The sequence below is a fragment of the Eretmochelys imbricata genome, chromosome 6, assembly GCF_965152235.1.
Source record: "Eretmochelys imbricata isolate rEreImb1 chromosome 6, rEreImb1.hap1, whole genome shotgun sequence".
In the NCBI taxonomy this organism is placed as follows: domain Eukaryota; kingdom Metazoa; phylum Chordata; order Testudines; family Cheloniidae; genus Eretmochelys; species Eretmochelys imbricata.
Window position 1 is genome coordinate 257,476 of NC_135577.1, and position 66,741 is coordinate 324,216.

A 66,741-nucleotide genomic window follows, 5' to 3' on the forward strand; every position below is an offset into this window, starting at 1 on the left:
GAGAGGAGCGAGCGGCTGTGGTTGCCGCCCTGGGGGCGGGAGAACAATGGGGTACTTGTGGCGGTGTGGAGGGGGGGTGGACGAGAAGCCAGGCTGGAATGTCCTTTCTGGGTGGAGGAATGGGGCCCAGACAGACAGATGGACAAATGCAGCCCAGACACCCTCCCCCGCACACAGGGAATGGGCTGTGGGAGGGGGGACCCCAGATTTTGGGGGAGATCAACTGGAGGATAGGGACTGAGTGTGCGTGAGAGTCGGGGGAGCCATCTTCTTGGGGGCTGATGAAGGGGGGCATCTGGGGGGATGGGGAAGAAGGAACCCATTTCCTGTGCAGCAAGGGGACAGAGTGGGGGGTGACTCCATCTCTGGGAGGGGTGAACCTGACCATCTATGGGGCTCAGCCTGGGGGGCCCCCAATCTGGGGGAGGGGCCCTGGGGGGGTGGGGATTTGGAGGGTGAGGTTCATAGTGGTGGAGTGGGTGTTTGGAGGTGCAGGGGGTGGGGTGCATGAGGGTGGGGGATGTTTGGGGGTGCAGAGGAGGAGGTGTGTGGATTTGGGATGCTGGGGAGGGGTGCATTGGGGTGGGGTAGTGTTTGGGGTGCAGGGGAGGAGGTCTGGAGGGTGGGGATTTGGGGTGCATAGGGGAGGGGTGGGTGTTTGGGGGTGCAGGGGCGGAGGTGTGGGGATTTGGGGCACAGGTGGGCGAGGTGGGTGTTTGGGGGTGCAGGGGAGGAGGTCTGGGGGGGTGGGGATTTGGGGTGCTGGGGGAGTGGTGCATAGGGGTGGCAGCGTGGGTGTCTGGGGCTCCGGGGGAGGGGGCAGGGACTATCAGCCGGACTGGGCGTGTCCAGGGAGGAGGAGGGGGGGTCACTTGGCCCCGCCCCCCATCAGGCCCCGCCCCTTCCCAGCCCAGCCGGCCCGGGCCGAGGCCGCAGGAAGGGAGGTTCTGGGTCAGCTGATCCCGGGTCCACCCACCGCCGGGCCGCGGACGCCGCTGGAAAAGGGGGGTTTCTGGGGGGCCCGATTCCCGTCCGCACCCGGCTCTGCCCGCCCCCCCCTTCCTGCAGCCGGGGGCCCGGGATTAGGGGACCCCCCCGGGAGAGGCGCCCCCCCAGCCATGACCCCCTGAGCAGTGGCCCCTTGCGCCCAGGCAGCTCCCGGGGGCCGGGACTTTGAACCCCCGCAGCCCGGGGGCGCCGGGCCGGACCGGCGGAGGGACCGGACCGGACCGGAGCGGGCCGGGCAGGCGGAGGGAGGGACCGGCAGGCGAATGGCTGGCAAGGACTATGACCATCTCTTCAAGCTGCTCATCATCGGGGACTCGGGTAGGGGCCGGGCCTTGCGCGTCCCCCCTTCCCCGGGACCCCCTTCCCCTGCCGACCCCCCCTTCCCCGCTCCCTCCCCGCTTTCCCCGGGACCCCCTTCCCCTGCCGACCCCCCCTTCCCCGCTCCCTCCCCGCTTTCCCCGGGACCCCCTTCCCCTGCCGACCCCCCCTTCCCCGCTCCCTCCCCGCTTTCCCCGGGACCCCCTTCCCCTGCCGACCCCGCTTTCCCCGGGACCCCCTTCCCCCCTCCCTCCCCGCTTTCCCCGGGACCTCCTGTCCCCGGGACCTCCTTCCCCTGCCTCCCCCATGGTGTGTTCCCTGCCCCCCCCCGGGCCCCTTTCCCCTGGCCCCCCCCACCCCCCGTCTGCCTCCTTCTTTCCTTTCCCTCGCTCCCTCTCTCCAAGTCCCTTCCCCGCTTCGTGTCTCTGTTTCCTTCCTTTGTTCCAGCTTCTCTTCGGCCCCCCCCCCCCCGCTTCCTGGCGCCCCCTGGGGAAGATTTCCGCCCCCCCCATCCTTCTCTTCCCCCCCTCCCCCTTCCTAAGTTTCCCTCCCTCCCTCCATGTTCTTCCCTCCTCTCCTGGCCCCTCTTCCGTCTCCTCTGGGTCATTTCTCTTCTGTCCGGCCTGTCTCCTTCCCCCCGTCCCCCCCCCGCGCTGTCCCCCTTCTCTTCTCCCCCCCGCGCCTCTTCCCTCCCCTTGCTCCCAGCTCTGCACCCCGCTGCGCTTTCCCCTTCGGCCTGTTCTCTGCCACCCGCCCTGCGGCCTAGGGGTTAGAGCCGGGGGGGGCTGGGAGCCCGGACTCCTGGGTTCTCTCCGCGGCTCTGGGAGGGGAGCGGGGGCTGGTGGGTTAGAGCAGGCGGGGCTGGGAGCCAGGACTCCTGGGTTCTCTCCCCAGCTCTGAGAGGGGAGTGGGGGCTGGTGGGTTAGAACAGGCGGGGCTGGGAGCCAGGACTCCTGGGTTCCCTCCCCAGCTCTGAGAGGGGAGTGGGGGCTGGTGGGTTAGAGCAAGGGGGGCTGGGAGTTCTATTCCCAGTTCTGTGAACTTGAACAATTCCCTGCGCATCTGTGCCTCAGTTTCCCCATGAGTGCAGCGGGGTAAATAGACCCAATCCCCCCGGGTTGAAATGCATTGAGATCAACCCCTGTATAACACAAAGGTGGGGTGGGGTTTCTCGTCCCCCCTTTTTCAGTCCTCCTCTTTCTACCTACTCTCTCTCTGCCCCTCTGGGGTGTGTCCTGGGAGTTGTGCAGACCACACCTATAGTGGGGGGCAGAGATTATTTTGGGGGGCAGATCGGGGGGGAGGAGAACCCCCAGATCTCAGCCGGTGCCCTGCCCTGCCCTGCCTGCCCTCGGGGTGAGGTTTGTAACGGAGCGAGCGGAGCCGCCCCGGACGCCTGTGTCCTGTCCCGGTTTCTCCCCACCCGGCAAGGCAGCTGTTCCCTTCAGTCCAGTTAGTCCCAGCGCCACCCACCCCCTGCCTCCAGAGCAGCTGGGCACCCCCTGTGGGCCCGAGACAGGCCAAGAGCCAGGACTCCTGGGTTCTCTCCCTGGCTCGGGGAGGGGAGAGGGGTCTGGTGGGTTAGGGCAAGTGGGGCTGGGAGCCAGGACTCCTGGGTTCTCTCCCTGACTCGGGGAGGGGAGTGGGGTCTGGTGGGTTAGGGCATGTGGGGCTGGGAGCCAGGACTCCTGGGTTCTCTCCCTGGCTCGGGGAGGGGAGAGGGGTCTGGTGGTTATGGGGGGGGGGGTGTGCCTGGGAGCCAGGACTCCTGGGTTCTCTCCCTAGCTCGGGGAGGGGAGAGGGGTCTGGTGGTTATAGCGTGGGGGGTGGGCCTGGGAGCCAGGACTCCTGGGTTCTCTCCCCAGCTCTGGGAGGGGAGTGGGATCTGGTGGGTTAGGGCAAGTGGGGCTGGGAGCCAGGACTCCTGGGTTCTCTCCCTGGCTCGGGGAGGGGAGAGGGGTCTGGTGGTTATGGGGGGGGGGCGCCTGGGAGCCAGGACTCCTGGGTTCTCTCCCTAGCTCGGGGAAGGGAGAGGGGTCTGGTGGTTATAGCGTGGGGGGTGGGCCTGGGAGCCAGGACTCCTGGGTTCTCTCCCCGGCTCTGGGAGGGGAGTGGGATCTGGTGGGTTAGAGCAGGCGGGGCTGGGAGCCAGGACTCCTGGGTTCCCTCCCTGGCTCGGGGAGGGGAGAGGGGTCTGGTGGTTATAGCGGGGTGGGGGGGGGCTGGGAGCCAGGACTCCTGGGTTCTCTCCCCGGCTCGGGGAGGGGAGTGGGATCTGGTGGGTTAGAGCAGGCGGGGCTGGGAGCCAGGACTCCTGGGTTCTCTCCCCGGCTCGGGGAGGGGAGTGGGGTCTAGTGGTTATAGTGGGGGCTGGGAGCCAGGACTCCTGGGTTCTCTCCATGGCTCGGGGAGGGGACTGGGGTCTGGTGGTTATAGCCGGGGGTGGGGGGGCAGGGGGGCAGGGAGCCAGGACTCCTGGGTTCTCTCCAGGTGGTGGGGTGAGGGTGACGCTCGGTGGGTAAACACCCCGGGTGGCTCTGGGAGGGAGTGGTTCACGTCTGTTTGTGTTGTGGGTGCGGCAGGTCGCTCTGGGACCAACGTTGGGGGGCAGGGGGTCCCGGCTGCTCCCCCTAACCAGCCCTTTCTCCCCACAGGGGTGGGGAAGAGCAGCCTCCTCCTGCGGTTTGCAGATAACACGTTCTCCGGTAAGTACCCCCCCCCCCAGCCTGGCTGCCCCCTCTTCCAACCCCCCCACAGGTCCCCAGCCTCCTTCCCTCACTGCCCCCCAAACTCCTCTGGCCTCTCAATTCCTCTCCCCACTTCACCCCAGTCCCCAAATCCTCCTTCTGCCCCCCATGGGCTGTGTGGTTCTGGGGGGGGGTCCCTTCCCTCCAGGTGCTTGGGGTGGTCCCCAGGGGTTCACATCTGGGCTGGAGCGACTGCACTCCTGGCTCCGAGCCCCCCTCCCTGGGACGGACCCCACTGGGAGGGGCACTGTTGGGTCTGGGGGTGTCTCGGGGGGATCGTCACAGAGCCCCGTAACCCCATCGGCCGGATGCATCACTCGTCTCTTCCTCCCTTTTCACCTTTCCTCCCTCCCCTTCCTGGTTCCTCTCTCTTCCCCTCCATCTCTGTCCCGCCCGGCCCACTCCTTCCTTTCTCCTTTCCCTCGTCCCCCCCACCCCGGCTCCTCCGCCCCCCCCGCCCCCCTCCCCCGGCAGGCAGTTACATCACCACCATCGGCGTGGATTTCAAAATCCGGACCCTGGTGATCAACGGCGAGCGGGTCAAGCTGCAGATCTGGGACACGGCCGGGCAGGAGCGATTCCGCACCATCACCTCCACGTGAGCCGGACGCCTGGGTCCCATCTGGGGTGGGGAGGGGAGGGGGTCAGTGGTTACAGTGGGGGGTGGGGGGCGGGAGCCAGGACTCCTGGGTTCTCTTCTCAGCTCTGGGAGGGGACTGGGGGTCTGTTGGGTTAGAGCAGGGGGGGCTGGGAGGCAGGACTCCTGGGTTCTCTCCCCGGCTCTGGGAGGGGAGTGGGGGCTTGTTGATTACTCGGATGCCTGGGTCCCATGGCTTGTCTCATCCCCCCACGCCCCTGGGCAGGTATTACCGCAATACCCACGGTGTCATCATCGTCTATGACGTGACGAACCCCGAATCCTTCGTCAACGTCAAGCGCTGGCTGCACGAGATTGGGCAGAATTGCGACAGCGTCTGCAAGGTGCTGGGTGAGTCTGGGGCCCCCCTCAAACCCCCTGGGGTCCCCCTTCCCCCGCAGGGTCTGCAAGGTGCTGGGTGAGTCTGGGGCCCCCCTCAAACCCCCCGGGGTCCCCCTTCCCCCGCAGGGTCTGCAAGGTGCTGGGGGAGTCTGGGGCCCCCCTCAAACCCCCTGGGGTCCCCCTTCCCCCGCAGGGTCTGCAAGGTGCTGGGGGAGGCTGGGGCCCCCCTTAAACCCCCTGGGGTCCCCCTTCCCCCGCAGGGTCTGCAAGGTGCTGGGGGAGGCTGGGGCCCCCCTCAAACCCCCTGGGGTCCCCCTTCCCCCGCAGCATCTGCAAGGTGCTGGGGGAGGCTGGGGCCCCCCTCAAACCCCCTGGGGTCCCCCTTCCCCCGCAGCGTCTGCAAGGTGCTGGGGGAGGCTGGGGTCCCCCTTCCCCCGCAGCGTCTGCAAGGTGCTGGGGGAGGCTGGGGTCCCCCTTCCCCCGCAGCGTCTGCAAGGTGCTGGGGGAGGTTGGGGCCCCCCTCAAACCCCCGGGGTCCCCCTTCCCCCACAGCGTCTGCAAGGTGCTGGGGGAGGCTGGGGCCCCCCTCATCCCCCCGGGGTCCCCCTTCCCCCGCAGCGTCTGCAAGGTGCTGGGGGAGGCTGGGGCCCCCCTCAGCTCCCCCAGAACTGCCCTCCCCAAGGGGATGTGTCCCCTTGCCCCCCATCCCCCTACCCCAGGGGACTCTGGGTTAACCCCTTGGGGCCCATTCCCCTGTGCCTGACCCTCCCCCCTCTTTCCCCACAGTGGGGAACAAGTGCGAGGACCCCTCCCGGAAGCAGGTGGAGACGGCCGACGCCCGGCGCTTCAGCGAGCAGATGGGGGTGCGGCTCTTTGAGACCAGCGCCAAGGAGAACCTCAACGTCGAGGAGGTACTGGCACTGCTGTGGGGAAGCTCGCAGCGCGGCGGGGGGGGCAAGCCAGACTGGGGACACTGCTGAAGGGAAGCTCGCAGCACTGTGTGTGTGTCTCGGGATGGGGGGTGGGGTGCAGGAACAGTCCATGGCTGGGACACTGTTGCTGGGAAGCTCCCAGCCCCATTCCGGGAAAGGGGGGATGGGGCTGCAGGGCAGTTTGCCTCGGCCTGGGACACTGCTGGGAGGAAGTTTGCAGCCCTGCAGGGGGCAGGGAGGGAAGCTGGTGGGGGCACTGCTGTGGGGAAGCTCGCAGCACTGTGTGTGCGTGGGGGGAGTTGCCAGGAAGCTCCTAGCACCATGGGGAGACGAGGGAGTAGAGGCTGCAGGAAGCTGACCTTGGCCAAGGGAAGCCCTGCGGGGAAGCTCGTGGTGCTAGGTGGGGGGAATCGGGCTGGGGGCACTGCTGCGGGGAAGCTCACCACCCTCTTGCCCCGCCCCCCAGATGTTCAACGCGGTGACGGCCATGGTGCTCCGCACCAAGCAGGAGAACCTGGCCCGGCTGCAGCACCCCGAGGTGGTGAAGATCAACAGGCCCAAGAAAAAGCCCCCGGTCAAGAAATGCTGCTGAGGGATGGGGCCCCCCAAAACCTGGGGGAGCTGAGCCCCTGCCCCCACCCCCCTGGGGCAGGGATGGACTGTGTGTGTATGGGGGGGTATCCGCCCCCCTGCCCCGGGGACTCCTGGCCATTGCGGCTGTGGGATGGGGGGTCTGGAGAGGGGGGACGGTGGGGGTTGGCTGGAGCCTGGGGGGCTGGTGGGAGTGGGGGGATGGTGGAAGGAACAGAGAGAAGGGGGACTAGAGGAGACTGTCCTGCCCTGGGGGGGTCCTGGGCCCCCAACTTTCCTCCTGCCCCCCATCCCTATCTCTCCACCCCACTGTGAAAGGGAAGATGCCTCTTTCTGGTGCCCATGCCCCCTGAATGCGGCAGGGTCCCACAACTCTGGAGTGGGGGAACACATGGGAGTTGCTGCTCCACCCCCCCATATTCCCCCATGCTCTCATTTGTTTGGGGGTGTCTCCCTGCTCCAGCTCTCCATTCTCCCACAGGGGACCCCAAATCTCCCCGGCGCAGGCCCCCCCAAGTGCCCCTATGCACTCCAACCCTCTTGAGCACTGGAAAGGCAGCATGTAGGAAATGGGGGGCAGCAAGCACCCCAAACCCCCTCCTTGCACCCCACACTCTGGGAGCATGTGGGGATATGGCCCCCTCACTGGGAACAAGATGGGGTTCACCCCTCTTTTCCGAGAGCTGCCCCCTCTGGGATCAAATCTGGGGTTTGCTGCCCGGCTCTGAGTTCCCGCCCCACTAGGAGTGGGGTGGGGGAGCTCAGCAGTGGGGGGCAGCCCCCACACTGGGAGCAAAAGGAGGCAGTTCGCTCGTGGGGTGCAGCCCTGGAACCCCCTCCTGGGGGCAATAAGAGGAGCTTGGAAGTGGGTTCACCCCAGCACTGGAACAGGGTGGGGTGTGGGGCTGGCCCCCTAATAACTGTGCAATAATCTGGCCCCGCCCCGGGGGGTGAACTGACCCTAACCCCGCCCTAGCCACGGAGACAAGTGTTTCTTTAATAAAGACAGTTTAGGTATGAAAAGAAGCCTGCTTGCTTAGCCCGGACGCCTGGGTTCTCTCCTGGCTCAGGGGGCTCAGAGCCAAGACTCCTGGGCTCTGTTCCTCGCTGTGCGTGCCTCGGTTTCCCCTGGCGCTAGCCAGTTATGACTCTCTGGGGGCGGCATGAGGCAGGGGGCCCCGGAACACCCTCCCCTTAAGAGGAACCCAGTTAATTCAGATTCAGGACGTTTACACTTCGCCATTCTGCTTTGGGTCAGACCTGCTCTGGGGGGAGACGGTGGCCAGCGAGGGATCTGTGTGGATGGTCCGCTCACCCTGAGCAGGGAAACGGAAACTGGATTCAGCCCAAGGGCCGGGGCCACTGTGGTGAGGAAGCTCACTGCGCCAGGGGGCGGACAGTCTGGGGGAGAACTCACCGGTGAGGGGCACTGAGGCAGGGCACAGTGCTGGGGGGTGGACAGTGGGTGGGGGAGGGAGAACTCACCAGCAGGGCAGCCACTGAGGCAAGGCACAGCGCTGGGGGTGGGCCGGTGTTGGGGGAGTGTCTGGCTGGGGGCACCTCTAGAGGGAAGCTCACAGCAGCAGGCTGTGTAGTCACTGGCTGGGGGCACTGTTGGGGGAAGCTCGCAGCGTTGCCGGGAGAGGGGACTATTCCTGGCTGGGGGGTTGCAAACCCCTTTTGAGCGCCTCACCTGCTTTGAACTCCCAGGCCGGGGGAGAAACGCTGTCCCCACCTCTGCCTGGGGCGAGAAATCTTTCCTTAGGGGGGCTGGTCCCTCCAGCAGGGAGAGAGGGGACTCCCCCAAAATTCCCCCTCCCCGTGGGGGGGGGGCAGCCCCCAAAACATTCCAGACCTCCCCAGCCTCAGGGCTCTCTCCTCCTTTATTGACTCCCGGGCAGCGGGCGAGACGCACAAACTTCAGTACAGTTCATCTTGTGGTCGCAGCGGTGGGGACGCCCCAGCTCGGGGCACTGCTGCGGGGAAGCTCGCTGCGCTGGCGACAGGGTGCGTCCAGCCCCTGTGGGTCTGTCTGGGGTGAGTCCATACCCAGCGTCTCCCCAGCTGGGATGGGGAACGGTCCTGCATCACAGCTCCATCTCCTCCGGCCGCAGCCCCTGCCCCCGGCCTGGGGAGAGCAGCGGGGGGTCAGCTAGGGCGCTGGGGGGCAGCATGAGGGTCCGGATGGAGTGGGGCACCTGGCTACCCGGGGGGGTCCACAGCACCAGCTCCGTCGCGGGGTTCCTGGGGCAAGGGAAGGAGACGGAAGTTAGATAACGCCAGCCCGTCCCTGCCCCCTCCTGCCCCTCCATGGGGCAATACTCACAGGTACTGTAGGAGGCCCGGCTCTGCCAGGCTGAGGGGGGTGCAGTCGGCCATGCTGAACTCCCCCTCCAGCACCACGCTGCCCTCCTCGGCCTCCGCCCCGCCGGCGTCCTCGCTCCCTCCAGCCGGGGACAGCCTTGGGGGGGGGAACACACAGCGCTGAGATGCAGCCACCTCTGGGGCGAGTCCCCCGTTCCCCCCGGCACGATGCTCCCCCGCCCTGCTCCCCATGGTGCGCCCCGGGTACCTCTGCTCCGGCTGCCGGCAGCGGGCGTAATCCTGCACCCACTGCGCCCAGGCGGGGTCGGGCGCCGGGCCCCGGGCGGGGAACCCGTTGCCGCTGTAGACGTGGTCGTTCTCCAGGCTCAGCGTGTTGAAGCGGGCCGCCATCTTCTCCTCCGACAGGAACTGCTTTGGGCCGGGCTGCCTGCGGCGGGTGGGGAGGGAAAGGGGAGCTCCCACAATGCACTGTGCTCGGTCGCGCCAAGCTGGGGGGCTCTTGGGCTGCTGTGTGCCCGCTTGCAGCGAGACGGGGGTTCCCAGCATGCATTGCGCACGGTCGTGCCGAGCCTTGCGTGCCTAAGCGCCCGCGTGACCAGTCCAGCCAAGCTGGAGAGCTCCCAGAAGCCATTGCACCACCTCACGCCAAGCTGGGGAGCCACCTAGCAGCTCTGTGCTCTTGGGGAACCGGGGGCAGGGCCCAGCCTGGCTGACTCACGAAAGACCTTCCCGCCCCAGCCTCTGCTTGAACCAAATCTGCACCAGAAGAAAGACGTACAAAAAACAATGGAAAGGCTGTGGGAGACACCCCTAAACCCTGGGATAAGGGGGACAGGAATAAGGAAACCCCCCTAGCCTCATCTGCATGGAAGATGGGACAAGGAGGCATGTCCATCAGCCTACAGAATGGAGATTCCAAGGCAAGGACCGCAGGGAACTCTGGGAGCAGAAAAGCAGGGCAGCACGGCATGATGGGGGATCTCTGCCCCAGACGTTAATGAACCCCCGCCTCCACGCCCCCAGCTCAGTGGTGATCAGAGCAATTCTAGTCATGAGTCCTTTATTGGTATCCAAAATGGTGACGCTCCCTAACTGCATTGTGAGCTCCCTCCAGGGAACAGCGCCCAGAGCCAGGAAGCTCAGCTCCTGTTGTCATGAACCAAACAACTTTGGGATCCTCCCTTGAGCCATCCGTCTGCCCATAAACAAATCGAGCGTCTCCCTTGAACCACTGTTCTTCCCCTACAAAACCCCGACCCACGCTCCAGCCCGTGCTCTGCTGCCTGGATCCAAACTCTGCAGCAGGTCCACTGGGACCCCAGCACTCCGGACCCTCAGCTACCACCGCCCCCTAGGACCCCCAATCGACTCCAGCTTCACAGAGTGGTGAGAACCCAGCTCTCTCGCTCTCGAGGTGCAGCCCCACACCCTGACGTGTGTGATCAGTTAGAGTTTTCTAAATCTGACTTTTATAATCTGGATTTAAGATGATCACGGTTTGGTTTGGCTCCCCGGTGGTTATTACCTGGCAATAAATAACTTTCATGGTTAAGCTGGTTACGTCTCCCTCTCTCCGTCTCCCCCTCGTGGGGTTTTTTTTGGTTCCGCATTCGCTCTGCAGCAAGGCTCCTCGTCCCTAAGCTAAAGATCCCTGCAACGCCCCCAAATCCCCTGGGGTTTGCTCAGCCAGTGGGTTGCGACCAGAACAACTGTGATGTGAAAGTGCTGATTAACCTGGTCCACTTGGGGTGGAGTGTGGGTGTGGGTGTGTTTTCACGGTGTTTTTACAGCCCTAGGGAACCGAGGTCCTGCAGGATCACGCCGTTGGGAGGGGACGTGCAGCAGGGAGAAGCAGAGCTCCGTATGAGAACACAAGGGACACAAGCAGCACGTTGATAGATGTACACAACCCCCCCTCGCCAAGAGTAACCCTAATAAATGAGTGAACCCCAAAGTAACGGGCAAAGCTGGTAACAGGTCTCCTGGGCTGCACTGCGCCTAGTCACATGAGGCCAGGAGCCTCCCAGAATGCATTGCACTGAGTTACGCCAAGAGAGCGGCCTCCCAGCAGGCACTGCCCCCACTCATGCCAACCGGGGGAGCTCAGGAAGTCCCGCCCTCGGTCCTGCCAAACTAGGGATCCCCCAGCATGCACTGCAGCCAGGCTGTGGTGAGGAACCAGCCAGGGTTTAACCAGGAAGGGGGATGAAGGCCAATATAAGGGGGGACCCCCAGGCCTCCCCCATTGATGTCACCTCCCCCATACTCACTGCTCTTCCTTCTCCAGGCGGCGTTTGAGGGCCAGCGACGCCACGTGGGGCAGCTGGCGGGTGCTGAAACAGGAGGAGAGAGTCAAAATCAGGGGGTCCCAGTGCCCCGTCCCAGCTCTTTCAGTCCCAGCAGCCCCCGCATACGCTCACCATGGCAGTGCCGTGCCGGTGAAGCTGACCAGCCCCTGATCCCGAGCGGCCCAGGGCATTCTGCGGGGCACCTCCTGCCTCCAGTCAGGGGTCGGGGCCGTGCAGCGGGGGGAGCCCAGCCACGGGCGGCGGCTCCAGCCCATGTCCGCACCCCTAGGAAGGGGCAGTGACGGGGCTCGAGGTCACCGCCGCCCCCGGCTGCCAGCGTTGGGGACCCATCCGCGGGTCATCGCCTGGAGAGACAAGGGAGAGTTACACGCTGTCATAAATATCAAGGGAAGGGTAAACACCTTTAAATCCCTCCTGGCCAGAGGGAAAACCCTCTCACCTGTAAAGGGGTAAGAAGCTAGGATAACCTCGCTGGCACCTGACCAAAATGACCCATGAGGAGACAAGATACTTTCAAAGCTGGAGGGGGGAGAAACAAAGGGTCTCTCTGTCTGTGGGAGGCTTTTGCCGGGGACAGAACAGGAATGGAGTCTGAGAACTGAGTCAGTAATCTAGCTAGAGACGCGTTAGATTCTGATTTCTTTAAATGGCTGAGGAAATGAGCTGTGCTGAATGGAATGGAGATTCCTGTTTTTGTGTCTTTTTGTCACTTAAGGTTTTGCCTAGAGGGAGTCTCTATGTTTTGAATCTGATTACCCGGTAAAGTATTTACCAGCCTGAGTTTACAAAGGTGATTCTTTTACCTTTTCTTCAATTAAAATTCTTCTTTTAAGATCCTGATTGATTTTTCCCTATTCTTATGATCCAAGGGTTTGGGTCTGTGTTCACCGATGCAAATTGGTGAGGATTTTTATCAAGCCTTCCCCAGGAAAGGGGGTGTCGGGTTTGGGGAGGATTTTGGGGGGAAAGACGTTTCCAAGCGGGCTCTTTCCCGGCTATGTATCTGTTAGACGCTTGGTGGTGGCAGCCATAAAGTCCAAGGGGAAAAGGTAAAATAGTTTGTGCCTTGGGGAAGTTTTAACCTGAGCTGGTAAGAATAAGGTTAGGGGGTTTTCATGCGGGTCCCCACCCCTGTACCCGAGAGTTCAGAGTGGGGCGGGAACCCTGACAGGGCGGCAGACATGCCCAGCGACCCCGCCGACGGGCTCAGCCGGCTCCCAAGGCGCACGGCGCCAGAGGGACTGAGCTGCTGGGCTCCCAGCATGCACCGGGGGGGTCACGCTGGACCAGGGGCTCCCAGCATGCACTGCGCCAGGTCACGCCGGGCCGGGGGGCTCCCAGCATGCACTGCGCCGGGTCACGCCGGGCCGGGGGGCTCCCAGCATGCACTGCGCCGGGTCACGCCGGGCCGGGGGGGCTCCCAGCATGCACTGCGCCGGGCCACGCCGGGCCGGGGGGGGCTCCCAGCATGCACCAGGGGGGTCACGCTGGGCCGGGGGGGCTCCCAGCATGCACCGGGGGGGTCACGCTGGACCAGGGGCTCCCAGCATGCACTGCGCCGGGTCACGCCGGGCCGGGGGGGCTCCCAGCATGCACTGCGCCGGGCCACGCCGGGCCGGGGGGGGCTCCCAGCATGCACCGGGGGGGTCACGTGGAGCCGGGGGGGCTCCCAGCATGCACCGGGGAGGTCACGCCGGGCCGGGGGGGCTCCCAGCATCCACCAGGGGGGTCTCGCCGGGCTGGGGGGGCTCCCAGCATGCACTGCGCCGGGTCACGCCGGGCCGGGGGGCTCCCAGCATGCACCGGGGGGCACGTGGAGCCGGGGGGGGCTCCCAGCATGCATTGCACCCAGCCACAACCCCCTGAAGAGATGGGGCGGGCCCTCGAAAGGGGGCGTGCCTAGACGCAGGGGGCGGGGCTGCAGTTCCGGGGCCGCGCCACAGGCCGAAGTCAGCCCGCGCGCATGCGCAGACCGACCCCAGGTGTAGCGGTTGGCACCTCGGCGCGTGGCTACCACCGTTCGTCTCGCGACGGGGGCAGCGATTGGTGGGGTTCGACGCATGCGCGGTACGGACCTGACAGAGATTTTTTTCGCACCGAACGGGGTCCTTTTTCTTACTCCCCTCCCCCCCCGCCTCAGCGTCCTCAGGATTCTCCGCCACCACCTTCCTCCGGGATGCGTGCGCAGCCTCCCCCGTCACGTGAGAGGAGCGGGCCAATGGACTGCGGCGGCGCGGAGCCTGCTGGGAAATGTAGTCCTTGGCCTTCTGCTGGGACGAGACCGTCCGGCGCTTGGGGACTCCATTTCCCATCGGGCTCCGCGCGCGCTCGCTGCCTGAGCCGCCCCGGGCGGGCCCGCGCAGCCTGCTGGGAGCTGTAGTCCTCGGCCGGGGGAGACGCGGAGTGACGACGTCAGAGTAGCGCGACGCGGAGGCACGTTGTGTGAGGAGGCCTCATGGCACCTGGGGAGGTAACTGCAGCCGCAGCACAGGCAGAGGACGGGGGGAGGGAATCCCAGCGTGCACCGGGCGTGGGGCTCCCAGCATGCACCGGGCGTGGGGCTCCCAGCATGCACCGGGCGGGGACCCGGAGCATGCTGGGACCCCCCCGGGTTGGCGCGACCCGGCCCCGGGCAGGCTGGGAGCCCCCCGGGTTGGCGCGACCCGGCCCCGGGCAGGCTGGGACCCCCCCGGGTTGGCGCGACCCGGCCCCGGGCAGGCTGGGACCCCCCCGGGTTGGCGCGACCCGGCCCCGGGCAGGCTGGGACCCCCCCGGGTTGGCGCGACCCGGCCCCGGGCAGGCTGGGACCCCCCCGGGTTGGCGCGACCCGGCCCCGGGCAGGCTGGGAGCCCCCCGGGTTGGCGCGACCCGGCCCCGGGCAGGCTGGGAGCCCCCCGGGTTGGCGCGACCCGGCCCCGGGCAGGCTGGGAGCCCCCCGGGTTGGCGCGACCCGGCCCCGGGCAGGCTGGGAGCCCCCCGGGTTGGCGCGACCCGGCCCCGGGCAGGCTGGGAGCCCCCCGGGTTGGCGCGACCCGGCCCCGGGCAGGCTGGGAGCCCCCCGGGTAGGCGCGACCCGGCCCCGGGCAGGCTGGGAGCCCCCCGGGTTGGCGCGACCCGGCCCCGGGCAGGCTGGGACCCCCCCGGGTTGGCGCAACGCGGCCCGGCGCAGGCTGGGACCCCCCGGGTTGGCGCGACCCGGCCCAGGGCAGGCTGGGAGCCCCCCGGGTTGGCGCGACCCGGCCCAGGGCAGGCTGGGAGCCCCCCGGGTTGGCGCGACCCGGCCCAGGGCAGGCTGGGAGCCCCCCGGGTTGGCGCGACCCGGCCCAGGGCAGGCTGGGAGCCCCCCGGGTTGGCGCGACCCGGCCCAGGGCAGGCTGGGAGCCCCCCGGGTAGGCGCGATCCGGCCCCGGCAGGCTGGGAGCCCCCCGGGTTGGCGTGACCCGGCCCCGGGCAGGCTGGGAGCCCCCGGGTTGGCGCGACCCGGCTCCAGGCAGGCTGGGACCCCCCCGGGTTGGCGCGACCCGGCCCAGGGCAGGCTGGGAGCCCCCCGGGTAGGCGCGATCCGGCCCCGGCAGGCTGGGAGCCCCCCGGGTTGGCGTGACCCGGCCCCGGGCAGGCTAGGAGCCCCCGGGTTGGCGCGACCCGGGCCGGTGCATGCTGGGAGTACATGTCCCAGTACTTGACCCCCTAACACGTCGCCCTCCCGCCCCCAGAGGGATGCCCAGCGCGCGCTGGAGCTGCTGCATATGACCGTTTTCTCCCAGAGCGTCTCGCCCTGCGGCAAGTACCTGGCAGCTGGGAACAACTATGGAGAGATCGCCATCTTCAGGTAACCCCCGGCCTGCCCCCGTCACCCCCTGCCCCTCCTGGGGCTGCTCCCCTCCACTCACCCCTCTCTGCTCCCCCCCAGCCTCTCGGCGGCGCTGAGCTCCGAAGCCAAGGAGGAGAGCAAGAAGCCGGTGGTGTCCTTCACAGGTAGGTGCCTCTCGCGGGTGGGGGAGTGAGGGAGGATTCCCAGCATGCACTGGGGCCACTTGCGCCAACCTGGGATGCGTCGTGCCGCTGTTGCCAAGCCAAGGGGTCCCAGAATGCATTGCACCAAGCTTGGGAGCTCCCCGAACGCACAGTACCCGGTCATGCCAGGGAGCTCCCATCACGCACCGAATCCAGCTGCCCCAGCTGGGGCGTCCCCCAGATGCCCTGCCCCGGGGCTGACGCCCGCCTTGCTCCCCTCCGCAGCCCACGACGGGCCGGTCTACGCCATGGTCTCCACCGAGCGGCAGCTGCTGAGTTCCGGCAACGGCGAGCTCAAGGCCTGGAACTGGAGCGACATCGTCAAGAAGGTGAGACGTGCCGCTGCCCTCCCCCACGTGTCCCGGACGCCTGGGTCCCTGCTGAGGCCGCCTCTCCCACCCCGGGCTCCTGGGTCCCTGCTGAGGCCGCCTCTCCCGCCCCGGGCTCCTGGGTCCCTCCTAACGCCACCTATTCCCGCCCCGGGCTCCTGGGTCCCTGCTGAGGCCGCCTCTCCCACCCCGGGCCCCTGGGTCCCTCCTAACGCCGCCTATTCCCGCCCCGGACGCCTGGGTCCCTCCTAACGCCGCCTATTCCCGCCCCGGATGCCTGGGTCCCTGCTAACGCCGCCTCTCCCGCCCCGGACGCCTGGGTCCCTCCTAACACCGCCTCTCTCCCTGGCAGGGGTGCAAGGAAGCCTGGAGCCGCAGACCCCCGTACAGGTGAGCCCCCCCGTCCCCCTGCCCCCACCCCCTTCGCTTTCACACTCCCGCTCTCTTTCCTGTGCCAGGAGCAGCCTGGAGGTGCCCGAGATCAACAGCCTGCAGCTGAACCCCAAGGTGAGCCGCCGTGCATTGTGGGAAGGGGGGGCACCCCTTGGTCCCCCAGCCCCCCCCTTACCTGCTGTCTCTCTGCCCTTCCCCCGCAGGATAACAGCCTCCTGCTGGCCGGGGGCGACTGCGCCGTGCACGCCATGGACCTGGAGTCCGGCGCCTTCACCGTGAGTGTGGGGGGGTCACCGTGGAGCTGGGGGGGCCATGGGAGCCTGTGGGTGCAGGGGTGGGCCACCAGGGGGAGCCCCCCACCTCGGTCACTGCTGGGGAAATGGGCCGGAACGCACTGAAACGGGAGGGTAGCGTCTGTCTGTCCCCGTCCTCCCGTCTGTCCGTCCCCGTCTGTGTGTCCCCGTCCTCCCGTCTGTCCGTCCTCGTCCTCCCGTCCCCGTTCTCCCGTCTGTCCGTCCCTGTCTGTGTGTGCCCGTCCTTCTGTCCCCGTCCTCCCGTCTGTCCGTCCTCGTCCTCCCGTCCCTGTCCTCTCGTCTGTCCGTCCCCGTCTGTCCGTCCCCGTCCTCCCGTCCCCGTTCTCCCGTCCCCGTCCTCCCGTCTGTCCGTCCCCGTCCTCCTGTCTGTCCGTCCCCGTCTGTGTGTGCCTGTCCTCCCGTCCTCCTGTCCCCGTCCTCCCGTCTGTCCGTCCCCGTCCTCCCGTCCCCGTTCTCCTGTCCCCGTCCTCCCGTCTGTCCGTCCCCGTCCTCCTGTCTGTCTGTCCCCGTCTGTGTGTGCCCGTCCTCCCGTCTGTCCGTCCTCGTCCTCCCGTCCCCGTTCTCCTGTCCCCGTCTGTGTGTGCCCGTCCTCTCGTCTGTCCGTCCTCATCCTCCTGTCCCCGTCCTCTCGTCTGTCCGTCCTCGTCCTCCTGTCCCTGTCCTCTCGTCTGTCCGTCCTCGTCCTCCTGTCCCCGTCCTCTCGTCTGTCCGTCCCCATCTGTGTGTGCCCGTCTTTCTGTCCCCGTCCTCCCGTCTGTCCGTCCTCGTCCTCCTGTCCCCGTTCTCCCGTCTGTCCGTCCTCGTCCTCCCGTCCCTGTCCTCTCGTCTGTCCGTCCCCGTCTGTCCGTCCCCGTCCTTCTGTCCCCGTCTGTCCGTCCCCGTCCTCCTGTCTGTCCGTCCCCGTCTGTGTGTGCCTGTCCTCCCGTCCTCCTGTCCCCGTCCTCCTGTCTGTCTGTCCCCGTCTGTCCGTCCCCGTCCTCTTGTCTGTCTGTCCCCGTCTGTGTGTCCCCGTCCTCCCGTCTGTCCGTCCTCGTCCTCCCGTCCCCGTTCTCCTGTCCCCGTCTGTGTGTGCCCGTCCTCTCGTCTGTCCGTCCCCGTCCTTCTGTCCCCGTCTGTCCGTCCCCGTCCTCCTGTCTGTCCGTCCCCGTCTGTGTGTGCCTGTCCTCCCGTCCTCCTGTCCCCGTCCTCCCGTCTGTCCGTCCCCGTCCTCCTGTCTGTCTGTCCCCGTCTGTCCGTCCCCGTCCTCCTGTCTGTCCGTCCCCGTCTGTGTGTGCCTGTCCTCCCGTCCTCCTGTCCCCGTCCTCCCGTCTGTCCGTCCCCGTCCTCCCGTCCCCGTCCTCCCGTTCTCCCGTCCCCGTCTGTGTGTGCCCATCCTCCCGTCTGTCCGTCCTCGTCCTCCTGTCCCCGTTCTCCCGTCCCCGTCTGTGTGTTCCCATCCTCCCGTCTGTCCGTCCTCGTCCTCCTGTCCCTGTCCTCTCGTCTGTCCGTCCCCGTCTGTGTGTGCCCGTCCTCCTGTCCCCGTCCTCCCGTCCCCGTCCTCCCGTCTGTCCGTCCCCGTCTGTGTGTGCCCGTCCTTCTGTCCCAGTCCTCCCGTCTGTCCATCCCCGTCCTCCTGTCCCCGTCCTCCCGTTCTCCCGTCCCTGTCCTCCCGTCTGTCCGTCCCCGTCTGTGTGTGCCCGTTCTCCTGTCCCCGTCCTCCCGTCTGTCCGTCCCCGTCCTCCCGTCCCCGTTCTCCTGTCCCCGTCCTCCCGTCTGTCCGTCCCCGTCCTCCCGTCTGTCCGTCCCCGTCTGTGTGTCCCCGTCCTCCCGTCTGTCCGTCCCCGTCCTCCCGTCTGTCCGTCCCCGTCTGTGTGTGCCTGTCCTCCCGTCCTCCTGTCCCCGTCCTCCCGTCTGTCCGTCCCCGTCCTCCCGTCCCCGTCCTCCCGTCCCCGTCCTCCCGTCTGTCTGTCCTTGTCTTTCTGTCACCGTCCACCCTGTTTGTCTGTCCCCCGTCTGTCCATCCCCGTCTTCCCGTCCCCGTTCTCCTGTCCCCGTCTGTCCGTCCCCGTCCTCCCGTCTGTCCGACCCCGTCCTCCCGTCTGTCTGTCCCCCTCTGTGTGTGCCTGTCCTCCCGTCTGTCCATCCCCGTCTTCCCGTCTGTCTGTCCTCGTCCTCCTGTCCCTGTCCTCTCGTCTGTCCGTCCCCGTCTGTGTGTGCCCGTCCTCCTGTCCCCGTCCTCCCGTCCCCGTCCTCCCGTCTGTCCGTCCCCGTCTGTGTGTGCCCGTCCTTCTGTCCCAGTCCTCCCGTCTGTCCATCCCCGTCCTCCTGTCCCCGTCCTCCCGTTCTCCCGTCCCTGTCCTCCCGTCTGTCCGTCCCCGTCTGTGTGTGCCCGTCCTTCTGTCCCCGTCCTCCCGTCCCCGTCCTCCCGTCTGTCCGTCCCCGTCTGTGTGTGCCCGTCCTTCTGTCCCCGTCCTCCCGTCCCCGTCCTCCCGTCTGTCCGTCCCCGTCTGTGTGTGCCCGTCCTTCTGTCCCAGTCCTCCCGTCTGTCCATCCCCGTCCTCCTGTCCCCGTCCTCCCGTTCTCCCGTCCCTGTCCTCCCGTCTGTCCGTCCCCGTCTGTGTGTGCCCGTTCTCCTGTCCCCGTCCTCCCGTCTGTCCGTCCCCGTCCTCCCGTCCCCGTTCTCCTGTCCCCGTCCTCCCGTCTGTCCGTCCCCGTCTGTGTGTCCCCGTCCTCCCGTCTGTCCGTCCCCGTCCTCCCGTCTGTCCGTCCCCGTCTGTGTGTGCCTGTCCTCCCGTCCTCCTGTCCCCGTCCTCCCGTCTGTCCGTCCCCGTCCTCCCGTCCCCGTCCTCCCGTCCCCGTCCTCCCGTCTGTCTGTCCTTGTCTTTCTGTCACCGTCCACCCTGTTTGTCTGTCCCCCGTCTGTCCATCCCCGTCTTCCCGTCCCCGTTCTCCTGTCCCCGTCTGTCCGTCCCCGTCCTCCCGTCTGTCCGACCCCGTCCTCCCGTCTGTCTGTCCCCCTCTGTGTGTGCCTGTCCTCCCGTCTGTCCATCCCCGTCTTCCCGTCTGTCTGTCCTCGTCTGTCTGTCCCCGTCCTCCTGTCTGTCTGTCCCTCTCTGTCAGTCCATCCCCATCCACCCCGTCTGTCCGTGCCCCCCTGCCCACTCTCTCTCCCTGTCTCCCCAGCAGGAGTTTCGGGGGCACAGTGACTACGTCCACTGCCTGGCGCTGCGGGACCAGGCCCAGGAGTGCCTGTCGGGCAGCGAGGACGGCACCGTGCGCATGTGGGGTGAGGAGCCGGAGGACCCCCACGGCGCCGCCGTCCTGACACCCTGGCCCCATCCTGAGCCCTCGGGCGGGCCCGTGGGCCGGGGGAGGGGGTGGCTCGGAGCCTGGGGCCCATCCATGTCCGCCGGGATGTGCAGAGACCCGTCCATGTGCCCCCCTGCCCCCGGCTGAGCGGTGAGAATGGCCCATCCCGCCACTGTCTCTCTGCCGGGGCAGGTGATGACTGGGGCGGGGTGGGGGGGGGGGGGTGAAGGAGGCCCTGCCCCCCCCCACACCGAGCTCTCTGTGTCGCAGATCTACGCACCGGGGCACAGGTCCAGCTCATCGAAGTGCACAAATACGAGGTAACGACAGCTCCCCCCGTCCCCCAGTTCTAACCACCAGAGCCCACTCCCCTCCCAGAGCTGGGGAGAGAACCCAGGAGTCCTGGCTCCCAGCGCCCCCCCTGCTCTAACCCACCAGCCCCCACTCCCCTCCCAGAGCCAGGGAGAGAACCCAGGAGTCCTGGCTCCCAGCCCCCCCCTGCTCTAACCCACCAGCCCCCACTCCCCTCCCAGAGCCAGGGAGAGAACCCAGGAGTCCTAGCTCCTAGCCCCCCCTGCTCTGACCCACCAGCCCCCATTCCCTTCCCAGAGCTGGGGAGAGAAGCCAGGAGTCCTGGCTCCCAGCCCCGCCTGCTTTAACCCACCAGCCCCCACTACCCTCCCAGAGCCAGGGAGAGAACCCAGGAGTCCTGGCTCCCAGACCCCCCAGCTCTAACCAACCAGCCCCCACTCCCCTCCCAAAGCAGGGGAGAGAACCCAGGAGTCCTGGCTCCCAGCCCCCCCTGCGCTAACCCACCAGCCACCACTCCCCTCCCAGAGCCAGGGAGAGAACCCAGGAGTCCTAGCTCCTAGCCCCCCCTGCTCTAACCCACCAGCCCCCACTCCCCTCCCGGAGCCGGGGAGAGAACCCAGGAGTCCTGGCTCCCAGCCCCCCCCTGCTCTAACCCACCAGCCCCCACTCCCCTCCCAGAGTTAGGGAGAGAACCCAGGAGTCCTGGCTCCCAGCCCCCCCTGCGCTAACCCACCAGCCCCCACTCCCCTCCCGGAGCCAGGGAGAGAAGCCAGGAGTCCTGGCTCCCAGCCCCCCCTGCGCTAACCCACCAGCCACCACTCCCCTCCCAGAGCCAGGGAGAGAACCCAGGAGTCCTAGCTCCTAGCCCCCCCTGCTCTAACCCACCAGCTCCCACTTCCCTCCCAGAGCTGGGCTAGAACCCAGGAGTCCTGGCTCCCAGCCCCCCCTGCTCTAACCCACCAGCTCCCACTTCCCTCCCAGAGCTGGGCTAGAACCCAGGAGTCCTGGCTCCCAGCCCCGCCTGCTTTAACCCACCAGCCCCCACTACCCTCCCAGAGCCAGGGAGAGAACCCAGGAGTCCTGGCTCCCAGACCCCCCAGCTCTAACCAACCAGCCCCCACTCCCCTCCCAAAGCAGGGGAGAGAACCCAGGAGTCCTGGCTCCCAGCCCCCCCTGCTCTGACCCACCAGCCCCCATTCCCTTCCCAGAGCTGGGGAGAGAACCCAGGAGTCCTGGCTCCCAGACCCCCCAGCTCTAACCCACCAGACCCCACTGCTCCCCCCATAACGGGCCCTCGTTCCCCTCCCCCAGGAATGCAGCCGGCCCCAGCTCGGGAAGTGGATCCGTTGCCTGGCAACAGACTGTGACTGGATGGTGCGTGAGTTCCCAGCAGGGGGCGCTGGGGGCTCTGGTTTGGGGGGGCCCCCCCCCGCTGCACCTGGGGTGGTAAAGTCGCCGTCTCCTCAGCTGTGGGGCTAGGGATCTGCTGGGACGCACCCCGCCCCGTGGCGCCCGGCCGGGGGGCTCCGGGGACGCACCCCGCCCCGTGGCGCCCGGCCGGGGGGCTCCGGGGACGCACCCCGCCCCGTGGCGCCCGGCCGGGGGGCTCCGGGGACGCACCCCGCCCCGTGGCGCCCGGCCGGGGGGCTCCGGGGACGCACCCCGCCCCGTGGCGCCCGGCCGGGGGGCTCCGGGGACGCACCCAGCCCCGTGGCGCCCGGCCGGGGGGCTCCGGGGACGCAGCCCGCCCCGTGGCGCCCGGCCGGGGGGCTCCGGGGACGCACCCAGCCCCGTGGCGCCCGGCCGGGGGGCTCCGGGGACGCAGCCCGCCCCGTGGCGCCCGGCCGGGGGGCTCCGGGGACGCAGCCCGCCCCGTGGCGCCCGGCCGGGGGGCTCCGGGGACGCAGCCCGCCCCGTGGCGCCCGGCCGGGGGGCTCCGGGGACGCACCCAGCCCCGTGGCGCCCGGCCGGGGGGCTCCGGGGACGCAGCCCGCCCCGTGGCGCCCGGCCGGGGGGCTCCGGGGACGCAGCCCGCCCCGTGGCGCCCGGCCGGGGGGCTCCGGGGACGCAGCCCGCCCCGTGGCGCCCGGCCGGGGGGCTCCGGGGACGCAGCCCGCCCCGTGGCGCCCGGCCGGGGGGCTCCGGGGACGCAGCCCGCCCCGTGGCGCCCGGCCGGGGGGCTCCGGGGACGCAGCCCGCCCCGTGGCGCCCGGCCGGGGGGCTCCGGGGACGCACCGGGCCCGGTAGCAGTCTCCCCCTCCCAGCTGGCTGCGAGGGGTTGGCCTGAGACGCCGAGGCTCATGGGATGCGGGGGGAGCAGGGCTGTTGGGGGTCCCTGCGGCGTCTGACCCCGTCTCTCCCCCAGGTGTGCGGGGGGGGCCCGGCTCTCACCCTCTGGCACTTGCGCTCCGTGACCCCCACCACGGTCTTCCCCCTGCCCCACTGCCAGCAGCACGTCATGTTCTACCAGGACCTGGTGAGTGCCCCCCGGCCTGCGCCCCTCGGCCTGCGCCAGGCCCGGGCTCCTCCGTGTCTCCTCCCCTCCGGTCCGGCCTCTTCCTGGCACACGCTCGGGTGGGCATCGCGTCCTTCCCCTGGGTGGGCAGGTGGGGGGCCACTTCGGGGGGCGTTTGTTCTTTCACCCAGGTGGGCGTTCCTTCCTTCCTTCCTTCCTTCGTTTTCTTCCCCCGTTCGCTGGTTCTTCCTGTTGCCCTGCGGGTTCGTTCGCGCTTTTCATTCAGTCGTTCTGCTCCCCGGTTCATTCGTTCGTTTTACTGATTCATTCACGCGTTTTCTTCTGTCTTTCTGTTCCCTGATTTATTCCTTCGTTTGTTTTATTCATTCTTTCTAGCATTCATTCGTTCATCCATCCTTCCGTCCTGTTCCTCCATTTGTTCCGTTTCCTGTCCGTTCGCTCTTTTTTCATTCTTTGCTTCTCTTTTACCGTTCATTCGTCACTGGGGTTCTTCCTTCGTTTGTTCTTTTCCCATTCGTTTGTCTTCATTTTTCTTTTCGTTCTTTCTTTCTCTTGCCTTCTTCCTTCCTTCCTCCCTCTGGGGCGCCTGGCACTGGCCACTGTCGGCAGACGGGACACTGGGCTAGATGGACCTTTGGTCTGACCCAGTCTGGCCGTTCTTATGTCTATTTCCCTCTTCGTTCATTCATTCGTTCTTTTCTCCGTTTGTTTTTGTTCTTTCTTTCTCTTGTTCTCTTCATTCTCTTCTCCGTTCATTCACACCTTCGTTCTGTTTTTCTCCTTTCGTTCTCTTCTCCGTGTTTTTATTTACTTTTTCCCCATTCGTTCTGTTCTCCTGTTGGTTTGTTCATTGCTTTCTTTCTATTACTCTCTTCCTTCCTTCTTTCTTTTTACATTCGTTCTTTTTCTTGCCCTCTTCATTTGTGCCAGTCCTCTGCTTGTTCATTTGTTCGCTTTTTTAGTCAGTCCTTTGTTCTAGCCCTACCTTCCTTCCTTTTGTCGTTCTAGCCCCCAGGTCACTTTTTCACTCTTTTTTCCCCGTTCCTTCTCTCTCTCGTTTCTTCATTTGATTTCTAACGTTCTTTTCTTCTGTTCCTGTCCAGCCGCTCTGTTCCTGTGTTCGTCTCTTCGTTCGTTTGCCTTTTCGTTCATTCCTTGCGGCTTTTTCCCTCTTTGTCCCGTTCCCCCTTTCGTTTGTTGGTTCTTTTTAATGCTCTCGTCATTCAGTCTAGTCCCGTCTTTTCTCTTCTCTCCTCTCTCCTTCTATTCCCATCCCACCACTCGTTCCAGGCCCCGCACGTTCATTCGTTCTTTCCCTCCCTTATCTCCCGAGGTCTCTCACTAACCCCCCCGCCCCGTCTCTGCCCCCCAGATCCTCTCCGCAGGACACAGCCCGGCCATCAACCACCTGCAGATCAGTGGGGAAATCAGGGCTCAGATCCCCTGCACGCCCCGCTCCGTCCACTCGCTCTGTGTCAACGAGCGCTCCCCTGAGCACAAGGTAGGGGGCGCCCCACGCACGCAGGGGGGCTGGGAGAGGAGTGGGGGAGGAGGTGGGAGGGGCTGGGAGAGAGGCGGGGCCTGGAGCTGGGGAAGGGGCTGGAATTGGAGTGAGGGGAAGGTACCTAATTGGGGGGGGCTTCGAGTAGAGTCAGGCATCTAGTCGGGGGGAGGGCAGGGGGCTGGGAAGAGGGGCCCTCTGGGGCAGGGACTCCAATGAAGCTAATCCAGCTCCAAAGGGGACCCCAGGGTCCTGGCCCCACTGACTCCCCCCCCCCCTCCCCGAATTGATCTGTCCCCCCCAGGTGCTGACGGCCGCTGGGAGCAGCCACAAAGTCGACGTCTTCACCAACTTCAGCTACCGGGCCTTCTCCCTCTGCTTCGCTTAGCTCCCCCCAGCGCCCCGTCCCCCAGGACCCCCCGATCCCCTCCCCCAGCACCCCCGAACTCCTCCCCCTACCCACGATCCCCACCCCCAGGACCCTCAGTTCCCCTCCCTGACCCCCCGATCCCCTCCTCCCACCCCAGAGCCCCCCTTCCCTGCTCCCTTTTGGTTTTTTCTCTTCTGTTTGTTTTTTTAATAAAATCCAGGCCCCCCCTCCACGTCTCTGTGCCCGGAGGGCTGCTGTGGCTCAGGAGTTTGGCTGGGAGATCTGGAGCTGGGTGGGGGGGGGTGCACGGAGCTGTCGCCCCACAGATCTGGAGGTGCATTGAGGCGGCGTTTGACTTGGAGGGCAGGGAGCGCGTTTAGCAAACCTGTTTCCCAGAGCCGTGTGGCGAGCCCCAGCCGGGCCCCTTGGCACGGGCTATGCAGCCGGCTCCACCTCTGGCCTCTCTCCAGCCTCCCTGACTGCGCCCAGCTCTGGTGTGCGGCCTGCTGCCGTTTTCATCACAGCTCACGTTACAGCAACTCCGCCTCAGCCCAGGCCGCCGGGCTGGGGGCTCCGTCTGCCCGGAGCTGGGTGTATCTCGGTATCCGGCCTGGGGGCCACTGCGGCTGGGGGACCTGGCTCCACGCTCATCCCCGGGTCGCTCTCAGCCCGGGCTGCGGGGAGCCGGCAGCTGCCTGGTTCTCCGGGGTGGGCGGCTCGGGGGGGACCCCGCGGAGGGGAATGGGGGCAACACTGGCGATTGCAGGGGGAGCCGGCCTGGATCAGAGAAGGAGCCCTGGGGGTCCTGGTCCCAGGGCTTCGCGCAGCAGGAGATGCTGGAGCTGAGAGTCTGAACATGGGAGGTTCTGTAACGGGTGTAACTGCGGGGAACTGGCCCAGGGAGGGGAGCCAGGCAGCAAATCCTCCAACAGCCCCCACTCTCCTCCCCGATCCGGGGAGAGAACCCAGGAGTCCTGGCTCCCAGCCCCCACTCCCAGAACTGGGAGAGAACCCAGGAGTCCTGGCTCCCCGCCCCACCTGCTCTAACCCACCAGCCCCCACTCTCCTCCCCGATCCGGGGAGAGAACCCAGGAGTCCTGGCTCCCAGCCCCCACTCCCAGAACTGGGAGAGAACCCAGGAGTCCTGGCTCCCCGCCCCACCTGCTCTAACCCACCAGCCCCCACTCCCCTCCCCGAGCCAGGGAGAACCCAGGAGTCCTGGCTCACAGCCCCCTCTGCTCTAATCCCTCTAGACCCCACTCCCCTCCCCAAGCTGGGGAGAACCCAGGAGTCCTGGCTCCCCACCCCACCTGCTCTAACCCACCAGCCCCCGCTCCCCTCCCAGAGCCAGGGAGAACCCAGGAGTCCTGGCTCCCAGCCCCCCTGCTCTAACCCCTCTAGACCCCACGCCCCTCCCCGGGCTGGGGAGAACCCAGGAGTCCTGGCTCCCAGCCAGGCCATGGGGTCTGCTTTCTCCAGCGATTGCGTCGGTGACACAAACGTCACAGCCCAGGGAGGTGAGGACAGCGGCTCCGGGACGGGTGGAACTGAGCCAGCTTCCGGCCTCTGTCCCGAGGCAGCCTGGCAAAATCCACAGCCACATTTTAGAGCTTTGGCTCTGCTGAGCTCAATGAGCATGTCAGTCTTCTGCCACGCCCCAGATTAACGAGGGAGCCTAATGATCGTCTTGGCCCATGTGTGCCGAGGAGTCTGGGGCAGCCCACGCTGGACATGCCCAGGGCAGGGCAGGCTGCAGGGGGGGAGCAGATCCTCCCAACGACTGGTGGGTAACACTGAAGTTAAACTCCCCAACCCGTCACACACGGAGCTCCTGATCCCCCACCCTGGTTATGGGGAAGCTGAAAAAAGCAGCCACCCAGCTCCCTTTCCTGCCGTCCCGTTCTCTGGTCCCAACCAGCACCGAGCTCCAGTCCAGGGAGAAGTTACATAAAATCTCTGCTGGCTACACAAAGTGCTCTTCTGACCCTAGGGCCAGCCACGTTGCCAGGTCAATAGCAGTCTGGATTTTACGCAAAGTACCGTGCGGACGGTCAGTCCTTCGGTGTCTAGCCCTAAAGGTTTCGTAGGAAAGGGGTCTGGAACGGCTTCCAGGGGTCTGGAACAGCTTCCGTATGAGGAGAGATTAATGAGACTGGGACTTTTCAGCCTGGAAAAGAGGAGACTAAGGGGGGATACGATAGAGGTCTATAAAATCACGGCTGGTGTGGAGAAAGTGGATAAGGAAGTGTTATTTACTCCTTCTCATAACACAAGAACAAGGGGCCACCCAATGAAATTAGACAGCAGGTTTAAAACAAACACAAGAAAGTATTTTTGCACGTAACGCACTGTCAACCTGGGGAACTCCTTGCCAGAGGGTGTTGTGAAGGCCAAGACGGTAATGGGGTTCAGAAGGGAGCTAGATAGATTCATGGGGGATCGGTCCATCAATGGCTATTTGCCAGGAAGAGCAGGGAGGGTGTCCCTAGCCCCTCTTTGCCAGGGTTGGGAAAGTCTCTGTGCCGTACCCCACTACGAACACCAGGGAGCACCTGGATGCACAGGGATGTGTGTCTGTGCCATATCTCACTGCTGCCACCAGGGGGCAGCTGTGTGTATGGGCACCCTTGGCACTAGCCCACTGCTGCCACCAAAGGGTGCCACATGCCTCGGGGAACAGGGTGGGGATAGTGTGTCGGGGTGTCAGGGTCCCCATTTGCTGAGTGACACTTTGCTGGGGTGGGGGGGTGGCTGGGTATTAACAGGGAGGGAGGAGGCTGGGGGGTGATGACACAGGTGGGCGGGGGGCATGCTGGGGAGGGAGAAGCGTGGAGTGAAATCACCCAGAGCTGTATAAGAGAAGCCAGTGGAAAGGCAGGTGTCAGCACTGGGAGCCAGAAGGGGGCAAATAGCAGAGACGGGCCAGCTGTTGGGTGTGATTTCAGTGCAGGCTGAATTGTCTATTCCCCCCCCGCCCCATTAGCCGACGGCCAAGGATGTTTGGTGAGGTGCCAGCTATGCCCGTTTATACCATCCGTGACTTTAACCGCTAGGACGCACTGTCCCTTCGCGGCGGGCAGCCCGGGCTAGGCTGACGGATGCCCCAAGGTCCTAACCACCCGTGACTTTAACTGCTAGAGCTCACAGCTCCTTCGCAGCGGGCAGCCAGGATTGACTGACAGGTGCCCCAAGAGTTTGCCCCGTGGAGGCGGCACAACTCAACGCTAGGCTCTTAGTACTCTCACCTCATGGCCAGGCTTTAGAGCCAAAACGGCTGAGGTTCTTTCATTGTGTTGGCTGCTTTGCAGTAAACCAGAGAAAACAAGTCAGGCTTATGCACAAATGGTTACCAAAATTTATTAAGCTAGATTCTAATCATGTGGTTACAAAATTGCTAGTGCCTACTTATTTAAATGTAGAGATGTTACACACACAAACAAGTTACAAAACTGAAGCCACAATCCCAAAGGAAGAAAACAAAGTATAGAGCTCTATTTCAAAATATGTGTACACTAAAGATAGGAGATCAGGTGTGGGTGCTTCTTACCCTCCTTGCATCTCTCGATTCCAGCGGTGCCAAGCCAGGATCGGTCACTCAATTCCGCGGAAAGACGAATAAGGGACAAGGCGTAGGGACCCTCTTAGCTGCAGAAGCCTTGGGAGGCTGTCACTTATCTGACCAGCAGATAGATAGTGAAAAGCACTCAAAAATCATGGTGCTGTAGGTCCCCTACTTATACCTCTGTACTCCTTTATTCTCTTTCTCCTTTCTTATGCCAAATTGAGGCTGGTCTGTCTGGGTGACGCCAGCTTTCGCAAGAGTAGTTTACACTTGCAAGGGAGAGAAACAATAAGTTTCGACTACTGGACATTTCTTTTATCAGGGTAAATATTTTCCCACCTAGGATGTTGGGGTGTGTGCATCACGCTATTTAGTAGGGGCTAAGAGCCATGTCTGTCACAGGGCCTCTGCCTGCTGTGAGCTTAATCGTCGTATCTGTTCCCAGAGGCACATTTTCACAGCTTCAAAGGCTGTGCTGGAATATATGTTAAGTGCCCTGTTCCGGCTTCCTCCTGTGTTTCCAGCAATGCTGGTCTGAGGGGTGGGGGGCTGGCTGTCTGGCTACACCCCCACAGCACTCCATCCCCCCATTCCTCACTACACACAACCCTGTCATGTTCCCCTCCCTCCCTGCCCCTCCGTTTGTCTGTCCATCCACCCCACCCCATCCTGCCCCTCTTGTCACTGGCTCCAGGGAGCCTGCACTTCTGACAGCTCCCTGAAAATGGCGAGGAACCAGATGATTCATGGGATGCAGTGGCCAGGGTGGTGGGATGCTCGTTACGACACGCTGGGCTCCCTGGGATACCTACCCAGCGGACAGTGGGCTCCCAGCGGGGCAGGCAGAGCGCGGTGGACTCACCCCCTGCCGGTCGCAGCTGACTGGCAGCCGTGTCAAGGAGCCTGGTACGACTGCCTGGCACGAAGCAGCGGCTGTTCAAAGGAGCGCGGTCGGCAGGTGCTTTCCCGCACGTTCTAGGCCCGTGGAGAACGAGCCCACGTTCCAACACGCACTGAAGTGGAGCGGGCCCACAGGCAGGCTCGCTGACAACAGAGACGAGACAACGAAGGTTTAGGAACGGCGACATTTCCGTGAGCCGGCGTAACTGGAGCCCGGCGTGCGGAAAGAGGGAGCGGGCTGGGCCTTCGGAAGGGAAGCGGACGTGCTCTACTAAGCCACCGAACGGTGTTTGAGGGCGAAAGGAGAAAAGAGGTTCGGTTTCTACTCCCAAAGGGCTGGATTCTGGGGTCAAACCGGAGTCACCCCCCCGACTGCAGTGGGGTCAGGGCTGGATTCTGATCCCAGCTTCCCTTGGGTCAACCCAGAGCGTCCCCATGTGACACCCACTGCAAAACTCTGAAGGCCAATAAACAGAACCTGTCATTTATTATTGTTTAAAAACATTGGTTTTTTAAATAAAGTCTCATGGTTTTTAAGCAGACTCTGTTCCCCCAGGATAAATCCAAAGCCAAGTGAAGTTAGCATAGAACAGGGGTTCTCAGACTTTTGTCCTGGTGACCCCTTTCACACAGCAAGCCTCTGAGTGCGACCCCCCTTATACATGAAAAACACTTTTTCATATATTTAACACCATTATAAAGGCTGGAGGCGAAGCGGGGTTTGGGGTGGAGGCTGACAGCTCGTGACCCCCCCATGTAATAACCTCATGGCCTCCTGAGGGGTCCCGACCCCCAGTTTCAGAACCCCTGGCGTAGAATATTCAACTGCAGACACGAGCCCAAGTGTCTGTGTTGGGCGAAGAAGATACTCACAGCTCCCTGTCCCGGCTGTTTTTCTTCCTTCAGGTTTTTGAGCTCTTCAAAGAGTTTCTGATGCTTCCTTCTAAACTCGTCCAGCTCCCGTGCCCTTTGGATGAAGGGTCCCGGGCCTTGGGGCTTGGCCAGGTCGTAGCTCAGCTGGAGGTACTGTTCTGGGCTGCATCTCATCAGCCTCACCTCCAGTCTGAGCACCTCCAGCACCCGGTTTTTCAGGGAATTCTCTTCCTCGCTCCGGTGCCAATCGAAGAAATTCATCGAAGGCAGGAAGTAGCTGGGCAGCTGTTTCTTCTCCAGGCTGAACTCCAGCACCTTCAGCAGGGTCCCCAGAGCATCCAGCACCGTGGCCCAGTTCTTGGTCTCTGGGTTGAGGTCAGATGCCCAAAACAGGACCATCTGCGAGAGAAGGAGAAGTTACTCACCTCGTGTAGCAGCTGGAGTTCTCCCAGAACCGGGCCCCGACGGATGCTGCCCTTCAGGTGCGCACACCCCTGCGCCGTCGAGCAGAGATTTTTCGGTAGCAGCATCTGCTCTGTGCGTGAGCTCCACACACCCGTGTGTCCCACACCGCGAGCCCTAGAGGTGAGCGGACGAACCGCCCTCCATTCCGTCTCTACTGTGACGTCCCACAAGATGAAACATTTTCTGTCTCGTTTTCTATCCCTCTCCTAATAGTTTCTAACACACGGTTAGCCCGTTTGACTGCTGCTGCGCATTGAGTGGAAGTTTTCAGAGGACTATCCACAGTGACCAAACTCTCTCTCTCGAGTGGAAATAGCGAATTGAGAACCCATTGTTATGTATGTATAGTTGGGATTATGTTTTCCAATGTGCGTTACTTTGCACTTATCAATACTGATACGTCACCCGGTTTTGTGACACCCCCTGTAACTCTTTGCAGCCAGCTTTGGACGTAATTATCCTGAATAATTTTGCCACTTTACTGTTCACCCCTTTTTCCAGATCATTAATGAGTATGTTGAGCAGCACAGGTCCCAGTACAGATCCTTGGGAACCCCATTGTTTCCCTCTCTCCATTGTGAAAGTTGACCATTTATTCCAGCCCTATCTTTCAGCCAGTTACCGATCCATGAGAGGACCTTCCCTCTTATCCCATGACAGCTTAATTTGCTTAAGAGCCTGTGGTGAGGGAACTTGTCAAAGGCTTTCTGAAAGTCCAAGTACACTGTATCCACTGGATCCCCCTTGTCCACTTGTTTGTTGACACCCTCAAAGAATTCTAACAGATTGGTGGGGCATGATTTCCCTTTACAAAAGCCAGGTTGACTCTTCCGCAACAAATCATGCTTATGTGTCTGATAATTCTGTTCTTTACTATAGTTTCTACCAAGCCGCCTGGTACGGAAGTCAGGCTTACCGGCCTGTAATTGCCAGGATCACCTCTGGCACCCTTTTCTAAAACTGGCGTTAGCTTGGTCATCTTCCAGTCATCTGGTACAGCGGCTGATTTAAGCGATAGGCTACATACGACAGATAGTAGTTCTGCAATTTCATATTTGAGTTCCTTCAGAACTTTTGGGTGAATCCCATCTGTCGCCTAGCTGCAGCGCGGGAAGCCAGCCACTGGTCGAGGGGACCAATGTGACCTAAGCTGCTATCACTGTAGCCAGAGAGGCCACGTACGGACCCAGTGCCCCGGGCTCAGGGACAGACTGAGCAGACCCAACCTACCCAGGGTTAACTGGGTAGGGACTCAGCTGGACGAGGGGCAGACGACCCAGGCAAGGGGGGCTACCAGTTTACCACCTGCTCAGGAGGGAAGAGTACCCCCGGCCAGCTCCGCCAGAGGGCTGGAGGCTCTGGACTCAGGGTGCTCGGTTTACAGGGTGGGCGCGGGGCTGTCCCTCCGGAGAGAGTGCCTTGTTCCCCTGGAGGTGGATGGGAGGAAGGTCAATGGATACTGGGATACGGGCGCGGAGGTGATGCTGGCCCGGCCCAAGGTGGTGGCCCCAGATCGGGTGGTGCCCAACACCTACCTGACCCTGACAGGGGTGGGCGGGACCCCATTTAAGGTGCCCGTGGCAAGGGTACACCTGAAATGGGGGGCCAAGGAGGGCCCCAAGGATGTGGGGGTACACCACCATTTGCCCACTGAAGTTTTGATGGGGGGAGACCTAGAGGACTGGCCAAGCAAGCCCCAGACCGCCCTGGTTGTGACCCGTAGCCAGAACCGGTGAGGGGCACTGCACCCTGACCTTGGGGAGGGTACCACACCGGCGGCGCAGGACCCTACCCTGGTGGGGAGGGAGGGCCGAGGGGCGTGGCTCAGAGAGGCGGAGGCCTCAGACCTGGCCACTGAGGGGGAACCGGGCCCCATCCCTTCCCCAGCCGCTGAGTTCCAGGCCGAGTTGAGGAAAGATCCCTCCTTGCGGAAGCTCAGGGACCTGGCCGACCTCAGTGTGGGACGGACCATGAGGAGAGGCTGCCAGGAGAGGTTCCTGTGGGAGAAGGGGTTCCTGTACCGAGAATGGGCTCCCCCAGGGGAAGTGGAGTCCTGTGGGATCAGGAGGCAGCTGGTGGTCCCCCAGAAGTATCGCCGCAAGCTCCTGTCCCTGGCCCATGACATCCCCCTCGCAGGGCACCAGGGAATCCGGTGCATCCGGCAGAGGTTGCTACAGAGCTTTTACTGGCCCGGGGTCTTTACCACGGTCCGGCAGTATTGCCGATCCTGCGACCCCTGTCAGAGGGTGGGGAAGGCCTAGGACAAGGAGAAAGCGGCTTTGAGACCTTTGCCCATCATAGAGGAGCCTTTCCAGAAGGTGGCCATGGACAGAGTGGGACCTCTGAGCAAGACGACCCGGTAGGGGAAGAAATACATTCTGGTGGTGGTAGATTTTGCCACCCGCTACCCCGAGGCAGTGCCCTTAGCTTCCATTGAAGCAGACACCGTGGCCGATGCGCTCCTGACCATTTTCAGCCGAGTGGGGTTCCCCAAGGAAATCTTGACAGACCAAGGCTCCAACTTCATGTCGGCCCTGTTCCGGTGCTTGTGGGAGAAATGTGGGGTCCGGCACGACTGGGCCTCAGCTTATCACCCCCAGTCCAATGGGCTGGTGGAGAGGTTCAATGGGACGCTAAAGATGATGCTGAAAACCTTTATGAACCAGCACCCGCAGGATTGGGACAAGTACTTACCTCACCTGCTGTTCGCGTACAGGGAGGTGCCCCAGGAGTCTACCGGATTTTCGCCTTTCAAACTGTTATATGGCAGGAGGGTGAGGGGCCCCCTGGACCTGATGAGAGATGAGTGGGAAGGGAAGGCCTCTCCCGATGGAGAGTCAGTGGTGGAGTATGTCCTGATCTTCCGAGAGAGACTGGCTGAACTCATGGGCCTGGCCAGGGAGAATCTGGCCAGAGCCCAGAGGAAGAAGAAGGTCTGGCATGACCGCAGGGCACGGGCCCGGGCCTACGCCACCGGGGATCAGGTGATGGTTCTCATCCCTGTGAGAAAGAACAAACTACAGGCCGCCTGGGAGGGCCCTTTCAAGGTTGTCAAGCAGCTCAATGAGGTAAACTGTGTGGTGGAGCTGTCTAACCGGGCGCACCACCGCCGGGTGTACCATGTGAATATGATGAAGCCATATTATGCCAGGGGGAATGTGGTGTTGGCCGTGTGTGGACAGTGGGAGGAGCAGGGAGATCACCCTTTAGTAGATCTATTCCCTGGGACCAGAGCTGGTTCCCCCCTGGAAACAATTCCCCTCTCGGATCAGCTAACCCCTGCCCAGCAAGCTGAGATCAGGGGGGTGCTGCATCCGTACCGACAGCTGTTTTCCAACCAGCCTGGACGCCCTAATCTGACTGTCCACCGGGTGCAGACAGGGTCGCACCCGCCGATAAGATGCTCCCCCTTCCGAGTCACAGGGAAAACTGCTCAGGACCTGGAAAGAGAGGTCTGGGACATGCTGGCTTTGGGGGTGATCCAGCCATCTGCCAGCCCTTGGGCCTCGCCGGTGGTGCTGGTCCCCAAAAAGGACAGGTCGGTCCGGTTCTGTGTGGACTATCGGAAGCTCAATGCCATCACTGTATCTGATGCCTACCCCATGCCCAGGCCGGACGAGCTCCTAGACAAGCTGGGAGGAGCTCAGTACCTTACCACCATGGACCTTACAAAGGGCTACTGGCAAGTGCCGCTGGATGCAGATGCCCGGCTGAAATCCGTCTTTATCACCCCTCTGGGGCTCTATGAGTTCCTGACCCTGCCGTTCGGCCTCAAGGGAGCGCTGGCCACCTTCCAGCGCCTAGTGGACCAGCTCCTGAGGTGGATGGAGAGTTTTGCCGTGGCGTATATTGATGACATCTGTGTCTTTAGCCAGACCTGGGAGGACCACGTGTCCCAGGTTAGACAAGTGCTGGACCGACTCCAGGGGGCTGGGCTGACGGTAAAAGCGGAGAAGTGCAAGGTGGGGATGGCTGAAGTATCTTACCTGGGCCATCGGGTGGGGAGCGGCCGCCTAAAGCCGGAACCAGCCAAGGTGGAGGTGATCAGAGACTGGCCCGCTCCCCACACCAAAAAGCAGGTCCAAGCCTTTATTGGGATGGCAGGATACTACCGAAGATTTGTGCCCCACTTTAGCGCCATCGCCACCCCCATCACTGAGCTATGCAAGAAGGGGAAGCCAGACAAGGTGGTCTGGACCGAGCAGTGCCAGGAGGCTTTCCGGGCGCTGAAGGAGGCTCTGGTCAGTGGCCCAGTTCTGGCAAACCCAGACTTTGACAAGCCCTTTGTGGTGTTCACCGACGCCTCAGACATGGGACTGGGGGCGGTGTTAATGCAGGAGGATGAAAAGGGGGAGAGACACCCCATCATGTACCTGAGCAAGAAGTTGCTACCCCGGGAGCAACACTACGCAGCCGTCGAGAAGGAGTGCCTGGCCATGGTGTGGGCCCTCAAGAAACTAGAGCCCTATCTCTTCGGGCGACACTTCACCGTCTACACCAATCACTCTCCCCTGACCTGGCTGCACCAGATGAAAGGAGCCAACGCCAAGCTCCTGAGATGGAGCCTGTTCCTGCAGGATTACGACATGGACGTGGTCCACGTGAAGGGAAGTGCCAACCTGATAGCGGATGCGCTGTCCCGGAGAGGGGGCCCCGAACTTCCCCAGGTCACTGGTCACAGTGACCCCGCTCAGTTCAGTCTCGAAGGGGGGAGAGATGTGAGGATGTGACGCTGCAGGGAGGGGGAAGTGTTGACCTGGGGATGTGCCCTGGGGATGGGAGACCTGAGAGCCTGTCACCTGAGCCAGGAGGGGGAGGAGACACCTCTGCCCGGAAATGTGAACAGAGGCTGCAGCAGGGAACCTGCTGGGGGGGTTTAGTTTCAGTTTGGGGCTGGGTGGAGGAACACAGGGAACCCCAGGGCTGGGGTCTAAGCTCCCTGCTCCCCCAGAAGGACTTGACTGTGTACCCACAAGCTCTGTTTTGGACTGTGTTCCTGTTGTCCAATAAACCTTCTGTTTTACTGGCTGGCTGAGAGTCTCAGTGAATCCCAGGAAGAGGGGTGCAGGGCCTGGACTCCCCCACACTCCGTGACAACAACACATCAGTGTGGGTCAGTACTTCAGATCTGGTGCCCAAAAAGGACAGTTCTGATGTGGGAATCTCCCTCACATCTTCTGCAGTAAGGACTGATGCAAAGAATTCATTTAGCTTCTCTACAACAGCCTTGTCTTCCTTGAGGGCTTCTTTAGCCCCTCATTGTCCAGTGGTCCCACTGGTTCTTTGAGAGGCTTCCTGCTTCTGATGTATTGAAAAAAATGTGTACTGTTAGTTTCTGTATCTTTGTTGGGGGGCTGGCTGGGTGCTTCGGACGGATAGTGCCACCTAATGGTGACGCTCCAAGATATAACATCCACCAGTGGCAGTCCCAGGGGTCGCTTTGCCTAGCAGCAATAGCAGAAGGTGAGTATTGCCCAGTGGCAAGTGTGGGGATGGTACGGGAACCCAGGCCCACCCTACTCGACCAAGTTCTGACCCAGGGCCCTTCAAAACAAGGTACCCTGACAGAGGGTTCATGTCCTGATACCCCAGAGCTCTTTCCCTGTGTCGCTTTCTACCCTCGTCCCTCCAGCAGCATCTCCGGGGGTTGGACGTGGGGTCCTTCTTGTGTTCGCCCTGCTCTGTGTCCGGCAACTCCTTCGCTGGGAACAGCAAGTCGTCCCTCTCGGCTCCCGCAGCCGGCTGGCTTCCCGCACTGCAGCTAGGCGGCTTGACCCCGGTGGCTTGGAGCCCCGAAGGCTTCCCGGCAGGAGGCTCTTGCCCACAACCGCTCTCCTCCTCCGTCAGCCCAGCCTGAGCCGAGCGGCTCCCTTTTCAATGCTCCTGCCACTGGGAGCATGCCCAGTAGGGGTGAGGGGGCATGGCTTCTTGGGCCCAGAGCGGTTTGTTAACCCTCGCTTCTCCAGCGCAGGGTTGGTACAAGCCCGTCACAATCTTTAGCAAATTGCTTCTCATTAAAGTTAAATATTACAGTGTGTGTGTGTGGGGGGGGGGGGTTAATTATCCCCCCCAACAAGGATGCTAAATTTAATTGCATTGTGGTCACTATTACTGAGCGATTTAGCTAGATTCACCTCTTGGACCAAAGACTGAAAATCCTTGCACAGGGGAATGAAAGGCTGTAATAGCCATGAAACGAACTCTGACGGAACTCATAGAAAGACCTGATTTCTCAAAATCCATCAGATAATTAAGAACATCGGAGAGGGAAGAATGAACAGGTGAAAACTGTCACTGGGGACCCCAATGGTAAAATCTCTTCCATTTCTGAAGGTAAGTATTTCTAGTAGAGATCACTGTATCTGTTTTATATCTGCTGAGCAGGAAACCTCTATCCCTGGAAGAGGACAGAACAAGGAGTAATGGTCTCAAGTTGCAGTGCGGGAGGTTTAGGTTGGATATTAGGAAAAACTTTTTCACTAGGAGGGTGGTGAAACACTGGAATGCGTTGCCTAGGGAGGTGGTGGAATCTCCTTCCTTAGAAGTTTTTAAGGTCAGGCTTGACAAAGCCTTGGCTGGGATGATTTAATTGGGGATGGGTCCTGCTTTTGAGCAGGGGGTTGGACTAGATGACCTCCTGAGGTCCCTTCCAACCCTGATATTCTATGATTCTATGATTCTATGATCCCCGAGAACCATTGAGGAACCATGGATGGCCATGTTGAAGTGGAGAGACCAACTGGAGTCCTGGGGCAACAGACAGGAAACAACCAGAAGCTGCAGCTGGATAGGAAGTGAGACGAATCAGGTCAGAGAACCAGACCTGGCTCGAGCGAGTTGGTGCAGCTAGAGTGACTCCGTCTCTGTCTCGTTTGATCTTGTTCCGAATCAATGGTGTCAGAGGATATGCATGAAGAAGAGCTCTTGTCCAAGGAATGAGGAAGGCGTCTCCCAAGGATTGATAACCCAGACCTCCTCTCGAACAGATTTTCTTACACTTTCTGTTGGTGGTGGTCAGAGAGAAGTCCACTTCTGGAAACCCTCACGTCAGGAAAATCTGGTCGGGAATTTGAGGGGACTGAGATCAGCAGAGCACTGTTTTCACTCAGAGGCCAATGTCCAAGGTGTACCTGGGCCTGGACCCATGACTGGTCAGAGGGAGAGCTCCATCGTGAAGAGCCTAAATTTAATCTCCAATTTTTACAAGCTCTCCTTTTAACCGCTGAGCAGATTTTGCACTTAGCTGGGATTTGGGGGTATCTCAGGCAGCAGCTACACCGGGAATGTCCGTCACTGACCGGGAAAGCTGAAATCCTGGGGATCCCGGCATACCAAGTCGATGACAACTCCCGAAGCATAAACCTCTCAGAATGGAGGGGAAGGGGCAGGCGGAGGAGGGAGGGGACAAGGGGAACATTAAACAGACCCCCCCCCAAGTATAAAGAAATAAACGAGGTGAGCTAAACAGCACCGCACTCTAATTGTGACTAAAATTGGAGGCTTGACTAAGCTAAGCAAGGGTGAAGCGGGCACATGAGACACTATCTTAGGCTGTCAGGCGGCAGAGAAGGAACTGAGGGTGGTTCTCCCGCTCACCTCTCTATATCCTCGGTATGGGGCACGAGGATGTCTGGAGGGCGTGCTTGGGCGGAATGGGCACCGCTACCAAAATTCTCCCAACAAAGGCATCTGGGACGCATGGGCACCTGAGATGGAGAACCCAGAGCGAAACAGTTGGAAGAAGAAACACGCAGCGCTAACCACTAGACCCCACTCCCCTTCCCGGAGCTGGAATAAAACCCAGCCCTCTCTGCCGCCCCTCCCCTGCTGCTCTAACCCACTAGATCTTTCTCCCCTATACCTGTGGACGCTCGTATCATCCATTCCCCACCCCCTCCCACTCTGCCCTCTCTGTCTGAGTTACCTTCAGGTGGTAGGAGGTCAGGACTTTGCCGTAGCGCGGTACCCACTGCTCCATGTTGATTTGCTTCAGCAGCTGCAGCGCTTCCCGCCTCCACCCAGCACCATCGAGGTCAATGTCCCTGAGGAGTCGGGTCTCAGCCAGGGAATAGGAGAGCCTGGGAAGGGGTGGGGGAAATGAGACAGGGCTGAATGGGAGTACGGGGTCAGACTGACCCCCATCCCACACCTGCACCAGGGTGTGTGTGTGTCCCTGCGTCCCCTGCTGGTGTGGATGGCCCCTGCTCTGTGTGTGTGTCCGTCCGTGTGTGTCTGTCCCTGCGCCCCCTGCTGGTGGGGATGGCCCCTGCTGTGTGTGTATGTGTGTGTGTGTCCCTGCTGCCCCCTGCTGGTGGGGATGTGCACTGCTCTGTGTGTGTGTGTCCTTGCTCCCCCATGCTGGAGGGGCTGAGCCCCCCTCTGTGTGTGTTTTTGTTGCCTTCTGCTAGAACAAATGAGATTTGCATTTTTACCTCCAGTACAGATTCTTGGCCACCAGATCGGCCCCAGTTTTGTAAATTTCCATGATATTCCAGGTGGGTTTGATCCGCTCAGTGTCTTGCTCCTGGTCCCACCAGTCGGAAAGCCACCTGAGATCCTGCCTTGGCCAATCCATAGACATGTCCACTTTATTCCGGATGGTGGGCACCAGGTCTATAGACACAGCTTGGCCGTCCACCTCCAGGCTGAGCTGCACGGCAGAGCATTTTGCAAAGTCGCTCAGTCTAATGTTGCCTTGGAGAGGGCAAGACAGTGGAGTGGGAGTCAAAAGCAAACAGAGATAAAAGCTTTGCAGATCTGAGATGATGGAAGGGCAAAGATTAAGGGAATGAGGGCCAAGAGCCCAGGACTCCTGGGTTCTATTTCTGAGTCTTCTTTTGAGTCTCTGTGACATTGTGTGAATAACTTCACCTCCATGGGCACATGGTGAGTTAGTGGAAGAACTGAAGATCGAAACCAAGAATCCTGACTCCCTAACCCCTAACTCTGGGAACTCCATTGTGTGAGAGATTAAGAAGGAACAGGGTAAAATTTCTCAGAAAACAACTCTGTGGTGCCCCATAATCTCGACCCACAGCCCCCTGCTAGCCCAGCCCTGGGCTCCCCCCATAACTGTGCCGATACCTCTGAATCCCGACCTGCAGCCCCCTTTTAAATGTATTCCCCATTTTACCCTATGCAATTTAACAGTTTCCCTTCTGCATTTCCCTCATAGGTGGTCCTTGTAATTTCTCCGCTTACAGAGCGCCTTATTCTATCTCTTTTAATACTTACTAATTCCGGGAGCAGGGCTGCTTCCTTCTAAAAACAGAGATGGGAGAAGAAAAGGGCTAGTTAAAATCTATGACACTCAGAATCTTGTATAGAAGGCTGATCACAAAGGTAAAACTGGAAGAAAACGATGAGATTCCTGCAGGGTTGGAAGAAGTCGGATTTCTTTGTGTCTATATTAATCAAGTCTTGGCCGGCTCACAGTTACAGCTACGGGTTGTCGGAAGTGCTGAAATCAACACACACCGGAAATACAATCAGCTGGGCCTGTTCTACACTTTGCAGTTCCTCTGATTAACTACTTCACTTACAGGATGATTTTTATCCCAGTAAAGAAAATCCATACAACCCCAGTGTGATGCTCTGCTCGGGGCACTTAGAACCGTAAGCCAGTTTACCTCACTGCCTTAGCAACAGAGAGCTTTGCTGGAGATCAGACTGTGTGCCAGCTCCCTGCCACCCCAGTTGTCCGCCTCACCCGCGAACTTCTGGAGAATCTGATAGTCCAAACATTGCCGTGTAGAAAACAATCAGTGAAGCCCATCCCGAGTTCCCCAGAGACCTCTCCCTGCAGGTCCAGTCCCTCTCATTCAACACTCACAGAAATTATTAGGTTCGCTGCTGCCAAAGAGACAGAGCACACACCAGATTCCTACAGGACACAGTCCACAGACTCTGCAACGTTAACAACCTGTCTCAGAACACCATCCCAGCCACCATGGATGTCACCTCCCTGTACACTGACATCCCTCACAATGACGGCAGAGCTGCCTGCCTCAAATAGCTACAAGACAAGGGACAACCCTCAGATACCCGCCCCACACTCGTCCGTTTCATCCTCACCCATAACAACTGTACATTCGACAATGAGAACTTTGTTCAAACCACGGAAGCAGCCGTGGGTACTAGGACGGCTCCCCAATATGTCAAACTCTTCATGGGCCATCTTGAGGAAGAATTTCTGGACAAGTGCACCAGAAAACCAATGATACACCTGAGATACACTGATGATATTTACACCCTCTGGACAGATGACTTAAACTCCCTCAGAGATTTCCACCACAACTTCAACAACCCCCACTCATCCATTAAACTCTCTGGAGCACTCCCACACCAGCATCAACTTCCTGGACACTGCGATCAACTTCAGCAATGGAACCCTATGGACGCAAGAAACCCACGGATCACCACACCTACCTTCATAGATCCAGTAACCACCCCAAACCCACCTAGAATTCTGTTCTCGACAGTCAGGCACTCAGATACCACAGAATATGTTCCGAGGAGAAAGTCCAGGACACCCACCTTAACACACTCAGAGTCAGTTTCACCAAACAAGGACACTCCATAAGAGGAGTAGATCGCGTCATGGAACGGGTCACCAAAATACGCTGAGATAACCTGCTTCAATACAGGGGGGAAAAAATCCCACCAACCGCACACAGTTGTCACCTACCACCCCAGACTGGAGCCCATACTGGGTATCATCAAATAATTACAACCCATACTGATGGGTTCTTTCCTGAACCCCCTTTTCTGGCCTTCAAACAAGCTCCAACCTCATCAACAGAAGCAAGCTCCCCACAGACCAGGACTCACCAACTCAAAGTAGCACCAGACCCTGCCAGAACAACAGATGCAAAACCTGCGGACACATCTCCACTGCTACAATGATCGACACTCCCCATAATGCACCTTTCAAGATCCACTGGTCCTACACATGCCCATCACATAAGAACGGCCATACTGGGTCAGACCAAAGGTCCATCTAGTCCAGTGTCCTGTCTCCGACAGTGGCCAATGCCAGGTGCCCCAGAGGGAATGAACAGAACAGGGAATCACCATGTGATCCATCCCCTGTCGTCCATTCCCACCTTCTGGCAAACAGAGGCTAGGGACACCCTCCCTGCCCATCCTGGCTAATAGCCATTGATGGACTTATCCTCCATGAATTTATCTAGTTCTTTTTTGAGCCTTGTTATAGTCTTGGCCTTCACAACATCCTCTGGCAAGGAGTTCCACAGGTTGACTGTGCGTTGTGTGAAGAAATACTTCCTTTTGTTTGTTTTAAACCTGTTGTTTTAAATTACTGGCCAAAATAGGCATGAATTTGCAAAATGATTCAGCTGACCTGAATCTGCATTTTTCACTGAAGAAAAGTTTTGGCTGAAAAATGTCACCCAGGTCTAAATGGAAATACACACTAGTGTGCTGTGGAAACAGATCCTTAGTTAAACAGTGCCAGAAATAGATGGATGTCGGTTGTAAAATGGATTAATTAAATCCTTGTAAGGCCACGAAAAGTTGGTGTAGGCAAGGCCCTTCACCTTCGGATTTTATTTGGGAATTCATAAGGGTTTATTAAAAAAACTTAAAGATGGATGAGAATCGGTACAAAAAATTAAAGTCGCAGTTTTCTGGGTCAACATCGGGATGGATATTGGGGGATGGGAAGACAGAGAAAAAGCAACAAATCAAGAAAAGTACATCCGTGCTCCAGTCCTAAAAGCTCCCCGGACCTGGCTCCCTACTCCAGAAGGAGAGATGGTGGCTGAGGCTAACTGAGATGTCTTCTCTCCTTCCAGAGCAGGGAGCTGGGTTTGGGCCACATGTTACTGAGCCACCATCTCTCCTTCTGGAGCAGACAGCCAGGTTCTGGCGCTTCCTTTTGTTTAGGAGTCAAGCACTGACGTGTGTGTGTGTGTATCTTCCACGGCGTTACCTTGCTTTAACAGACAGCCTCGCTTTTACACTTAGACAAATTCATTATTAACATAAACACGTCTACCGGATGTCACGGATTGGATTTCCTTAACATAACTGGTATTTTCATGTACTTGAGTGATCCACAATTTGGGTGAAAATTGGTAAAAGCTGAATAAGAGCTTTTGTAAACCCAGGAGGGTTTTTTTTTTGTTTGTTTTTTTTTGCGGGGGGGGGGGGGTAAAAACCAGTAAAAAATGAAGGGCTCTAGGGCTTGTCTACACTACAAAATTAAGTCAACTTAATGTAGGTCAACCTATAGCCACCGCAGTAATTCAATGGGCTGGTGGTGTCCATGCTGCCCTCCTTCTGCCGGGGCAGCGTGTCCTTACCAGGAACACTTGCACAGACTGAAGTGGAGCATTGTGGGGCACTGGCAGCCATATGGGGCTCACAGCTGGAGGCCCCCATCCGCCCCGGGGTGACACCCCCAGCTGTGAGCTCGGGGCAGGTTCCATTTCACAGCACAGAGCCTACCAAGAGGGAAATTGACATACTTGCCGATTTCACGCTGCTATTGTCTGGCTCAGACCGGTGGGGTGCCCAGCTGGGAGCAGGGTGCGGGGAACCTGGGTGGGGAAGCAGGTCTCCCAGCGGGGATCAGTGAGCCCAGGTGGCAGCCCGGCTGGGAGCAGGGAGCCGGGAACCTGTGGGGGAAGCAGGGCTCTAGCTGAATGAATGACAGCCAACAGCGGATGTAAGTAACGCGGTGTCTACAGGGACCCTGCGTCACCCTAACTACACCAACATAAGCCCTACACCTCATGTGTAGGTGGAGTTATGATGTCAGTGATGTAGGGCACTTCCATCAGCAGGAATAAGGCTGTAGTGTAGACACAGAGAGTGAGGTTGACGTAAGCTGCCTTATGTCAACCTAACTCTGTAGCGCAGACCAGGCCTTAGTTAAAGGTTGCGTTAAACAAAACCCTTGTTGTTATGGACTGGGTGTAACCTGGGGCAATGTGAACTAGTGGGCAGGGGCTTAGCTGGGCACTGTTCGGTGTGTGTGTGTGTGTGTGTACACACGTACACACAGAAGCAGGAAGAAAGCCCAGCAGACAGGAATAGAAGCGCTGCTAGCAATGTGGCTAAAAGAAAAGCTTTTTGGGCAGAGTGCTGGCTGAAAGGCTAGGGTTACCATATTTCAGGTTCCCCAAAACAGGACACTGGGGGGGGGAGGGAACTGGGGAGCACAGTTGGGGAAGCTGGAGGGGGTACCTGCAGTGGGGGTGCTCACTGGAGGTGGGGGGCAGTGCCTCTCCCTGTCATGGTGGCTGAGCGGCTGGCGCAAGCCCAGGAGGCAGTGACAGCCGTCAGTCATCGACTCCTTGCGGGACCCCCTCCCCAGGGCTGGGAATCGGGGCCTGGGTGGGTGGGATCTGGCAGCTGCGGATGCTGGGGAATGGACCAATCAGCTGTGGATGCAGGAGACAGACCCATCGGGAAGCAGACCAATCAGGGCTCCTTCTCATAGACTCATAGAATATCAGGGTTGGGAGGGACCTCAGGAGATCATCTAGTCCAACCCCCTGCTCAAAGCAGGACCAATCCCCAATTTTTGCCCCAGATCCCTATAATGGCCCCCTCAAGGATTGAACTCACAACCTTGGGTTTAGCAGGCCAATGCTCAAACCACTGAGCTATCCCTCACCCCCGAGCTACAGCATCTGCTCTGCAAAAATCCAGGACATTTCCTGTTATTTCAGCAATTCACCCGGACAGAGAATGGAAGCTCAAAAAAAGAGATATTGTCCGGGAAACCCCAGACGTTTGGTAACCCTAGGAAAGGCATGTTTGGGACAGTGAGCAGAGAAACTGGTTTTCTGTTGTTTGATTCCTACTACGTTTAGGGAAACAGGACTTTCTGCATAAACTTTGTCGACAAACAAGACTGCATCAAAGAAAACACTTGACTCTTATCATCAATTTCTCCTCCTAACAGGAACAACCAACAGCTCCCCAGATTTGGTCAACTGCCCGGGTCAAAAGCACTCCTGGTCTGGAATGACAAGATGGATCGATGAGGGGACCAGGATCCTGACTGCCATGGACCAGAGGTTTTTCCTTGAAAGCTCTCGCCATCTTGGAACTTGCTAACAGAGATGAGCTAAAAAATCCAGCCCTAGAAGGAAGGAGAAGGGTGGAAGGCAGCCGCCCGGGTTTGGAATTGGGCCCAGCCTAGGGCTTGAGAGACATTTACAACTGTTTTCTACCCTGTTTCTGCCCCACAGAGGCCCAGAGGGGAGAGGTCGATTCTCCTAGTACAAACAAAGCCAGCTGGCCTTGGAATCTACGATTCTAATCACCGACCAAAGCGTGATTAACGCAGAGTTAAGGTTGCCTGGGTAACTCATGCTCTGGCCTGTATTGCCCAGGAAATACAGAGTTAAGGTAAATGCCTGCACAGGGCTAATTCTAGCAATAGCCCCTGAGAATGACCCCCTTGCCCTGCAGCTGCAGTGACTGGGTTACGTGTGGCCGTATTGACTGGGGGAGGGATTAGCCGGAGCATCTTGGGAGAGCTGGGATTGTGATACGAGAATATCTGGGGATTAGTTTGAGGAGCGTCACAGGGTTTATTTATCATCTTCATTTCAGGCCTTGATTAATTAATGCAACACTAATGGATTAATGCTAAAACCGACACTTACCCTCAGCCAGAGCATTCTCGACAAATTCATGGAACTTTCTAGCTACCAGAAATGGATCGATGCCGCCCGTCCAAAGATCTTTCTGAAAAGGGGTGAAATCAATTTTATTCAGATGCTTTAATCCAAAATAAAAAGAAGCTGCAGCTCAGGAGTGAGGGGCACCGGCAGAGCTGGGGGGCAGGGCTGGGCTAGCAGGGGCTGTGGGTCGGGAGTGAGGGGCACCGGCAGAGCTGAGTGTGTGGACGGCTCTGGAGGATACATTCTGATATGATCTCACTTACCTGTCGGCCATTTATTTCTTTGATGTCTTCCTCCGTGAGGTCCAAGCCTAGATCCTTCCTGCCGAAGTCTACAGCCTTCTCATCCAAGATCTTTCTCAGTGTCACCTTGTTGTAATCCACCACCAGCTTGTTCTCCCAGCGGTACACCGGCACGCCAGACCTCAGGCTCAGCCAGGAAGGCAGGAAGTGGAGCTCTGTGCACGGCGCGCTGTACAGGGTACCCAGCAGGATCACGTTCGTGTTGTACTGGATGGGGGCCAGGAAGTCGTAGTCGCTGCTGCTGGACTCTGCCCGGACGTGGAGGTCCTGGGCTTGGCAGCCCACCAGGATGGCTTCCCCCGTGAACAACAGCGTATTCCACTGATGCACCCGAGCCATGATCCTGCTGACCAGAGCTTGCACCTGCTGGCACTCCTGCTCCCTTCTCCGGTGTTCCCTTTGCTCGGGATACACATGGCGCCGTAAGAACCAGTTCAGGAACTCCGGGGCGACTGTATGAGACTCAGCCTGTTCCTCTTCCATTTCTCCTGGCCCTCGGGCCCCACCCTGGGATTCGCCAGCCATCCCCGCGGGGCCCAGGTGGCTCCTGGCAGGGCTGAGCCCTCCTGAGGCACTGGGGAAACTCTTGCAGTTCAGCTCTGCACTTCCTGTAGGTGCTTCCTCTCCTGGCTGTAGCTGTTTCCTGCTCGTAGCTGAGCTGTGTGGTGGTGTGTGTGTGGGGGGGGAGGCGGGGGGGGGTTGCCGGGGGAGTACGCTGGTTATCTGTGCCAGAGGGACCTTTGGCATCTGACTTACTGAAAGTGACACACCCATAATACTATAATAGTAGAAGTGTCAGTTGTTCGGAGATAAATTCCACTTGGACTCATAGTTTCTAGTCTGACTTCCTGTATAACACAGGGTGTAGGATTGTGGTGTGCCTTTAAGGGCTGAGCTCCCAGATTGGGACGCTGTGAAGCTCCTATTGTGTTGCACAGCTGGCTGGAACCACACCGAGGATAGAGCAGAGCCCTGGCGAGCATCGAGTGATCACTGACCACCACCCGGTACCAGGAGTAAATGAACGAAGAACAGACGCTGGGTGGAAGGATGGAGCAATGAACAGCCCCACCAGAGTTAAAACTTTGTGGGAAACTGGAGGTGGTTTAAACAGCGCTTCCCTCTGTACTGGCAACAATGGGATCCAGCAAACAGGAAGACAATCAGAAGGTAGCGATAGTCGTGACAAGAGCTGGTCCGGAAGCAGTTGATGTGTTTCAGTTATCTCTGGCAGAGAGGCGAACGATGAAACTGGAGAGAAAGTTGAGGTATAGCGCACTCCTGTTTCATTCTTATGAGGAGAGAGATGTTTTGAATCAGAGGGTATGTCAGTGAGGGGAATATAGCATTCAGGCCTGTATATTTGCCTGAGATAGAGTTTGGGGTTTTGTTTGCTTGTTTAACTTTTGATATGCTTATATCCTTACTACCGTGTGAACAAAGAACAAAGACCCGGGGTGTTGCATCTGCCCACAGTCGGATGTGGTTGCTAGCACAAGGAGACGAGATGAGGAAGAGAGTTAAGGTATAGCTGGGTACGGGGGAGTTTAATAGACCAGCGCACACTTGAAGATGGCCTCGACTCCTGTCTCAAGGCAAGGCCAAGCAACCAGCCGGGAGGGGGAGCCATAAGAAACACTAAAAAGCCAGAGAAAAGGGGACCCTGGCCGAAACACAACCTCACTCCCTACTCCTCCCATCGGGTACAAAAGAGGTGGTACTGAAGCCCCCAGACTCACGACCTTCCAAACAGAACATGGCCATAAATTGTAAGGGGTGGGACCAGGGGTGGGCACTGCAGGTACAATCGAGCCTGCTAAGAAAGAGGAGGGAGGCCAGGAAAAGCCGTACGGATGGATATGCTTGCTTGGTAACCCCACTAAACAGCGCATTGCCTGCACGTCGGACTCTGGCCTTCTGCTTTCTGTCTGCTGGGCGAGAACCGAGGGAGGGCAGGGGAGCCCTAACAGGGTACAGAAAGGAGAAGGAAAAACAATAGGTAAACAGCATGACCAGAGGCACTGAGCAGCTTTGGAGAGAGCCAGAGGTGCCGGGCTAAAGCTAAACCAAACCAATGTAAATTCAGTGTAATGGAAATAACATACCCAGGAGAGACGTTCACACATGAAGGTGTAGGAGTAGATCACTTGCTTGTCCCTTTGCCAACAGACAAGGGGTGGGGGTGTGGGACAAAGATTCCTTGGAATGGGGAAATATAGAGAGAAATTTGTGCTTAAGGTAGCTGCTCGGACCAGCCACCTGAGAGCGCTACAATGTAGACACGGGCTGCCAATCGTAATAAAGAGTCTGAGAAACGGATGGAATTGAAGAGGTCCCAGTCCTAGGTACTAGGAGGGTACATGCAGAACTAAGTTGTCCATGGGCCCCTCCAAGGAGATATTGGCGTAGTCCTCTTACAGCACCAAGGTCCCAACTGGAGACCAGTGACTTGTGTGCCATGGGTACTCACAAAAACTGGGTGCCAATACACTCAAATACAGCAGGAGGCTTTGGGCCTAGTCCGTGGGCATAAAAGAGTTTCACATCTTTATTTATGGGAAGACCCTGTAGCTGAAACTGACCATAAGACACTCATTGCCACTCCCAGCTCCCGCTTCCCCCCAGAATACAGAGGCTAGATGTTCAGTTCCAAATGCATCCTTTGCCCATTGCTCCCAAACCTGGGAGAGGCTGGCTGGCTGGCTGGCTGGCTGGTTGCAAACACACTCGCTGGAGCACTGGACACAAGTACGGTGGAGCAAAATTCAGAGCTAGATTTTGTACGTTGCTCAGAATTTTAAAAATCCCGTCCGGTCTCAGGCAAAATGCGGACCGGGATTGCCAGAGCTCCTGCTCGGGATGAAAGCCTGCAGAAAGTAACTGAGGCTGTTAGTGCAGGGTGGCTGGGAGAGCAGATTCCCAGCCCCTATTATCAATACAAGGGGAGCTCTCAGCACTAGATGGCATTTTGTTTAAAGCCACAGGAGGGCGATCCCCAAGGCGTTACAGAAAAATACATTAGAAAGGAGTCATGAAGATCAGTTGGGGATTGGAAAACCTCAGAGAACGGCCAAAGCCCTTCTATGCCGGCCTCACATGAACAGCGACATTGAGGAAACTGTCCAGAGTTGCTGTATGTGCCAAAAATACAGGCCAAGTGAAGCAAAAGAGCCCCTGTTGGTGGCACAGGAAAAGATTGGCCCCCTGGGGCAAAGGAAGCCTGGATTTGTCTACAGAGGTTGGAGAAAACGGTGTACTTCTCCTATAGTTCTCACCTCCCCGAGATAACCCTACGAGAAGACACTAGGGCTAAACGGGTGATGGCGCATATCAAACCTGTTTTTGCTAGACATGGTCTACCTGTCACAGTAATGTCCGACAGGGGCTGCAGTTCGGTGGCCATGAGGTTACGCAGTTTGCAGTGAAATTTGGGTTTAGAATATAGCCACTCATCCAGAGTTTCTCAAATGTGCCCACGGTGACCACCAGGGGCTTTTCTTGCTGCCACGACCTCCTGGGTGGTGACGGGGTGCGGGGGGGGGGGGAGCAGTGGTGCCTGCCCTGTCTGGAGCCACAAACACTGTAGGAGCTGTGAGTTCCCCACCTTCCTGGGGCGGTGGGGCTCGGGCATTGGGCTTCAGCCCTGGGGGGGCGCGGCAGGCTCTGGCCGTGTGGTGGCAGGCTCTGTCCCCCATGGTCCTCTCCGCCTCCCTACCCATCTCCCCATCTGGGGCTTAATTTGGCTCCCAGTTTGCCAGGGCTGAGTAAATTTGCTGTGGAAAGTGATATTAACAAATAGACAAATCTCACTTTTCACAGTGGCAGATTTACTACCTAGCAAATCTAAAAAAAAAACCAAAACCTCTACCAAAAAAAGAAAAATATGTAAAGCAACTTATTTGTGTTTCTATTCTGTTTAGGTCCAGTAAAGAACAGAGACATGATTTTTATTATTGAGTCTTCAAAAAAAACCCAAAAACCTACCTAAATAAACTACAGTAATTTGGACACATGCATATTTATTTGTTTTTCCTAAAATTAATTAAGTATTTTAGGAAATATTGTCAGAGCGGCCACTTGCAAGATCTGGTGGCCGCACTCGGGGGCCACCAAAAACTTTGTTGTGAGAACCCCTGTTCATGCTATCCCCATCGAACGGGATGGTGGAGAACAGTGTCAAAAGTCTAAAGCCTCTACTGAAAAGGACTTCCGAGTCAGACTCTGATCTGTATTTAGCCCTATGACATTACAGACTGGCTCCCAGGGTGTGTCCCCTGCTGCCATTCTGTTCAACAGAAAATGGAGAAGAAGAATGCTTTCACTGTCAGACACGGACATCAGCAAGACACTGGGGACTTGATGACTAGATGACCTCCTGAGGTCCCTTCCAACCCTGATATTCTATGATTCTATGACTTGCAGATCTATAAAGAGACAGACGAGGCAGAACAAAAAACTCAGTATGATTTCGCAAAAAGAAAAGGAGTACTTGTGGCACCTTAGAGACTAACCAATTTATTTGAGCATGAGCTTTCGTGAGCTACAGCTCACTTCATCAGATGTCAGTACCTGTCAGTATGATTTGGATCCCAGGAGCTGCCTCCACTTCACAATGATGCAGTGGTTGCCCTGGGGTCATTTGAGGCTGTCACCCCAGGTGGAGACATACTACAGAAGAATAGGCAACACCTCCAAATCCCAGGGAAGGAGGGAGATAAGGGGCATCAAAGCAGCCGTCTTGCCTGAGAGGGTCTCAGACAGGCAACAAATACAAGAGAATAAGACAACAGAGCCGCAGGACAGGGTAAAACCAGAACACATGGGCCTGCTGCCTCCTGAGAGCAATGGTGCTGATGTCTCGGGGTAGCCCTAGAGGTCCAAATGACAGCGCAGGGCACCTCAGAGCCTAGCTGAACATTGCTAGGAACTTGATCCCTGACCTGATCTTGAAGGGGGGGTAGTTTGGGGTAAAATATCATTGATTTGCTAAGCGTGCTTCCAGGAAAAACAAAGGAAGTTCTTGAAACTGCAACAGCAAGTAGGGGGAAATAAATAAAACGGTTGTTAGGCTCTGCTATGTTAAAATGGGCAAGGTTAAGGGCATTGGACGGGCTGAAAACGCAGCAGCTGTGGGAGCAGAGGTTGCTCACAACTCCCTGAAGAGGCTTCTGTCAAAAGATATCTTCAGGTTTTTGAACTTTTCAAAGTCTTTCTGATGCTTCCTTCTAAACTCGTCCAGCTCCCGCGCCAGTTGGATGAAGGGTCCCGGCCCTCGGGGCTTGGCCAGGTCGTAGCTCAGCTGGAGGTACTGTTCTGGGCTGCATCTCATCAGCCTCACCTCCAGTCTGAGCACCTCCAGCACCCGGTTTTTCAGGGAATTCTCTTCCTCACTCCGGTGCCAGTCGAAGAAATTCATCGAAGGCAGGAAGTAGCTGGGCAGCTGTTTCTTCTCCAGGCTGAACTCCAGCACCTTCAGCAGGGTCCCCAGAGCATCCAGCTCCATGGCCCAGTTCTCTGTCTCTGGGTTGAGGTGGGAAGCCCAAAAAAGAACCATCTGCAAAAGAAATATGCAGCTCTAACCACTAGAGACTGCTACCCTCCCACAACAAGGGCTAGAACCCAGGAGTCCTGGCTCCTGGCCCCCCTCCCCTAACCCCCTGCCCTCCCAGAGCTGGGGAGAGAACTGAGGAATCCTGGCTCCCAGCCCCCCCCCCCGCCCCCCCCCAGCCTTCTAGATCTTTCTCCCCTATATCCGAGGATGCTCCTATCACCCATTTTCCACCCTCTCCTACCCTGGCTCCCCAGTTTGAGTTACCTTCAGGTGGTAGGAGGTCAGGACTTTGCCGTAGCACGGTACCCACTTTTCCATATTGATTTGCTTCAGCATCCGCAACACCTTCAGCCTGCACCCACCATCGGCGTCAATGTCCTTGAGGAGCTGGGTCTCAGCCAGGGAGAAGGTCAGCCTGGAGTGAGGTGGAGGGAAATGGGGCAGGGCTGAATGGGAGTACAGGGTCAGACAGACCCCCATCCCAAACCTACACTCTGTGTGTGTGTGTGTGTGTGTGTGTGTGTGTGTCCCTGCGCCCCCTGCTGGAGGGGATGAGCCCTGCTCGGTGTACATTTCTGATGCCTTCTGCTGGAACAAATGAGATTTGCATTTTTACCTCCAGTATGAATTCTTGGCCACCAGATCGGTCCCAGTTTTGTAAATTTCCATGATATTCCAGGTGGGTTTTCTCTGCTCAGTGCCCTGCTCCCGGTCCCACCAGTCGGAAAGCCACCTGAGATCCTGCCTTGGCCAATCCATGGACATGTCCACTTTATTCCGGATGGTGGGCACCAGGTCTATAGACACAGGTCGGCCATTCACCTCTGCACTGAGCTGCACAGCTGGACTAACTGGTGTAATACCCACAGTGTTCTCCAGTTTAATGTTTCCTTGGAGAGGGCAAGACAGAGGAGTGGGAGTTAAAAGCAAACAGTTGACATAGGTCAAAGCTTTGCAGATCTGAGATGATGGAAGAGCAAAGGTTAAGGGAATGAGGGCCAAGATCCCAGGACTCCTGGGTTCTCTCCCAGCTCTGGGAGGGGAGCAGGGTCTAGCGGTGAGAGCAGTGGGGCCTGGCAGCCAGCATTCCTGGATTCTATTTCTGTGTCTCTTTGACATTGTGTAACTAACTTCATCTCCATGGGCACACGATGAGTTAGTGGAAGAACTGAGAATAGAAACCAGGAATCCTGACTCCCTAATCCCTAACTCTGGGAACTCCAATATGCGAGACAGATTATGAAGGAACAGTGAAAAATTTCTCACCATACAGCTCTGCTGGTGCCCCTTAATCCTGAACTCCAGCCCTGGGCTTCCCCCTTTATGCCCCCCAGCTCTGCCGATGCCCTGACCCATAGACCCCGCTATTACAGCTGTAGGCTTCCCCAACGCACAGCTCTGCTTGTGCCCCTGAACCCCAACCAGCAGCCCCTACTATCCCAGCCAGGAGTTCTCCCACCCCGCACAGCTCTGTCATGCCCCTCAAACCTGACCCATAGCCCCCTTTTCAATGTATTTACTATTTTACCCTATGCAATTTAACAGTTTTCCCTTCTGTATTTCCCTCATGCTTATAATTTCTCCACTTACAGAGTCCCTTAATGTATATAACTTTTACTTACTAATTCCGGTAGCAAGGCTTCTCTCTAAAAACAGAGATGGGAGAAGAAAAGGGCTAGTTAAAATCTATGACACTCAGAGTCTTGTATAGAAGGTTGATCACAAAGGTAAAACTGGAAGAAAATGATGAGATTCCTGCAGGGTTGGAAGAAGTCGAATTTCTTTGTGCCTATATTAATCAAGTCTTGGCCAACTCACAGTTACAGCTACGGGGTTGTCTTAAGTGCTGAAATCAACACACACTGGAAATACGATCAGTTAGCCCTGTTCCACTCTCGACTGTTCCACTGTTTAACTACTTCACTTATGGGGATGATTTTTATCCCAGTATAGGAAAATCCTTACAACCCCTGCTCGCATGGGTGCTGTTCTACCAATATTAAAGGGCTGTCGCGCTTGGCAAGGAATTGACTGGAGCTACAGCAACACAAGCCCGGTGGAAATGGAATTAAGAACATCCTCAGGACATGGATATAAAAGCACAACGGTTACCCAGTGCAAGGTGGTGTTATGCCCTTTACCAAGGTCGCACCTCTTTGGCAAACTACTTGGGAAGTTAAAGAATGAATTTTCAGCAGGTGGCAAAAAGATAAACCTGAAAAATATTCCTCACTCGAGCTGCTGGGGTTTAGGTCGCCCTAGTTACGGCACTCGCGGTACGGAGTATTCAGACCCCTCAGTGCTGTAGCTATGCACCTAACTTTTCTGTGTAGACGAGGCTGGAAAGAGCTCAATCTCTTTACTTTATCAAAAAAACAAAAAAAAAAAGAGTAAGAGGTGACTTGATTACAGTGTATAAGGCTCTTCATGGGGAGAAAATCCCAGGTACTAACTGGTTCTTTAATGTAGCAGATGTGGGGTGGCAGGAGGTAAACCGGACACCGGGTGATCCAGAGTCTATTGTGCCGGGCGCATCCACCCACCCCAGCTCACCTCTAGGACTCTGGTGTGCTGGGAGCCTCTACCCCCTCCCCTGAAGATTTCAGTGCAGTGAGAGCATCTACCCCCCCCCCCACAATTCCAGTGCACTGTATCAACCCACCCCCACACCCCCATGATCCCAGGGCACTGGGTGCACATCCACCTTGGAGAGCCCGACTCCAAGCACATTGCCTCTCGAGAAGTTTACGTATAGTTTGTTATGTTTGTTGTTTATATATATAGATATTTAAAAAAATTAAAAGTTAATAGAAAAAAAACAAGAAAGCAAAACAAAACAAACACGTTATGGCAGTGTTTATCATCTTCCTGTGGCCTTAATTAATTGATGCAGTAATAATGAATTAATATTCACAAAGAAACTTACCTTTAGTCAGAGCTTCCTGGACACAGTCCCACAATGTTTTCATTACACGAAATGGATCAATGCCATTCTTCCAAATCTGTAGCTGAAAAGGGATGTAATAAGACATCTTTAGATGCTTTAATCCAAATCAAGAGGAAGCTGCAGGTTGGGACTGAGTGGTACCAGCAGAGCTGTGGTGGGGAGTCCAGGGCTGAGAGACCGGGGGCTGTGGGTGGAGACTAAGGGATGCCAGCAGAGCTGCGGGGGCAGAAAGCCCCGGGCTGGGCTAGCCAGGGGCTGCAGATCAGGATCGAGGGGCACTGGAAGACCTGAGGGGGTGCCGGGGGGAAGATCCTAGAGCTGGGCTAGCCGGGGGTGACTTTTTGAATGCCCTGTGATCTCACTTACCTGCTGCTTATTTATTGTTTTTATGTCTTCCTCTGTGAGGTCCATGTCTACAGTCTTCCTCTCCAAGAGATCTCTCATTATCATCTTGTTATAATCCACCACCACCTTGTTCCCCCAGCGGTACACCGGCACCTCGGGCTTCAAGCTGTCCCAGACAGGCAGAAGACCTTTTGGGGTGTACAGCTTGCTGTACAGGCTGCCCATAAGGATCAGGTTCATGTTGTAATGGATGGGGACCAGGAAGTCGTAGTCGCTGCTGCTGGACTCTGTCTGGACGTGGAGGTCCTGGGCTTGGCTGCCCACTAGGATGGCTTCCCCCGTGAACAGCTCCACCTTGCACTTACACACTGAAGCCATGATCCTGCTGACCAGAGCTTGCACCAGCTGGCACTCCTGCTTTCTTCTCTGGTGTTCCTTTTGCTCGGGATACACATGGTTCCCCAAGAAGCATTTCAGTAACTCCTGGACATGTGAAGGAAACTCAACCTGTTCCTCTTCCATTTCCCTTGGCACTCCTGCCTCACTCTGGTACTTGCCTGCCATCCCTGCGAGGCACAGATGGCTCCTGGCAGGGCTGAGCCCTCCTCAGTCCCTTGACAAACTCTTGTGGTTCAGCTCTGCATTTCCTGTAAAGGCACCCCCTCTCCTGCTCATAGCTGAGCTGCATGGGGGAAGGGAGTGTTGTTTGCAGGCGGAATCAGCCGGTTATTTCTGCCAGAGAGACCTTCGGCATCTGACTTACCGGAAATGACGCCACCACAATAATACAATAGTAAAAACATGAGTCATTAGGAGACAAATTCCACTTCTTTCAGACTCACAGATTCATAGATTCTAAGACCCGAAGGGACCCCTGTAATCATCTGCTGAAAAGTCCTGTATAACACAGGCCAGTGGACTGCCCTGAATTCATTCTTGTTTGAACCTAACCCTAGTTCATATTGGCAGGCTGTCTGGAGCGGCTCAAGAGCATGAGCACCAACCTCAGGGCAGACTGCTAAGAAGCAGGGTACAAACCAAAAATTGGTTGTGAATTCTATACTTAGATTTTGCCAACTAGTTATCAAGTGTAAACTCCTCTGGCACTATACCAGCCTTAAGACAGAGTGACAGACAGTCCCTTTGGATACTCTGATCTATCTTGCACCTACACACGCCTGCCTTTGTGATAGATGGTCCCTTACACCAAAAATCACAACAATATTCAGGCTCCTCCCGAGCCCAAAAGACCGATCACTTACCCCAGATCAATTGCACCCTAAATCTTATACCAAAGACAACCCACTTGTAGCAAATTATCTAAAGATTTACTAAGAAAAAGAAATGAGAAATTATTTACAAGGTTAAAGCAGGTAACACACACACAAACGAGTTACAGCCTTAGGTTCCAAACGATGACAGAAGCTTCTACAATGTGCAAGCTCTATACATCCCTTAGGGCTAGCCCTTGCCACGCACTGGGGAATCTTTTGCTTATGCTTAGTGACGCTGGCCCCTCAGAGACCAGGCAGCAAAAAGACACAGTTTCTTACTGTCAGGGATTTTTATTCCCTTCCTCCCAGAGTTCAGGCTGATGGGATAAGTTCATGTACAGGTCTTCTCTTCACTGGGTGGGGTGGAATGCAATTAACAAAGTCTTTGTTCTTTGAGGTTTCACAATGGCGCATTCAATGAACCTTCTTGGTGGGCAGGCCCTAACACCTTCTGTAGGAAGCTGGCATTGTACATTAATTAATGCTTCTTTCCTGTTTGACGATTTATACAATTACAGAGGATTACAATACAAACACTTCCTGCCACCTTAGAACACGGGGTACAGATGGTATAAGTGAGATTAATGCATGCAGCATCCTACAAGCGTTTCATAAAATCTGAACCCTAAATACATTCTTAGAACTTAACAAACTGCTGACACACAGGTAAGCCAGACTGGTTTCCAGCTATGTATTTGTCAGTGTTCGGTTGAGACCTTGGGGCCTTAGCATGAGCTGGCACCTAGTCTGCCAGCATCACACAGATTTTTCAGAAAAACGTCCCATCTTGATTTACAACTTGCCAGTGAAGGAGAATCCACCCGAGCCCCTGGTAGGTTGTTGCAGCCGTTAAGTCCCCACACTACAAACAAATTCATTCTTCTTTCGAGTCTAAACCTGTCCAGCTTAAAATTCCAGCCATTGGATTTTATACCTTTATCTGCTAGATTGAAGAGCTCCCTATTATTTCTGTTCCCCATGTCGGTACTCTACTTATAGACTGGTTTCAGAGTAACAGCCGTGTTAGTCTGTATTCGCAAAAAGAAAAGGAGTCCTTGTGGCACCTTAGAGACTAACCAATTTATTTGAGCATGAGCTTTCGTGAGCTACAGCTCACTTCATCAGATGCATCTAATTGGTTAGTCTCTAAGGTGCCACAAGGACTCCTTTTCTTTTTACTTATAGACTCTTACCTGGTCCGGGAGAGATACCCAGTGTTGCCAATCACAAACATTCAACAGTCATGAAAATGGCTTAAAATCATGAGATTTGGAGGGAGAAAATGTTGGGTTCTCTTTATTCACCGTTGGGTTTCTGAGCCTTTTAGGATCTTGTTTTCCTTCGTGCCTCCTCAAACCCTCCACCGCTCCCCAAAAACAGTTTTGTTAAAGCTGAGACCATCAGCTAGGTCCCTACTCAGCAGAAGTATGGCACTACTTTCAGTACCACAGAAGTGTTCTGTAGCGTACGACTGAACAGAACCAAAGTGCTCATCAATGAAAAACTGTGTACTGAATGAACACAAAACCATCATGTGTAGATCACATCTTTACCCTGAGACAATTGATTGAGAAAGGGCTTGCTTACCAGAGAAGATGAATCTTGAACTTCACAGATTTCATCAAATCTTTCATCTGCATCTATAGGGTCTCCATTGCAGATCTTGCGACAATATGGTCTTCCTAGAAAGATAGTGTCACAGGCCAAGATGCTGTATGAAGGTTCAAAATGCTGTGTAAGGACAGAAAGTGGAGAGACAGCTTGGTTTGCGATCATCACTGGAGTGTGGCAGGGTTGTATCTTACCACTTTTCCTTTTCTGCATAGATTACGTGATGCAAAAAGCAACATCAAAGGAAGATACAGTAGTTACGTGGAGTAGAGAAAAACTTCAAGAGATCAACTTTGCAGATGACATTGTTCTGTTGGATACAGATGACGATGCCATGAAAAAGACCACTACAGTGTCAAAGGGAGTGCCATCAAAGATTAAGAAACAGCCAAAAGGAGACAAAAGTCATGATTGTTGAAAGAGGAGTCAGCAATAATGTTGCGTATCTGATTGATGGTGAAGAATATGGCATGGTTAACGAATTTGTACATCTTGGAAGCACAATCAGTGCTGATGGCCAACTCCATAAAGAAGTCGAAACAAGAACTGGGAAGGCAAGCGGTGTTTTTTGAGACTATCTGAATAAATAAAGAGATTCACATCAGAACTAAGATAAAAATTATACAATGCCATTGTGATACCAAGATTGTTACATGCTTCTGAAACTTGGCAAGTGCTAGAAGCCCATGACAGGAAATGTAACACATTCCATCAGAGATGCTGGCTGAGAATACCTGGTGTCCACCGTGGGGACAAAGTAACCAACCCTGATGTGTTATGAAGGACTGTCCAACAAACAGGCTGTAGAGATAATGATTGGAAAAAGAAGACTGAAGTGGTTTGGGCATGTTGCACAGACGTCAAAAAAAAACCCCAAACCCTGTACTCCTAGACAAGCCCTAGACTGGAGACCCAGCAATATCCCCTCCACAGACCATGTCAAGGTTCCTTCCCCACTCTGAACTCTACAGTTCAGATGTGGGGACCTGCATGAAAAACCCCTAAGCTTATTTTACCAGCTTAGGTTAAAACTTCCCCAAGGTACAAACTATTTTACCTTTTGCCCCTGGACTTTATTGCTGCCACCAACAAGCGTCTAACAGATATATAACCAGGAAAGAGCCCTCTTGGAAATGTCTTCCCCCCCAAAATCCTCCCCAAACCTTACACCCCCTTTCCTGGGGAAGGTTTGATAAAAATCCTCACCAATTTGCATAGGTGACCACAGACCCAAACCCTTGGATCTTAAGAACAAAGAATTTTAATAGAAGAAAAAGTAAAAGAATCACCTGTGTAAAATCAGGCTGGTAAATACTTTACAGGGTAAACAGATTCAAAACATAGAGAGTCCCTCTAGGCAAAACCTTAAGTGACAAAAAGACACAAAAACAGGAATCTCCATTCCATTCAGCACAGCTTATTTTAGCAGCCATTTAAACAAAACAGAATCTAACGCGTCTCTAGCTAGATTACTGACTCAGTTCTCAGACTCCATTCCTGTTCTGTCCCCGGCAAAAGCCTCCCACAGACAGAGAGACCCTTTGTTTCTCCCCCCTCCAGCTTTGAAAGTATCTTGTCTCCTCATGGGTCATTTTGGTCAGGTGCCAGCGAGGTTATCCTAGCTTCTTACCCCTTTACACGTGAAAGGGTTTTTACTCTGGCCAGGAGGGATTTTAAAGGTGTTTACCCTTCCCTTGATATTTATGACAGACCCTCTCTCAGGGATCCTCCAATATTCCCCTCAGAGACACCCACCAGTTTCTCCTCAGAGACCCCTACTGAACTTCAGAGAACTCCATGCCTCCTCAGAAATACACAATATCTCCCTCAGAGACCCCAAATATCCCCCAATATACCCACAGGGACCCTCCTCCCGGTATCCCCCAAGAATCCCAATGCCCCCTCAGAAATGCCCCAATATCCCCCCAATAACCCACACAGAAACCCACCAATTTCCCCCCTCAAAGACATGTCCAAATATCCCTGAGAGACCTTCCAGTTTCATCCCCAACCCCCACCCCAATATCCCTCCTCAAGGACCACACAACCTCCTCCCTGTTCACCTCCCGACATCCAACTCAGACACCCCAATATCCTCACGGGGACCCCGCAACATCCCCCTCAGAGACCCCCAGTATCCCCCCAATATCATCTCCAGAGACCCCCAATATCCCCTCAGGGACCCCAATATATCCCCAATATCTTCTCCAGACCCCAATATTCCCTTCAGAGACCCCAATATATCCCCATCTCCCTCAGAGATCCCCAATATCTCCCATCTCCCCCAAATCCCCTTCAGAGACCCCCAATATCTCCCCAACCTCCCCCCTTAGAGACCCCCGACATCCCCCTCCCCCCAGCGACGGTTGGCGCCATGACTCCCCTCCCCCGCTGCAGCGCAGCTGTGAAGGGCGGGGAGGAGGCGGCTCCAGCACAGGGCGGGGGAGGGGGAGTAACGGCCGCAACGGTCACTGGGGGGAGGGGCCTGAGGGGGATGTCGGGGTGGGCTCTGAGGAAATCATGTTGGTGGCACGCTGGGGGTCTCTGAGGGGGAACGTCAGGGGGTTTCTGAGGGGGAGGTTGGGGAGATATCGGGGGTCTCTGAGGGGAGGTATTGGGGTCTCTGAGGAGGGAGGTTGGGGGTCTCTGAGGGGGAGTTGGGGGATATTGGGGTCTCTGATGAGGGAGGTTGGGGGTCTCTGAGGGGGATTTTGGGGAGAAATTGGGGGTCTCTGATGGGGGATGTCAAGGGGTTTCTGAGAGGGGAGGTTGGGGGGATATTGGGGTCTCTGAGGAGGGAGGTTGGGGAATATTGGGGGATATTGGGGTCTCTAATGAGGGATGTCTGGGGGTCTCTGAGTGGGGAGGTTGGGGAGATATTGGTGGTCTCTGAGGGGGAGGTTGGGGGATATTGGGGGTCTCTGAGGGGAGATATCAGGGGTCTCTGAGGGGGAAGGTTAGGGGGATACTGGGGTCTCTGAGAAGGGAGGTTGGGGAATATTGGGCTTCTCTGATGGGGGATGTCTGGGGGGTCTCTGAGAGGGGAGGTTGGGGAGATATTGGGGGTCTCTGAGGAGGGAGGTTGGGGGATGTTGGGGTCTCTGAGGAGGGAGGTTGCGGGTCTCTGAGGAGGGAGGTTGGGGGATATTGGGGGTCTCTGAGGGGAGATATAGGGGTATCTGAGGGAGAAGGTTAGGGGGATGTTGGGGTCTCTGAGGGGGGATGTCAGGGGGTCTCTGAGGGGGGAGGTTGGGGAGATATTGGGGGTCTCTGAGGGGGAGGTTGGGGGATGTTGGGGGTCTCTGAGGAGGGAGGTTGGGGGATATTGGGGGTCTCTGAGGGGAGATATAGGGGGTCTCTGAGGGAGAAGGTTAGGGGGATATTGGGGTCTCTGATGGGGGATGTCGGGGGGTCTCTGAGGGGGGAGGTTGGGGAGATATTGGGGGTCTCTCAGGGGGATACTGTGGTGATTGTCTCTGTCCAGTAACCATCTACCCCAGCGCCACAGCCCGCCGGGGCATCGACTCAAGGACCCTGAGATTGGGGCCCCCATCGCGCCAGGTGCTGCACAGACACACACACACCCTGACACAGACTGTAGCCCCCGTCGCTGCACATGAACAAACCGTGGGGAGAAATGCCCCGAGCCCAGGAACAGACGTGGAGGCAGGTAAGCTGGATGGGGCAGTGGGTCGCTGTGGGACTCAGAGGACTCCTAGGTTCAGTTCCTGGCTCTGCCACAGACTCTCTGTGTGACCTTGATCATGTCACGTGGACCGTCTCTGCCTCAGTTTCCCCGTGTGTACAGTGGGGACTCTAGCCCTGCCTGGCCTCCCCTAGGCATCATGAGGATAAACCCATTGACTATTGTGAGGTGCTCTGAGATGTCAGGGTTGGTGCCTGTTATAGCCGAACCCTCTGCTGTCGTTTGTGGCCAGTCCAGCTCTAATTAAAGCTCGATTGTTCTCAGTGCCTAAACTCCATGCCCCTGCTCAGACTGCCTGGGCACTGGGTGGGTCCCATGGTGGCACGGGCTGCGGTCGGGGATCCAGACGTGGGGCCATTTGACCAGCGGGTTCCCGAGATCCAGCCAAAAACAACCTGGCTTCAAGTTCACAGATTCTGCCTGTGATTTGCTGAGCCTTGGAGTGTTAAATGCTGATGGCTGAATGGGAAGGGGAGCTGGAAATATTAGGGGGGGCCTAGATGTTGGAGTGGTGGGGGAGGAGAGAGACACAGCAGTCTTCTCTCACATGCTTCACGGCACCGTAGCACTGACGTAATAAAACCGTCAAGCTTTTGGGAACTAGATCATGGATGAGGTTTCCCTCATCAGCCCTGTTCGCATCTACACACTGCAAACATTGCAACACATGGCCATTATCCCATGAGAACAGTGTGCAGGAGGTAGGGGGGACAGTTAAAAATCACATAGCGACCATCTGGCCTAGTGGAGAGAGCAGTGGACTGGGACTCAGAAAACTGACCTCTATTCCTGGCTCTGCCCTGGGCCTGTGGGATGACTTTAGCCAAGTCACCTCACAGCTCAGTTTCCCCATCTGTACAATGGGGATAATGATGTTTTCCTCCTTGAGAGCTACTGGTGAAAAGCGCTGTGTAAGAGCTAGGTGTTATTCACAGGAGCATCTGAACTGCTCACCGACATGAGACCTGCAGCTGCCTCAATGAGCACTAGCTCCTAGCAACAACATTTTCTTTCTGTTCAAAAAAATTAGGAAATTCACTGACAAAAACCGTCGTGAACGCAGAGTAAAGGTTGCCCGGGGCTAGCTCGTGCCCTTCTGGAACGTTGAGCTCAGCAACACTCGAGCTTTGGAACCTCAGGGAATACGGTGTTATGGTAAATGCCCAACACAACCTTAACTCTGCCCTCTTTGAGCGATGCCCCAGTATGCCCCTAATGCCCACACTCAGACCCTGCCTTTGACCTGTACGGAGCAGGAGCTCCCTACGGCCGCCCTACACTCAGACACGGAGCCTTTTCCACAGAAAGGACAGCACAGCTGCTCATTGTACAAAATCCCTTTTATAGCCCCTTCCCCTGTATGCATGACGATGCTTTAACTCCCCCTTCATTAAACCCACAGACCTCGCTCATCACTCACCTCGCTGCTGACAGTCCCCATGGCAAGACACCCCCTGTGCCCTGCTTGTGACCCAGCCTGCACAACGCCGCTCTGAAACGAGGGGTACTGGATCTCCCAAGGTCTGCATGCCCCTCTTTCTTTTGATCGCACGGGGGTGGGGGGGCGGCTCAGATCTCCTCAGAGCGGCAGGGCCCCCAAGGTCTCATATCCCAATCACAGCTCTGCCAAGCAGCTCCATCTGCTCCCTCCCCCATTCAGTACAGTGCCACCTATCACAGTGAACACAGCTGTGGGGCATGTGGATAACTCCCAGTGGCTATTGCAAGCTCCGGGGGGTGGGTGGGCAGAGTTAAGGTTGTGCTGGGCATTTACCTGAACTCCATATTTTCTGGCTTGCACAAGTTTGAGTTTTGATGAACTCAGTTCTGGAAGGGCATGAGCTATCCCTGGACAATCTTAACAAAGGTGTTTGTCAGTGAATCTATATATGTCCAATTCCTGGTTCTACCTTTCGGCCTCAAGGAGGTGCCAGTCACCTACCAGCGCCAGGTGGATCAGTTACTGAATGGGATGGAGAACTCTACCGTAGCATACATTGATGATATGTGGTTTGTTAGCCAGACCTGGGAGGACCACGTGTCCCAGGAAAGAGGGGGCCGGGTCACCTCCAGGATGCAGAGCCGACTGTAAAAGCTGGCAAGTGCCAGGTGGGGATGGCCGAGGTGTCGTACCTGGGCCACAAGGTGGGGAGTGGCTGTCTAAATCCAGAGCCAGCCAAGGTAGGGACGATCAGAGTCTGGCCTGCTCCCCAGACTAAGAAACAGGTCCAGGCCTTTATCAGGATGGCAAGGCACTACCGGAGGTTTGTGCCCCACTTTAACTCCGTGTCAGCTCCCATCACGGAGCTATGTAAGAAGGGTGAGCCAGACAAGCTGGTCTGGACTGGACAGTGCCAGAGGGGTCTCTGCAAGCTGAAGGAGGCTCTGGTCAAGGGCCCTGTGCTGGGAAACCCAAACTTTGACAAGCACTCGATGGTGTTCATTGACGCGCCAGACACAGGGCTGGGTGCGGTGTCAACGTACACTAATGGAAAGGAGGAGAAACACCCCATCCTGTACCTGAGCAGGAAGCTGCTGCCCCGGGCTACGCCTGGGCTGGGCTCTTAGGAGGCCATACCCAGATCTATTCAGGAGGCACTTCACTGTGTATACTGACCACTCGCCCTGCCGTGGCTGCACCAGATGAAAGGGGCCAATACTAAGCCCCTGAGGTGGAGTCTGTCCCTCCAGTAGCATGAGATGGAGGTGGCCCATGTTAAGGGAAGTGCCAATGTTATAGCTGATGCTTTGTCCCGGAGAGGGGGTCCCGAACCTCCCCAGGTCACTGGTTAAAGTGACCCCACTCAGTTCGGTCTCGAAGGGGGGGGATGTGATGAAGTGGGTTTTTTTTCACCTTGTTATGTTGTATGTGAGCCTATGTGAGTCTTACTGTTTTGCATGAATACTGTATGTGCCTCAGTTTCCCTCGGTATTACACCAATGTCTAGAGTGTGGTAATAAGGGAGTGTGACTTTTGCGGGGGCTGTTCCCACTGGCTGCACCTATGCTATGGCTGTCCCCTTCCTAACTGGAGCCTAGGAGGGGGATGTGACCAGGTGAAAACCGTTTGTCCAGGAAGCAGACAAAGACAGGAGGAGGAGCAATGGGCAGAGGCAGGGGTCAGGGGTCAGGCAGCTGAAAGCGGGTCAGTCTCAGCTAGCTTGGCATGCAGGGGAGGGCAAGAGCCCTGGCTCTGGGCTCCCCTCCTTCTGGGATGGATTAGGCTGAAAGTCACTGATTTCTGTGCTAACCGTGTCCTGTTCTACTCTATGTTCCTCTCGTCTAATACACTCTCCGTTTTACAATGCTGGTTCAGTCACGTCTGACTGCGGAGTTGGGGTCAGGGCCCCCTGGCTTCCCCAGGAGTCCCACCTGGGCAGACTGGCTGTGGGAAGCGCACGGTGTGGACGGGGATGCTGGATGCTCCAAGGTCAAACTCAGGAAGGATGAAGCTGTGTAACAGTGACAGTGCGCTCACCGAAAGTAGGCACATTGCCCCAGGACCCTGACTGGCTTCATGTGGGGCAATTCCAGAGCATCGCCCCCACGACTTCGTGATCCCCTCCCCACAGTGCCCCCGATGGGAGAGTATGGGGTGTTGGCTGTGGGGGGGGAACTCCCAGCTACACCAGCCCTGAGTGGGCTCTGTAGGTGGCACAGATGATCATGGCTGGTGCGTGTCAATCTCAAGAGCCAGAATCCCACAACCCAGTAACTTTTTAATTACTGAATATCAGTCCATGTCACATCCACTATGTCCTGAATATTTTGCCCAGCTTCACCCAGACAGACCCGTGATAAGAATGGGAGAAATTTTAAAGTGAGGGCAGTGGGGGAGGGGCTATATATTTGAGGGAAAAACCATGACATTTTCAGCACTAACTCCAACCCTGGCCCCCATGGAGCTCAGCAATTTTCAAGTCAAACTGGTGATGCATGAGTATTTTACAGCTACTCAAATGACACGTTTCTCATTCTTAGCTATGGCTGTGGCTGCTTCCTGGCATAATCCTATAGCTGGGATCTGCTCCTCTGTTAAATCCTTCAGGGCTCAACGTGTTCCCTCCCTTGGACTGGCTAGGCCATTACATTTTTGTTACCCGGCTCTTCCTCTTCCCACTCATACAGCTGTTTCTCCTCCAACTCCTTCAGCTTCTTCAGGTGGCTCGAATTAAATCCCTGGAGAGATGTCTCTGCTCTGCTGAAGACCCCAGGACTCTCAGAATGCTTCTTGGGGACTCTCAGGGATATATAGTCTGCTGGATTCACCTCCAACAGCTCCCCCTCCTTGTTGAGGACCTGCAAGGCCAGGCAGTCATAGAACCCGTTACCTTCCCTGTAGCGCTTGTTGAAGAGGTTAAAGTCACACAGGAAATAGTGGGGGAGCTTTATCTTGTTCACGCAGTGACGTAGGAGGCTCAGGAGGGTCTTCAGGGACGACTCCAGGGTCTCCCATTTCTCCGTCTCCGGGTGAATATCTTGGGCCCACAGAAGAACGGTCTGCACAGAGAGAGAGGAAACTTACATAGCCAAGACGAAGGAAATCTGTGTAACTCCTCGAGTTCTTGACACCAGCTTGGATTCTGACCCCACTATAGCCTATTGAACCCAGCTGGGATCTGACCCCATTGACTCCAGTTGTGCAACATCCGAGTGACTACAGCTGGGGGTCTGGCCCCATTGACCCCAGTGGAGCTACGGCCGAGTGACCCCATCTGGGATCTGGCCCCATTGACTCCAATGGAGCTAAGGCCGAGTGACACCAGCTGGGAGTCTGGCCCAGTCTTTTTGGTAGTTTCCTTTAAAGATTTTTGTTGGGTTCACACTCCCCTCCCCCCATCAGCAGTTCTGATTTTGTCTCCCCTGAATATTTTTATGGGTGACCAAGTTAGAGATGGGGGATTGAGCAGTTCTTGAACTCAGACACTTGAGCGACACTGCAGAGAAAAAATGTCTGAGCTAAAGGTCTTCCAGGCTGACCTGAAGAAATCCCTGCGCAGCCCCAAATCTGGCAACCTTGAGCATGTGAGTCAGACCCATCAGCCAGGCACCTAAAAGAGGAGTCTCTGGACCAGCTCAGAGCACCAGCCCACCCCGTCTGGCTTCCCATCTCCAGCTGTAGCAGGTCCCCAGTGCTTCAGGGGAAGTTGAAAGAAACCCAGAATGAGCCTGGCCAGTTGGGCACTGGGGGAACAAAAATTCCCTTCCTGATCTCCACAGATGATTAGCCTAAGCCCTGAAGCATGAGATTGGATCAGAGTCAAAAATAGATTAGAATTATACAATATCGCCAGGTCTCTGTGAGTCCTCCAGCAAAAGCAGAGAAGACGCCCACACTCAACACGGATTGCACTGCCTGGGATCTGACACAACTCACAACATCTCAGACCAGAGCCTGAGTCCAGACAGACAGCTACCTATGCTTGAATTATTTCCCCCCCCCCCCCCCCAACAACCATCCCCTTACAGCAGATGGTCCCACCCAGGCATGCTCGGAGAGTCACCTTCAGGTGGTAAGACGTCAATATCTTGCCATATTCTGGGACCCAGCACTCCTTGTTTATGACCTTCAGGAGTCTCAGAGCTTTCCATCACTGCCCCCCATCACTGTCGATGTCCCGGAGAAAAGCTGTCTCGGCATTAGCAAAAGAGAACCTGGAACCGAGGGAAAGAGAAACCTCATTGAATTTCAGTGAGTGAGGGATCTCGGTATAAACAGCCCCCACACCCCTAACCCTAGTCCAGAGGCAGATGCATTTCAGTGCCAGGTGCAGACTGCCAGTTCCCACTCACCAAAACCAAACCAAGGCACTCCTGAACGGGAATGAGTGTCCACACCAGGGCTATCCCAGTATAACTAGACTGGCTTAAATTCAAGCCGTGGCTTAAACCAAAAAAGGTTTCCCATGTAGACAAGGCCCAAGTTTCATTTTTTCCCTTTGCCACTAACTTTTCCAGAGTTCAAGAGTGGAAAAAGAAGGAAAAGGAATAGATGGGAAGGAAACCAGCCTGGAACCCATCCTTCTATTGGATTCACTGGCCAAAAAAGGGGACAGAGGATGAAAAAAAACAAACAAATTCAACATTTCAGAAATTCAAATTTTTTTTAAGTTTTCAAAAGCTGAACATTTCAGTTCGAGTCAAAATGAAAATCTCTCTCTGGGAAATAAAAATGTTGATTCAGGACCAAGGGAACATTTCAGTTCCTTTCAGCGGTGGATCTTTTTTACCTCCAGAAACCATCTTTGGCCACTATGTCAGCACCGACTCTCCCAACTTCCTCTCCCTTCTGGTGGAATCTTTCCTGGCTGTTGCCCAGTTCCTTGTCCCACCAGT

At 57.7% G+C, this 66,741-nt stretch overlaps 5 protein-coding genes across 12 annotated transcripts; 2 read left to right on the forward strand and 3 right to left on the reverse strand.

Moving 5' to 3' along the window:
• The first annotated feature begins 914 nt into the window (after positions 1-914).
• On the forward strand, positions 915-6,733 carry LOC144266297 (ras-related protein Rab-35-like). The gene is made up of 6 exons (XM_077819740.1): positions 915-1,326; positions 3,981-4,031; positions 4,548-4,671; positions 4,937-5,061; positions 5,839-5,963; positions 6,451-6,733. Exons 1-6 carry the CDS (start codon positions 1,272-1,274, stop codon positions 6,574-6,576), a joined length of 606 nt encoding a protein of 201 aa, XP_077675866.1. The 5' UTR covers positions 915-1,271; the 3' UTR covers positions 6,577-6,733.
• A 1,707-nt stretch (positions 6,734-8,440) lies between these two features.
• HCFC1R1 (host cell factor C1 regulator 1) lies at positions 8,441-13,435 on the reverse strand. Of its 2 annotated transcripts, none has more exons than XM_077820433.1 (6): positions 13,285-13,435; positions 11,321-11,553; positions 11,171-11,233; positions 9,148-9,327; positions 8,902-9,036; positions 8,441-8,819 (listed from the first exon to the last, which is right to left on the reverse strand). In XM_077820433.1, exons 2-6 carry the CDS (start codon positions 11,461-11,463, stop codon positions 8,663-8,665), a joined length of 678 nt encoding a protein of 225 aa, XP_077676559.1. In that variant the 5' UTR covers positions 11,464-11,553; positions 13,285-13,435; the 3' UTR covers positions 8,441-8,662. The 2 variants fall into 2 exon arrangements, with proteins under 2 accessions (XP_077676559.1, XP_077676560.1); XM_077820434.1 differs by lacking the exon at positions 13,285-13,435 and adding an exon at positions 11,649-11,719.
• THOC6 (THO complex subunit 6) lies at positions 13,193-24,438 on the forward strand. 4 transcript variants are annotated; one of them, XM_077820431.1, is made up of 13 exons: positions 13,193-13,276; positions 14,923-15,038; positions 15,120-15,184; positions 15,449-15,552; positions 15,905-15,942; positions 16,011-16,059; positions 16,149-16,220; positions 19,422-19,524; positions 19,818-19,867; positions 21,171-21,233; positions 22,225-22,335; positions 23,708-23,836; positions 24,141-24,438. In XM_077820431.1, the coding sequence occupies exons 2-13, from the start codon at positions 14,956-14,958 to the stop codon at positions 24,222-24,224; spliced, it is 951 nt and encodes a 316-aa protein (XP_077676557.1). In that variant the 5' UTR covers positions 13,193-13,276; positions 14,923-14,955; the 3' UTR covers positions 24,225-24,438. The 4 variants fall into 4 exon arrangements, with proteins under 4 accessions (XP_077676557.1, XP_077676555.1, XP_077676556.1 ...); XM_077820429.1 differs by lacking the exon at positions 13,193-13,276 and adding an exon at positions 13,497-13,679; XM_077820430.1 differs by lacking the exon at positions 13,193-13,276 and adding an exon at positions 13,497-13,679 and having other exon boundaries at positions 19,425-19,524.
• Positions 24,439-27,594: 3,156 nt separating this feature from the next.
• On the reverse strand, positions 27,595-45,624 carry LOC144266886 (nucleotidyltransferase MB21D2-like). 4 transcript variants are annotated; one of them, XR_013346504.1, is made up of 8 exons: positions 44,933-45,624; positions 44,652-44,733; positions 39,241-39,267; positions 38,439-38,700; positions 37,931-38,084; positions 37,603-37,712; positions 37,003-37,063; positions 29,808-29,940 (listed from the first exon to the last, which is right to left on the reverse strand). XR_013346504.1 is itself a non-coding variant. In XM_077820436.1 (7 exons), the coding sequence occupies exons 1-7, from the start codon at positions 45,494-45,496 to the stop codon at positions 28,224-28,226; spliced, it is 1,788 nt and encodes a 595-aa protein (XP_077676562.1). In that variant the 5' UTR covers positions 45,497-45,624; the 3' UTR covers positions 27,595-28,223. The 4 variants fall into 4 exon arrangements, 3 of the variants coding, with proteins under 3 accessions (XP_077676562.1, XP_077676563.1, XP_077676564.1); XM_077820436.1 differs by lacking the exons at positions 29,808-29,940; positions 37,003-37,063 and adding an exon at positions 27,595-28,812; XM_077820438.1 differs by lacking the exon at positions 37,003-37,063 and having other exon boundaries at positions 29,720-29,940.
• A 3,876-nt stretch (positions 45,625-49,500) lies between these two features.
• Positions 49,501-54,536, reverse strand: LOC144266298 (uncharacterized). Its single transcript, XM_077819741.1, has 6 exons — positions 53,836-54,536; positions 53,449-53,530; positions 52,145-52,168; positions 51,139-51,412; positions 50,787-50,937; positions 49,501-50,525 (listed from the first exon to the last, which is right to left on the reverse strand). Exons 1-6 carry the CDS (start codon positions 54,376-54,378, stop codon positions 50,118-50,120), a joined length of 1,482 nt encoding a protein of 493 aa, XP_077675867.1. The 5' UTR covers positions 54,379-54,536; the 3' UTR covers positions 49,501-50,117.
• Positions 54,537-66,741: the final 12,205 nt, after the last annotated feature.

Coding starts and splice junctions, on each gene's coding strand:
- LOC144266297 (XM_077819740.1), top strand. CDS start 1,272: ATGGCTGGCAAGGACTATGACCATCTCTTCAAGCTGCTCATCATCGGG. Junction 1,327..3,980: donor GCTCATCATCGGGGACTCGG/GTAGGGGCCGGG, acceptor TTCTCCCCACAG/GGGTGGGGAAGAGCAGCCTC. Junction 5,062..5,838: donor CAGCGTCTGCAAGGTGCTGG/GTGAGTCTGGGG, acceptor CTTTCCCCACAG/TGGGGAACAAGTGCGAGGAC.
- HCFC1R1 (XM_077820433.1), bottom strand. CDS start 11,463: ATGGGCTGGAGCCGCCGCCCGTGGCTGGGCTCCCCCCGCTGCACGGCC. Junction 9,037..9,147: donor TGCCGGCAGCCGGAGCAGAG/GTACCCGGGGCG, acceptor CCCCCCCCCAAG/GCTGTCCCCGGCTGGAGGGA. Junction 8,820..8,901: donor CCGGGCCTCCTACAGTACCT/GTGAGTATTGCC, acceptor CCCTTGCCCCAG/GAACCCCGCGACGGAGCTGG.
- THOC6 (XM_077820429.1), top strand. Junction 15,185..15,448: donor GCCGGTGGTGTCCTTCACAG/GTAGGTGCCTCT, acceptor TCCCCTCCGCAG/CCCACGACGGGCCGGTCTAC. Junction 16,060..16,148: donor GCCTGCAGCTGAACCCCAAG/GTGAGCCGCCGT, acceptor CTTCCCCCGCAG/GATAACAGCCTCCTGCTGGC.
- LOC144266886 (XM_077820436.1), bottom strand. CDS start 45,496: ATGGCTGGCGAATCCCAGGGTGGGGCCCGAGGGCCAGGAGAAATGGAA. Junction 38,701..39,240: donor CAGCCCTGCTCCCGGAATTA/GTAAGTATTAAA, acceptor GCCCTCTCCAAG/GCAACATTAGACTGAGCGAC. Junction 38,085..38,438: donor GCCAAGAATCTGTACTGGAG/GTAAAAATGCAA, acceptor ACCCCTTCCCAG/GCTCTCCTATTCCCTGGCTG.
- LOC144266298 (XM_077819741.1), bottom strand. CDS start 54,378: ATGGCAGGCAAGTACCAGAGTGAGGCAGGAGTGCCAAGGGAAATGGAA. Junction 51,413..52,144: donor AAGCCTTGCTACCGGAATTA/GTAAGTAAAAGT, acceptor GCCCTCTCCAAG/GAAACATTAAACTGGAGAAC. Junction 50,938..51,138: donor GCCAAGAATTCATACTGGAG/GTAAAAATGCAA, acceptor ACCTCACTCCAG/GCTGACCTTCTCCCTGGCTG.